The following is a 72089-nucleotide window of genomic DNA, read 5'->3' on the forward strand; positions in this document are numbered from 1 at the left end:
ATCTGAACACAAAATTAAATTTTCTGTAGCCAAACTGAAAGAAATTTAGCTCTCAAAGGATAATGCAAATTTATATTGATGACACTTCTACAATTGCCCGAGATTGAGAATTAGAGCTGTGGGCGCTGATGACTAATAATTGAGGATTTGTCATTACTTACGACCATCATTTTAGAAGCATTAAAATCCCTGAAAGAGTTCTCTTGCATCAACTACCTACCATGAAATGACCATGTTCTCTAGCTCCTCCTATCATTTAGATATTAAAATAGTATTTAATCCCTATCCTAATTTGCCTCCTGCAGGTATACACACCTGCATGTACACCTTCATTTGATGAAGTCCTTTACCATCCTACCCTTTGCGTGGACTAGCTGTCAGTTTGTTTAAAAATTTTTGTTTACTTTTAAATTTCTTCAGAAAAGGAACTAACCTGAAAACTCATAAACCTAAAACACAAAACCAGGGTTGGGAGGATGGCTCAGTTGGTAAAAAGGTTGACAGCTGGGGAGATGGAGCTTGTTGGCTGGAATATCAGCCTAGCTGAGGTGGTGAGCTTTGTGTTCAAACAGAGGCTCTGCCTCAGCAGGTCTGGTAGAGAGTGTGTATATACACAGAGGGAACAGTAAACAACTGGCCATCAATGAAGATGAAGAGAAGCAATGAAGTTCTGAAACAGAATCGAGTATCTATTCCATCTTTCTTATGCAAACTAACCGTCCGTTAACCAGACAGAAAGGGCAAGTTGTCTACTGAAGCTAACAAAGGGGATGATGGAATCACAGTGCTGACATTTAGCAACTCCCAGTGACCATCTGTGTATGGCATTAAGTGCTGATAACCCATAAGAGAGACTGAAGGAATCCTGTCCCACCTGATGCAATGCTAGCAGTACTACTGGTGAGGCCGTCCCCCTCTAGTGAAACAAAACACCTAAGTCCCAGTGGACCTAAACAAATGAACAGAAAATACAAACAGCAGAGCAATGGTAAACATCCAAGATGTAACCAGCAGCATCTGGGAAACCATGGCAGGCTATCTGCTTTCTTCATAAAACAATTTCAAGGGAAGAAATAGGAGATGGAAGAGGACTCTGCAATATGTGGCTCTTAACTGGATCTCGATGTAAACAAGCTTCTTATAAAACTCAAATATCTGGTTAAGAAATTATTTCCATTTTGGTGTGATACTGGTATCTGGTATGTCAATGTTCTTTTTAAGACAAGGCATAAGACAAAGCCCAGGCTGGCCTTGAACCCAAAATTCTCTTCCTTCTGCTTCTAGGGTCTGACATTAAAGGCATGCCCTACCATGCCTGCCTTTGCTGTATGCGTTAGGGTATTTTTATCTGTAAAAAGTAGACATTAAGATCATCATGAAACTACCTTTAAAATACAATGTACAATTAGGGTTACAGATAAAATGGTGAACTGGTAGTTGTTGAAAACCAAGGGACTAGTACTTAAAGGTTACTTATTCTATTCTGATATATGGTTAAAACTTTCTATAACAATTCTAAAAGATTCAAGCCAAAATATAAAAAAGCCAATCCCATTTGATTTGAGAAGCAGCCACTTGTTGCTAAAACATACACAGATGAGTAGAGGGATACAACATCCCCTTCCCCCCACTATTCAGTCACGGCAGGGCAAGCCATTCAGTTATATAAAAATCAAGCTAATACTTCATGAAGTAAGGTTCAAATGTGTCATTACATTTCAAAAAGATTTTCCTTTATTTAAACACATTTACAGCATGCAGGTTAACTTAAAATTATGTCATTTTCCCAAACCAATTATGTTTAAATGTAACCCTAAACACTGAAAATAAACCAACATATTCCACAGGTAGACTTAGACTCTCTTCTGTTACGTCAAATCAAACTGAGAGTTGCAAATAAATTCAGTTATGCATAGTAGTTAGTTTCCTTAAATTAGGCAAATAATTTAATTGATCACCATGAATAAATACTATTCTTATTTGAGTTTCTCTTCTGAACCAATTACCAATACCACTCAGAGGAACATTAATATATCCAGTCACAAAAAAGACACTGCAAATTAAAATATTTTCAATATTCTAGATGATTAAAAATGTCCATTTTGCGTGAATGCTACATTTAATGACCTATCATAGCAAAAAAGAGCAGTCAGTTCACTGAAAAGAAATTTATGAAATTCTTAGTATACTTTATGAAAGTTTAAAATTATAAATAGAAAAGAAACATTTAAGATTAAAAACTAACAATGTGTTTTCTTAACAACATGCTAATTACAATTCATTGTGTGTTATACAAGCACCAATACCCATGATACATCTTAAAACTACTATACTTAGACAAAAGAGAATTATTTTCCACTATGAAAACTGCCAAAGAAGCAAATTTTCATTTGGAAACAATGTCCTTATGGATGCAGCCAGATGCCTCTCACAGAGACAGCGGTAAGCACAGGAGCCGTGCGTCCCACTAACCACAACTTACACCTTGCTGCATCAAATTCTCTCTTCAATTTGTAGAGTGTTTCTTTCAATCACAAAAGCAACACAATCATTAAAGGCTGCAGACTACAACAGCAAAGAATTTCGACTGTTAAAAAAATAAATAAATTTATTTTTCAAATCAAAATTATTATAAAAGTGGAAATTACAATAGTTAAGGAAATAGAAAAATAAGCCAATTATGATCTGAGTCTTCTGACTATGGCTCCAAATTTAATAATACAAATATCTGTATATAAAACTTTTCCAAAGATTCTGCCAGCCAGATTCTAACACAGAACTTTCAAAGCTTCTCTACTTATCAAATAACCTCAGACACTCCATTTCCTGTGGATTTCTGCTAACAGGGCTGGCTGCAGTTACCCCCAGCACTGAGGAAGCAGATGTTGAAATCTTTCTGTTACTTAAAATATACTTGATTGAGTTTAATTATCTGAAAAATAAGTGCCAAAAATAGGTACACACTTAGTTCTAATTTAAAAATTATTCACTATGGCCAACAATTTTTTTTTGAGAATTATTAGCGACTTGGAAACAATTTACTATTTCTAACTAAATTATAGTATATGACTTAGGTGAAACCACCTTAAAGATTTCAGAGCAAAATTAACCATGTAGTTTTAAATTTATAGTTTATCTGTCCTGTTCAATTTTTCTCATTTTTTAAAGGCTATAAATTTATCAGTCAATACAATTATTTAACATTTGAAAATTATTTAATTCTATAATGTCTTAATCCACTTATTCCCTAATATTGAAGATGACATTAGCTTCTGTTCAATTCTTACTTTAGCAGGCAGATGCAACAGAATAAAGCAGGGCACCACTGTCCCACTAAGCTGTGTTAAGTGCAGAAATAGAAAGAAGGGATACAGTCATTTCTAAACTCATCCTTAACATGAGATTCGTTTGTGATATATAAGATATTTGTATGCAAAGTAATATGCAACAGACATCTCAAGAGCTAATAGAGCCTATTCAGTCTTCAACTCCTGGCTAATTAGTCAGAGGTCTCAAAGCTCAACGTTTTCAGAGGCAAGCTTCAGAGACTATACCAGCAACATAAACCCTAATTTTATTTCAAGGGATTTTTATTTATTTTTAACTTAATTGTTTATTTTTTGATTTTTGAGACAGGGTCTCCCTATATAGCCCTGGCTGTCCTGGAACTCACTATGTAGACCAGGCTGTCTGCCTCTGCCTGGGATTAAAGATGTGTGCCACCACAATCTGCTCAAGGGGTTTTTAAAATACAGTACTGACTGACCTGATAGATTTTGTGGCAAGTAGTGTTATAAGTGGTAAAATTTAAGACATTTAATCTAAATGTTCCATATTTCCTTTAAAAAAAAAAAAAAGACATTTTAATAGAAGAGGGAAAATGAAAAGCAGTAGCAGCTAGGTAATGTAAACCAGGATTACACATACACAGAAAAGGCCAATCAAGGAGCACAGTCCTGTAACACAGTTACTCGGCACAGTGAAGACATGAAGGACAAACTGTGTAATAAATAGGGCCGCAGTTGTAAACTGTCATTTCCCCTCTAGGACATAAACATTGCACTCTAGTGTTGGGAAGCAGCAGAGTTTACAAGAGTGGGTGGGAAACAGCTGTACAGGCTAGGAGTAATTTACACATTAAAAAATTAAATTTCTACAATCCCAAGGGATAGGTTAGTTATTGAAAGACTGATTTTATGTCCTCTTCAAACTTCAATTACTTTTCAACACCTGAAATAGGAGAAAGCAGAGAAAGTTTTAGTTTTTATAAAACTCATGTTTGAGATAATGAAGTAGGAATGATTTAATTTCTTTAAAAAAATACGTTTTAATTAGATTTTATGTGCATAACTGTATGACATATGTGTACCACATGACTGGCTGGTGCCCATGTAGTACAGAAGAAGGATTCCCTGGAACCGAAGTTGTGGATGACTATAAGTCACTATGTGGATAATGGGAACCAACCTCAGGTCCTCTGAAAGAGAGCAAGTGCTCCTAACTAATGCACATCTCTCCAGCTCCTGATTTCTTTCTTTTACTTCTCTGTCTTCTAACTCTTTATGAGCAGGACAATGTTTACAGGTCAGCCCATCAATTTTTTCATCCCCAATTAATAAAACCGTGTGTATGAATTGTTTTGTTTAATAACAAAATAGAGCTGGGCATGGTGGCTCAAACTTGTAACCCTACCATTTGGAACTATGAAGCAGGAGGCTGACCATGAGTGGAAGTTTAAGGGGGTGAGGGGGTCACAAGAAGCATGAAGAAGTAGTGGGGGAAAGAAGGCTTGTCAGTCTTTAAACAGTAAACATGACATTCTTAAGTCAAGGACAACTACTTAGCAGCAGTTAGTAGCAAATAAATATGGCTTAGATAAAAATAAGGAAGCACTGGGGAGATGGATCCCCAGAACTCACTGAAGCAAGTAGAGGAGTACATGCCTATAATTCCTGTGCTCTTATACCTGCAAGACTGAAAACAAGACAAAGTCTGGAAGCTGCAGGGATAGTTAGACTGGAATCTGAAGATGAGACCCTGTCTCAAACAAGGTGGAAAGCATGGATTGACACCCAGTGTTGACCTATGACCTCTACAAATATGCTGTGGCACTTGTTGGCCTACAGACATACCCTAGAACACACACAACTATCTTTAAGTTGGACTTAGTAAAAAAGCCATGTGACTATGTAAAACTGGAAATAAAAGGCATTAAACATTATTAATAATTATCACCACTGCCCTAAATAAATCCATGTTTTTCTCAATATTTAAAAAGTAATTTAAAAAAGTATCTTCAGGGTAGTTAACTTCTTAACAGCTCATCAGCCACCGATCACAGTGTAAGATACACTGATGTAAGAAATTAAAAGGCTCAAGAGATGACGAGCATGTATGTCACACGAGTACATGCTGCTCTTGCAGAGGATCTCAGTTCAGATCCCAGCACCCACTGGGAGGTGCACTGCTGCCTGTAATTCAGTTCCAGAGGGAATGATGTCTCTGGCCTCAGTGGGCTTGACACATATATACATAATTTTTAAAAGTAATAAAAATAAGTTTAATAATTAAATAAAAATGGACTTTTGATATAGCAGTGTAACAATTACTCTTCATAAATACACTTTTCACTCAGTTGAGCTAGCTCTCTCCTGTGTGCTAAACATCACCACTACATAGATGATGATGTATGTATTTAAGAGGCCATGCTTCTACCTTATGCAAATCAAGTATGCGTTCAAGGTTTACATACGAATTTTAACATGAAAACATCTGAAGATACCAACTTCTGAGCTCTAAAACTCTCTCTTCTAGGAAGGCAGAAGGAGCAGTTTCTGTGTAGTGAAAGCCTGGTGCTATGTGATGCTATTCTAACTTAAGTAATTCTCAACAACTGTTTCCAATGTACCAGTAAAGGAGCTTGAAGTCAGCTATTAGTCTGATATGGGCCGAGACAGGATACGGAGTGGGTGGTGTGTGTGTCTGTCTGGTGTCTGTCTCTCAGTGTAGAAACATCAACTAATCTGTCTCCTGTGTCACTAGAATATAGCTCAAGCAAAAATGCTTACACTATGGGCATGATGACACACAACTTTAATCCCAGCACCCAGGAAGCAAAGGCAGGTGGATCTCTGTTGAGTTCAAGTTTACCTAGCAAGCTCCAGGCAAGCCAAGGTATACAATGAGACCCTGACTCAAAAACAGAAAAAAAGAAAACCCCACAAAAATAAAACAAAACAAAAAAAACCCCAAAATATATACTAAAGCATTCAGTCTACATCGAGTAAAGGACTATGGGAGCTGCACATAACTAAACACATCCAGGAGAAGGTAGCATACATTTGTGATGCTGGGTGTCTTTGGTAGGCCACTGTCACTAAAAGGGTGGAGATTTGTTTTCGATGAAAAGAAACGTAAAGATGCAAAGTCCTAGATCATGCTCTGGTTTGGAAAAAGTAGATACACTGGATATTAACGAGAAATAAGAAAAGAGCTAAGGGTACAGCTCAGTGGTTCGAGCCTTGACTAGCAGGGACAAATCCACAGCACCCCAGAGGCGCAGGAGGAAGATCCAAATTTGGATATCAGGTATTACACATATTAATGTTAGACGTGATCATTACTACAGCTGCACAAAAAAGGTGGTTTTCGTAAATGTATAACTTATTTTTATAGTGATTTCTAAAAAAACTCAGAGGAGAATAAGTTTTTATGTGTGTGTGCTGTGTGTGTATGTACAAAGCCCAGAGAGCAGTCATCTGCTTCACCATTTGACACAGGGTATCTTACTGAACCTAGAACTCTCTGAGTTCCAGGGACCCCCTGCCCCCTTTCCCCAAGCTGGGTTTCTAGATGTCCTCTTCCCTGTCTAACTTCTACATGCCTGCCAAGCCAAACTCAGGTTCTCAAGCTTCTGTGGTAGCACTGGCTCACTTGGCCAATGGAGCCATCTCCCCAGCCCAGAAAGAACAGACTTTAATAAGTTGCTTTGTTCAAGTTCATGAATGCAGCAAAGCCAGACTGACACTCAGAACTTCCAATCCCACGTACTTTCTCTCTCTCACTTAAATCTTACACTAGACAGAACAAACAAAATATTGCATTTTTAACCTCTCCAGATTGTTGGTTTAATTTCTACTCAAAACAGCACTTTACAAAGTATCAAAACCAAGCAAAATTAAAATAAACCAACCTTAGATTTCTCAGAAGCAGTAAGAACTAACCATCTCATAATTATTTAGTATTTTAAATTTTCAGCATTTCTGTGAGACTTCTGTAGTTAAAAGTCAGACTTCTGGAATGAGTCATAAGCTATCAGACAGCAATTCACTAATGAATGTGATATAGAACAAAGTGTTGGGTGTATTACTAAATTAAAAGAAAGCTAGCAAGTACCACATGGAGAACTGGTATGGTATGTCATTTCCAGAACTTTTAAATGTGAAGTTATAGCAGCATATAAAGCAAGCTCTCAAATGGCATTCGTTATCTTCCTGCCAGAAACAAATGACAAGCCTGCATTTGACTCCAGGGCCCACATCATGGAAGAACACCCTCTCAAAGTACCCTCTAATTTTCACACTCATGCGTGTGCGCGTGCATGCACCCCCAAAAAATAGAGAAAAAAAAATCCAGCATTGAAGAGCACTGGGTCCTCTTCCAGAGGACGGGTTCAATTTCTAGCACCAACATGGCAGCTCACTTCTATTTATAACTCCAGTCTTAAAGGATCCAACACTCTCTTCTGGTCCATAGGGGCACGGTATGCATGTGGTACGCAGAATACATGCAGCAAAATATCCACACATAAAATTTAAAAAGAGAAAAATCAACTCCCAGTACATGAATGAAAACGGGTAACTGTTTAAAAAGGAAAGGTAAATGGAGGTGTGTATGCGTATGAAGTCACCTTCACTAGGATACGCATGGGGCACTATTTTGCACCTATCAAATTAGAAGTTTATACACTACTAATAGTCAATGCTGCCAAGGATACACTCAAATGCTAATTTTTATTAAGATGCAATTTTAGGCTGTTTTTCTAGAAAGCAACTGTAAGAGCCTTAAAAAATGTTCACATGGTAGAATCCCAGTTTTGGGAATCTTTTCATAATAATCTAAAGAATGAGGGAATATATAAGATACTTCATACTTCAAATGTCATTTATAGAAGCAAAATTAGATCAAAATTAATGTGCTTTATTATGTTTCTAGTGAAGGGAATAGTATAAACCAAGGCATACCCATTGTGGCAGATATAAAGAATTATTATAAATGATCCAATGTGAGTTTTAAAATTAGTAACACAAAACTAAACAAATAGATTATCTGTAGCATGAAAAGACTACAAGAAATCATGCCAAGTTACGTTTATAAAACCACACATATTTAAAAAAAATATCCTGATTCTACTGTGAAACTTGAATCCTAAGCTAAGCAGCTCAGTATTTCCCCATACAGTTATAATTCAAAAGCCAGGCATGGGACCACACCTGCAATGTGTCAATGTTTACGCCTGCTTGCCTCCGCCACCTCGAAGCCCCACTGGCTGGTTGTTCTGAACAAATGAGCCTCCTCCACGAACTGCACCTGGGTGAGTTGGAGAGGCTGCTGGATGCTGTCCAGGACGGATAGGTTTTGCTGTGAGACAGAAGACAGAGTCAGAATAAGGTGTAATAGTGACCACAGTGATTCCTTACTTAGGTCTCTATTCACTAACCCTTCCCAAGTGTTTTAGTCTCTTAATTTTTTGTGTTTTTGTTTCTTGATACCTATTTCTTGGTTATCTCCCATTCTCCAGAAACAATATAATCTCTTGCCTCTATTAAGCTTTCAAAATATTTGCTATTTGTTAAAATTTTGAAGTAAGGTCTCTCTATGTAGTCCTGGTTGTCTTAGCACCCTCTACATGGATGAGGCTGGGCTAGAACTCACAGATAGGTACTTTTCAGAGTCAGCTCTCTCTTCACTGTGGGATGTAGGGATCAAACTGGAGCCACCAGGTTTGCATAGCAAGTGCTTTCTCTTACATGCTTGCATAATCCATTTTCTGCGCCAATGATTGTTTTTATTGATCTGAAACCTAAAAGACTAGTTGTTGCTACCATCTCTCCTTTCAGGAAATTCTCTTGTGCTTCAGTGGTGTTGTTTCCCTGGACAGTGTCTCCTGGCCTTTACATATCTAGTTATTTAGTTACCTGTCAAGTGTCTTTCCCAACAGTATCACATTTCAGGAATTGAGAAAATAAAGACAGGAAACAGTACTGTGACAAAGCCTGATAAAGGAGACAATGTTTTCAAGCTGAAGGACCACAAGCTACCTGGGCATGTTCTACTCACCAATCTGTGCAGAGTGCCCCCTTCTGGCCATATTCTTTGACCTGACTGCTTCCTTTATCCGGTCTACTTCTTGCTGGTAGCGTTTACGGTCTCGAGATGCATTTTCTTTGGCTTCTTTCAGGGCTGACTCTAAAGCTTTCACTCTCTCTGCAGTAGCTCTAAGCCGTTTCTCTAACTTAGGAAGTTCACAGCGAAGGTCTGCATTATCACGCACCAACTAAAGGTAGACAGAGAAAATATGGATAGCTTTTAATAAGATGTTTTAAGAAAATGAGTCTTTCATAACTGCAACTTAACAAGTTAAAATAAATTTTTCTGTTGAGCCTTTCCATTTAGGCAGTACCATGTAAAAATACACTTAACATCTCACAAAGCACACACTCATTTAGTTGTTTAGAGACAGTAGCCTAGAATAGTCTCAAACTCACTCTTTAGCAGCTGACTTTTAAGTCCTAATCCTGCCTCTATCCCTTGAGTGCTGGGGGTAGAGGCGCTGTCACTACACTAGGTTTCTGCGACGCTGAGGACAGAAGCCAGGGAGTTCTGAATGCTAGGCAAGCACTCTACCAACAGAGCTAACATCCTGGCCCCGTTCATTTGATTATTTTTTGTCCAGCTGACTGGCCTAGGTACTCCCTCTGTACTAGGTAGGCAATGAAGTAGAATACAGTGCTAGTAGACAATACTTTCTTCAGTAGTACAGCACAGCTGGTAAAGCAACTGTCCCTCTACCTTTAGGTATATTTGTGAGACAGGGTTTCATGTATCCTACATAAGTGAGGATGACCTTGATCCTCCTGTCTGTCTCTATGTCCCAGTTGGATTACAGGTAGTCATTACCATGTCCAGTTTATGGAGGTACTAGGTACTGAACTCAGGGTTTCGTGCATCCAAGGTGAACACTCTACTGGGCTAAGTCTCCAGATTGTCTTTAGGCAAACGAAAAACCCAAGTAAACATACTAATAAAAGCTGCTAAGTCCTTAACTTTACACTGGTGAAAGTACAGTTTGCATAATAAAGTTACATTTTTAAAAGATAGCAAAACATACATTTTCTTGTACAAAATATGAACTGTTCACTATATTACATTGTGTATTTCTGATTACAGGAGAAAAAGTTCAATAAAGAAAAAGACTGCATTAACTACAAAAGATAGCCTATCCAATAAATTAACAAGAAATTTCCACCTTGAACTCCTATGGCGGAAATATGACTATTTCATGCTTTTCATGAAATTTGTTTAATAACAACATGTTGATAAAAACATTAACTCCCGGTCGACCGGGGCACAGTAGTTCACACCTGTAATTACAGCACTTGGGAAGGAGAGTCAGCATCACTAAAGTACAAAGGCAACACGTTAACTTCCCTGCAAGGGCCTGGTCCACCGCTAACAGCCCGGGGCTCTAGAAGGTCCAATGCTTCCTACTCCCCCATTTATAGTTTTACACCGTTGCCGCACGACACCGACACTCGTTACCTGTTTGTGCACTTTGGTGAGCTGTTCAAGATTGTTTTCAAGGAAGGAGATCTTCTGCTTCTGTGCAGCACTGCCACCAGTGTCATCAGAGTCCACCTCGGCGCTCTGAGAGGACAGAGACAAAGCAGTGACAAGTGTAAAGACCAGAGGACCCATGCTTCTTCCACATAAACATGGACATCACAGACTCACATGGGCATGACCACATACGTATTCTTAAAGCACCACACACAGCAAGCACCACTTGTACAAGAGCCCTGGGCACTATGAGATCACCTTTTTCACCCTGGTAGCCAAGTCCTGAACAAAGAGCTTGCGCAGGTTGTGTAAAGTCTGAAGTTCTTTAGCCTTGAATTAAGAATAAAGAGATCAGTCTTACAAGCACAATGCTTAAGGCAGAAAAATCCAAAACATACTCCCCAGTCCTGTTTCCTATTTTCTTACCACTGTCTCCTCCAAACCCTTCAAGTCTTGCCTTGCTTGTTCTCGTCTGTCTTGCATAACCCTAAAATGAAGCAACAGTTACATGCTTTCAACTTTAAATTCCAACTTTATTTAGCAAAAACTAAATCAAAGTTTATTAAATTCCAATAGAAATATGCTTATATTTAAACAACAGTTTCCTCATGCAGTAACTTTCAAAGAAAACTGTATGTATGCATTTCCATCTCTTTTTCGTTATCTAGCTTATTAGGGAGAAACAGAGCTCATACATAAATGGAAGGGATCAAACAGTATGTGCCAGGGTTCATGTAAGGATGACTTTTATTTTAAAATATGGCACACAGAGAAAACTGCTATTTATCCAAAAAGATACTAAGTGGAAGTTGTTGATAATATATTTTGCCTGAGACTAAAGTATTTTACACAATACAAAACTACAGCTGAAATTCATCCGAGTTCTCTACTCCCCACCCCATCCCTCACTGCAGAGCTGGGACTTAAGCCTTGGGCCTGTGCATAGCTGGCACGTCCTTAGCTCCTAGCATTTATGCAATGCACTCTGAACTGGTCTTCTGGTGTAACCATCCTAACTGCTGGAGTTTTCTTGCACTCCAGTTTGATTCCCAGCACCCACATGCTGACTCAACACAGTCTGTGGCTCCAGTTCCAGGGGATCTATCACCTATTTCTGACCTCTGTGGGTACCAGGCATGCACATTGTAAACATGAATAAATCTGGGCAGGCCATTCATACACATTGAGAGAGAAGAGGAAAAAACAAAAACAAAAACCAAACACCACAACTTTATTTTAAAAAGACCAAAATATGGTTTTATGAAAAACCTAATTTGACAAATGTAGTATTAGAAGTATATTCTATAATTTTCTAGATTATTATCAGATTTTAAGATTTAAGATTTTAAGATTCTGAAGTATTATAGACATCAAGAAAACAGCAGGCAGTCTGAGAAGCAGGACTACAGTCTTGCTTTCACTCAAAAACAAGCACATGTCACAAATCAAAGAAAGGTAGAGAGAAGACAGCCAAGCCCATGGGAAATACCCACAGCCTTGTATTTGTAAGCTTTAACCCCAGTGACACTCACGTGAGCTCATGTAGCTTCCTGGTCTTCTCTTGGTCTGTAGCCTTCAGCCTCTCATGCTCCACCCTTAGCCGCTCCTGCTCCAATACCATCTTCTGGTTTTGGCTAACAAAAGAACGGAATACCAGCTCAACCTCAAAAGTTGTTTGAATGTCGTCATCAAATTTAACTTTTTAGGACGTCTTGCCTTTTAAAACAGGATGTTACTACATATTCCTGATTAGGAACCTGACATCTTCCTGCCTCAGCCTAGAATTATAAGTGTGTGTGCGCTATACTGGGCTTGAACTCTGACAAACTCAATCTCTTCTGCCAAATGGTCAGATCTCATTACTCTGATCTCATAAGGGTAGGAAAAGGAAGGGCATGGCTACCCTCAGTCATTCAGAATTCCTCATATGGCCACCGAGGCACTGATCATTTCGTTCCCCACACCTTTATCTCCATCTCCCAAAATTTGTCATCACTTATTTTCTTTCTTTAGTTTAGTTTTTTTTTTTTTTAACTCAAATGATCACGGACTTCTCCAATTTATATTCTATATATGCAAAGATAGAAAACATGGGAAGAAAAGAAAAAAAAAATCTCATTTCACTGAACACAGCAAGTTTCTATGAGGATGCTTGTCCATCAGTACCTCCTCTCTGAAGAGCCAACCTCTCTAGTGCAGCTCTATCAACACAGAGCAAAGCACAGCACTTACTCTTGGAGATCAGTGATCAGCTTTTCCTTTGCCTCAACTTCATCTCGCAAACTACTGATTTGTTTTTGGTGGGTTTCTCTGTGGCTCTGGATCTGCTGTTCAACAGCTTGCTGAAATTTGTGTGGAAGGGAAAAGATCAAAGTTAGATTAAGATTACTAATAATGATGGATTAAAAACATCAGCATGCACTAGACATCAAACTTGCCTTGACTTCATTTGCAGTCTGAACCTTGTTCAAGTGCTCTTTTTCCATTTCATGGACTTTCTCTGTTTTGTACATGAGAGTAAGAGATAAAAAAAAAAAAAAAAGTCAAACTGACTTAAGATTCCTGAGATAAACCAGAGGGCAAACAGGTTTTTTAAGAACTTGGCAAAACCTTCCAAGCTCAGTAACACTAGGATACTTTATTACCACTGATATATTGATATCACAAAAGGGAAATAAAATAGTTTCTAAGTGTTGTATGTTAGGATTTACACACACACACACACACACACACACACACACACACAGACTTTGTGGCAAGTACCTTGAATTGCCCCTTATATTTAATACAATTTTTCTTTTGTGTAAAGTATATGTTTGGACCATGCATCTTCACGTGGGAGAGTGTTCACCTGTGTGTGTGTGTGTGTGTGTGCGCGCGCGCACGCGTGTGTATGTGTCTGGAAGCTAGGGGCTCACTCCATGTATTCTCTATCACATCTTAATTTTAAAAAATATTTCAAAGTCCAACTGAGGTAGAAAATCTGCTATTTCAAATTTTCTACATTCTTACTATTTTCTTTTAGTTTGAGTATGTGGACGACAATTATATTAAAGTAAGGAAGAATACAGACGTAACAATAGAAAGCCAATACCTTGTGCTCGAAGTTGGACTAGTTCCTCACCAAGGGAATCAACAGATTCCTCCAGCTGTCTCTTCTTTTGTTCTACATTTTGAAGGTATTCAGTCAGTGACTTGATTTTGGCTTCATGCTTTTGGGGGAAAAAATACTAATATGAGGTGGGGAAATATCTCACATATATTATACAGTTAAAATGTGAAAGATTAGACCATTATCTATATAGTTTACAGAACCTGCAACCTGAGACACTGCTACTGCCAATCCTTGAACACTTAGTGTAGTGCTCGCCATTCATCACTCAGCAAAGACAGAACCTCCATTAGTCCCTGCAGCTCTGCCCATCCATCCTGTCAATCAGTCACGTGTCTAGCTAATGTCCATACTTCATGTGTATGTGTACATGTTACATCATGCGAGCTGTTATGCTGCAGCTAACTCTAAGAAACAAATAAGCCTATTATTACTGAAAATACAGAAGCCCATGTTCTGAAAACACTTATAATAAATAAAATTCATACATGACATTTTAGCAAAATGAAAAGCCATCTGAAACACATACTTGGGAGATACGAAGCTGGCATGCTGCTAACTCCTTCTCGTTTTCTTCCATTTTTTTGTTGCTCTCAGTCTGTGTGCTTTCTAGCTGTTTGCAGCGTTTCACCATGGTTTTTACTTCTGATTTCATTTTGCTAATGTAGAGCCTTGCAACAGTGAACTCTTCATCTATCATACCAGTTCCCTCTGGTTGCTGAGAGAAAAACATGAAATAAGTTAAAATCAGGGGCTACTTGGTAGCTTTATAGTTCCAGTACTTAGGAGGCAGAGACAATCAGAATCTCTGTAAATTCAAGGATAGCCTGGTCTACAAGGTGAATCAAGTAAGACACTGTTTACCTCCTCACAACCCTCCCACCGCCATACACACAAAGGAATGAAAAAGTGAGAGCCAAAATGTTCAACTTTATTGTCCCAAGCTAGGCTAGAAAGCCTAAAAGAAGTCATACGAAACCACGATGTTTGTGTGTGCAAGCATGTGGGCCATGGTGTGCAGATGGAGATCACAGGGAGAACTTGCAATTCTTTCCTTCTACTATGTGAATTGCAGATTCATAATCAGTTCATTAGATTTGGTGGAAGACCCCTCTCCCTTAGTCACCTCACCTGTTTTTGTTTGCTTGTTTATAAGACAGGGCCTTACTGCTTAGCTCTGCCTGGCATGAACTTCATTCACCTTTACCTGTTTAAAGTGACTGTGTAGTGTAACCACAGGCAGGCTGGAGAAATGAGCAGTCAAGTGTCTGCCATGACCAGGTAAAGTAGTGTGCACTTGTAAGCTGAGAACTGGGCAAGGCAGAGAGAGACAAGTGGCTCTCTGGGGCTTGTTGGCCAGCTGGTCTAGGCAAGTCATTGAGCTTTTAGCTCAGAAGACCTTTGTTCCAAACTATAAATGTGCATGGCCAGGTAGACAGCTACAGGGGTGAAGTGCTTGGTGCTAAGTGTGAGGACTGAGGTTTTCGGCTACAGAATCTAAATAAAAGCTCAGCAGGCACGGTGGTCACTTTTAATCTCCAGCACCCAGGAAGCAGATGGCAAAAATGCTAGCTAGCTGAGCTGCTGGCTCAGCGAAAAACTGTGTCTCAACAACTAAAGGGGGAATGAATAAAGAAGACACGAAGGTTGGTCTCTAGCCTCCACACACATCCATGAACAGATGTGACCTAACAATAGGCCAATTCACTTATGAGCTCCCCACCTGAGTGGACTTACCACTGTTCTATTCAAATACTCACACGGAAATAAAGTAAGATATTTTTAAAATTATTTTCTATCAATACCAACATGCATGTAGTCAGTTCTCTCCTTCCACCATGAGTTCCAGGGATCAAATTCAGGTCATCAGGACTATGGAATAAAGCACTTTTACCCACTAAGCCACCTCAGCAGCCCAGAAGACGATTTTTAAGTGACAATCTTCAACATGGCCCAATGAGGTACTTAGTAAATATTCTATTTCTATGCCCCTGGTTTTCTCCCTCTCTTCTCATCTACTTAAGTTAAAACTAAGGGGATGGAGAGATGGCTAAGTGTTAAGAGTGCTTATGGCTCTTCCAGAGGAGCTAAAGTGGGTTCCCTAAACCCACGTGGGACACAACAACAGCCTGTAACTCTAGCTCCAAGGGCTCCAACACCCTCTTCTGGCCTCCAGAGACACCTGTACACACATGGAATACACTTGTGAACACATAGATATCAATATTAAAAAATCTATCCTATAGCTAATATCATCTACCACACATGGTTATAGACAACAGGTATGAAAAAAACTTAAAAAAAAAAACAAAACAACAACAACAAAAACAAAAACAAAAAAACCCGAAATAGCAGGGCCAGGGATATATTTAGTTTAGTCAGTAAAATGTCTGCAGCAAATGCATGAGAATTTTTTTTGTTTGTTTGTTTTTTTCGAGACAGGGTTTCTCTGTGTAGCCCTGGCTATCCTGGAACCCAGAAATCCGCCTGCCTCTGCCTCCCAAGTGCTGGGATTAAAGGCGTGCACCACCATTGCCTGGCCCCAGTGAAGATTTTTTAATCAATACTAAAAACACCAAAATTTAAAACAAAAACCTAACAGTCAGGTGTAGTGGGCACATGCCTATATTCTCAATGTTTGGGAGGCAGGTGGAGGAGGGTCCCATAGGAAAGGCCCCACTGGGAGACACTGTTTCAAAAAACAAGGGAAGATGCCAAGAAAGTAAATCATACTGGGCATTGCTTCCAATGCTTTGTCTTAATTCGGTTCCCAAAAGCCGTGCTTCCACACCTGAGGGTCTCTGGTCCCAGCTAGCTCTATTGGTAATAAGCAATAGCCATACAGCCAAGGGCTGAACAGGGAGATGGAGGTGGGACTTTTAGATTGCACGGGGCAAAGGACCAATGGAGAGAAGGGAATGGTAATGACTCAGAGGGAGAGAGATCAGATTTAAGAGCTGCAGGAGACAAATCATCCAGCAATGTAGGTGGAAAGGAAAAGTGCCCCTATTAGGGCATGGGGGAGGGCTGCCCAGAAGGTAATGGCAACAAAGATAAAAAGGTAGATTTAGAAGATGTTAAGCCTGCCTGGGCAGTGGTGGCACATGCCTTTAATCCCAGCACTTGGGAGGCAGAGGCAGGCAGATTTCTGAGTTCAAGAAAGTTCTACAGAGTGAGTTCTAGGACAGCCAGGGCTACACAGAGAAACCCTTCCTCAAAAAACAAAAACAAACAAACAAAAAGGGGTTAAGCCAGGAATACTGGAAAGAAATGTGTACCCAGTCATTAAGCTAGTCAAGGTATATCAAAATTAGCTGGTGCATGTGCGTCTTTCACTCTGGATCCAGAGGTCTCGGGCTGGTTTAGCCAAGAGCCAAGTGGATTAACTAATTCCCCATTACAAAACCCAAAGTGGACAGGTGTTGACCTGAAAACATGTGCAGCTGCACCTGCACAATAGCACATGCCCACAACAAAGTAATGTGCCAGAGTATGAGCTGTATACAAAAGACTTAGACTCAGTACTCAGAGACAGTGTTACCTTCACATCGTTATTTCCCACAGCAATTCCTATTTCTGCGAGGTCTTTTAATAATGATGCCATCATTTCAGCTGCTCGTTTCTTCTGGTGGTTGGTCATTTCCTTCAACTTCTGAAGCTCAGCATCAATACTGGCTAAAGTTGCCTGACAGAATGAAAACAGAACAGATGAGAGTCTACATAGTCATTACAGTCCTTACAAAGCCATGTATTTCTTGTTTTGAGATTCTTAACTTATAATGAATTATGAAGTAGCTTCTAGTTCAAGCTATTATTATTTTTCCTAACATTAGAGATAGCCAAGCCATTTAAATTAACAATTAAATTATAATATCAATATACTTTTAAGAACCAAAATCATAACACTGTTGCTCTGCTGCCTAGGCTTTGTATATAAAGAGAAGGTGAAACCTGGGTGTCTTAAGAACCTATGCTACCCATGTCTTAGGCTTATCCAGTAGTGACTTAACTAACTTCATTTAGCATTATTTATACTTTTAAGTATTAAGAAAAAATTTATCTTACAGATTTTTGATTCAATTCATCACTAAGCAATTCATATTCCTTCGTTTTGTCTTCAACTTCCTGAGACTTCTGATCATAGTTAACAGCCAGCTCTTCTAAGGCCTGTAGAACTTCCTTGACTTCCTCTTTAGAGGCGTCGTTCTCTGCTTGGAGGCGGTTCAGCTCAGCTTGCATATTATCCTGGTCCCTTCTGGTTGATGCCAGAAGCTAGATAAAAGAGTAAAACAGAATTTTAACAAACCTGCAAGAAAACATTAATTTGCTTCATGATTTAGGCAAACAACAGACATGAAAAGTCATACTATTAAAGGTGCCGATTCTTTACTCTGTAACAGATGGGCTGAACAGCTATGAGCAGGCATAATTTAGAAGCAAAAAAGAGACAGCAGAGTGCTTGGTACCATAAAAGGGGGATCTTTCTGTATGATATTCATGGACAAGTTAGCTAAATAAAATTTTAGTCGTGTAAATTAAAAAACAAAAACAAAAAACCAAGGCATTCTAGACTTGTAAATACTGTGGACAAAATATCCAAAATCTAATTAGAACAGTTCTTTAAAAGCTTTAAATCTTCATCAAGTTCACCACTTAAGAGCATTTGCTGCTCTTCCAGAGGACCTGAATTCAAATCCAAGCAACCAGAACAAAACTGTCTCCAATTTCAGCAAATCAAATGACTTCTGCTTTTTGAGGGTACCAGGTACACACATAGTACATATGCATACATGCAAGTACTAACATATAGACATGAAACCAAAATAAATCATCTTTAAAGAACTTAGATTTGTTTTAGGAAATTAAGAGTGGTCTTGGAGGATTGCCCCAGAGAAATATGTCAGTCTATTAAGTTTAAACTAGAGAGAAGACAAAGGACCATCCAGGTCAGTTACTTTTCAGCAGAGACAGTTAAAAACATATTGGAATGTTACTAATAGTAATAGCTATTAAGAAACAGGAATCATGAATGCTAAATGCCCTACAGTGCACAGAATATTAAAAAAGTTATCAAACCCCAAAGGCTAAACAGTTTGCCTCTAAGAACACTGTTGTAGTTGAAGTAACTATCACAGTGGTACACACCAGGAGGCTATGCTGGGTAGCCTGGGCTCAATGTCAAGTTCTAGGCCAACTACAAAGCAAGACCGCTCAACAATCCAAAAGGAGAAAACTGACTAAGACTGATTTTTCTGATAATGGATATTTCATTCTGCTGGAGGTTATAGCCTTTTCTATTTCTTCGGGGTCTCAAAAAATACTAAATAGGGACTATTTTTCAATTATCTTCATGTATTACTGGGTGAAATAAAATACAGAATCAAACTAAATCATAGGAAAAGATGAGCGTGGGAGAAATGAGATGAAAAGCGGCACAGACTGGGAGTAGGAAGGCAACATGGAGGAGTAGAAGTATGTTTATTCATGTGACATTCACATTCCCAGAAAAAGTCACATTGAAAATTACACAATTACTAACAACTGTGATGGCTATACTTGGTTGTCAACCTGACTGCATCTGTAATTAACTAAAACCCAAATGGCTAGGTACACCCAAATAGATTTTTTTCTTTGTTTGAGGGGTGGGGGTCAAGACAGGGTTTCTCTGTGTACCCTGGTTGTCTTGGAACTTGCTCTGTAGACCAGGCTGGCCTTCAACCCAGAAATCCACTTGCCTCTGCCTCCCAAATGCTAGGATTATAGTGTGCCCCACCATTGTCTAGCCTGCTGGCTTGTTTTATATCAATCTGATGCAAGTTAGATTCATTTTGGAAGAGAGAACATCAACTGAGAAAATGTCCCCATGAGATGATTGATGTGGGCGGGGGTTGTCCCATAGGAAATGGTACCACCTCTGGGCTGGTGGTCCTGGCCACTATAAGAAAGCAGGTTGAGCAAGCCATGAGAAGTCAGTAAAGAACACTCCTCCATGGCTTCTGCTCTGGCTCCTGCCCTGGCTTCCCTAAGTGATAAACTTATAAGCTATAAGGCAAAATGAACCCTCTCCTCCCCAAGTTGCTTTTGGTCATGGTATTTTAGCATAGTAACAGAAAGCCTAACGAAAACACTTATCTTATATATTTATATATCTAAGTTATTAGTGGGAAAGGGCCTGCTTTAGATACATAAACACAAGTAAGTGATATAAAAACTATTATGTATATAGCTTTCTTAACTCCCTCTCATTCATATGTAAATATCTTCTTCTCTAAGGGAGAGTGCCTTAACAATTATTCCAGGCCACTGTCTCCCTCAAATCTGTAAGAAATATTTAGAAGTGAGGAGTTAAGATATATAGTGTAATAAGTAAAGTAAAAGAGAGTTAAAAACTCCACAGTCATATGGTCCAGAATTTCCCAAATGTTGTTTCTGAGAAAGGATCTTACTATGTAGCCTTTGCTGGCCTCAAACTTGAAATTCCCCTGCCTCAGCATCCCTAATTCTGAGATTATAGATTTATACAGATTACATGCCACTACACCTGGCAAAACGAAATGTTCTGTAAAAGCTGTCTTCTCTCTTCCATATATATGACAAGAAACTCAAACATCAAAACCAAATAACAAAAAGTGTCTAAAGGAAGAAATCGGGCTGTTTCAATGCATGCAAGAATTAACCTCACAGCTCACTGATCATTAATTAAGCATGCATAACACTCAACGACTTTAAAGGTTTATTTATATAATCTGAACTCCAGATTCCTGTATCTTTAGATGATGAACACTAAATCTTTTCTGGAAGCATTCAACTCACCTCCTCCTGATCCAACATTTGTGTCTTCAATTTCTCTACCAGTTGGCTCTGTTGGTTAATTTCTTCATCCTAAAAAATATTAAAGTAGCCAATTAACAAAGCACACTATAACCTGGCTTGCTTCCCAGCACCAATTCTGAATTATTACTCCTCCAAAACAGTCAACACATTTTACATACTCTGTTTCCACACAGAAATGAAATTATATTTTCTTCCCTGGTGCTGGTAATGGAGTCGGAAGCCCCATGCAATGCAAGCATTCCTTCCACCACTTAGCTATCTCTCCACACCCATGAAGCCAGCACTGACATTTACTGATAATATGATTCTCCAACCCTCTAAGATCACCCAAGCTGTCTCCAAAATCACTATACACTCAAGGCTAGCCTTATACTCCTGTCCTCCTGCCTCCACCTCCTAAGTACTAGAGCATATTCTACCAAATCCAGCAATGTCTTGGCTTTCTAAAAGCTAACAGAAATAAAGGAAAATGTAGATCACAAGAAACCTTAATACTGAAATTAAAAAATAAATACTGATATCAATAGTATTCTAAAACAGGCAAATCTAAAACAAGTAATATGAACTCTACCTTGTCATCAAGTTGTTTATACAATTTAGCAATTTCCTCTTCACACTTTCTTCTTTCAGCATCTGTAAAACTACCAGCCATTCCGACTGCAGCAGCTGGTTTATCATTGGTAATAGCAGCATCTTTATCTGCTGTGAAAGCTTCCAAATTAGCTTTCTCTTTGTCGAACTGCTCATCAATAGGCACTGTCTCCCCTAAAATGACAATGAAATGTTGACTATGAATGTGCGTATCTAAAACTAACTGGCATTCTTTCCCTTTGCAGGTCCCCACACATTCCTTCTGCTGTGTGACCAAGTAAGCTGTTGGTGTTCCCTACTGCCATTTTTAGCACATTTGTTTGAGCTTTAAAAGGTACTTCAGCATTAGTAAATTTCTCATTCTGGTCACTGTTCTCATTTCCTTCAATTGCTTTTCTCTGCAGGATTTTTACTCTCAATTCTCAGGTGTTCACTCATCTCAATTTCTTTAGTGTCAACCATCAGCACTTCATCTTAATCTCTGTGGTGCCATGTTTCCCTGAATGATCCTTATCATATGTTTGAAGTCAACAACTAGTCTAGTCTTTACAGATTATATTTGTTCAGGAAAGCCCATCAACAGTAAGCCCATATAGAGATGCCGGACAGAAGGACAGAATAGTTCTGAAGCTCAGGGCTTCTGTAGTGGTACACCATTGAGAATTGCCTGCTGCTGAGGGCTGGAGAGATGGCTCAGTGGTTAAGAGCGCTAACTGTTCTTGAGTTCAATTCCCATGTTCAATTCCCAAAGTGGCTCACAACCATCTGTAATGGGATCCGATGTCCTCTTCTGATGTGTCTGAAGACAGTGACAGTGTATTCATATACATAAATAAATCTTACAAAAAAAAAAAAAAAGAAAAAGAAAAAAGAAAGAAAGAAAAAAAAAAAGCCTGAGGCTGCAAGTTCGCACTTGGCAGTGAGGCAGGGCTGCAGGCATGGGCTGAGGTATGGAGCGGAGGGTATCTGCCTAGTCTTGGGGTCCAAGGTACACTAATTTCCTTATCTTCTTTCTCTGTATCTTGTTTGAGGAATAGGGAGACACAGTAATCTTGAAGTGTCCTTCTTGGACATTGAAACTTTGCTTATTACTAAACCATATCAGGCTCTACTTTTCCGTTATTGAAATTAGTTTCTGCAAAGGGTGATGGGAAATGAGTCCCATATCACCATCCTTCTTTGTTCTTCTCCTGACACAGTGTCAGCAGCTCTTACCAACTTTTCTTTCTCCTCTGATCCTGAGTTTTTTGTTTGGTTTTTAGAGTAGAGCAGGCTCTGCCTTCCAAGTACTAGGATTAAAGGTACATGCTACTACTCCCATCTACACATATATGCATTATAGGAGTGTGTGTGTGTGTGTGTGTGTGTGTGTGTAGGTACTCATACACATACCTGCATTTGATACAAGTCTGGGCAGGGCCAAATTTACAAAATCATTGAGGCCCTGCTTCCCAAGTGCTAGGATTACAGGCTTATACCAGAAATCTGTCCCCGAGATCTGGATATCTCAACTTTTCCTTGACCTTACCCCTTCTGTGAAGTCCATCCATGCTTACCTGTTACCAACTTCTTCCTAATGTAAGCACCTTACTATACTGTAGCATCTACAGCTCTTATTGTTTGAGGTAACGTAAAAATTTAATGACAGATCTTGATCTTTATTTGAAGACCTTTACATGCTTAAAAACTGAAAACAGGCTTTATTTTCATTTATCATTCATATAAAAACCCCAAGTATGTAAACGAGCCCTAAGTCAGAAAGTCTAGATGACAATGGTTAAGTGGTTACCGTTGCGCCAGCGATTGAGCTCGTTTTCCAGCCACTGAATGGTGTTCCGTAGAGTCTTATTTTTTTCCTTTTCTTTCTCATACTTCTTTTTCCACTGCTCTGCGGTTAACTCTACATTGACACAGACTGTGTTTTTAATTGTTTTGGCCCTAAGTGATGCAATTACAGAAAAGATGACATCATTAAGAAAGAGTAATCATTACAAAAAAAAAGGTATGACTGAAAGTTTTTTTTTTTTTTAAAAAAAAAAAAACAAGGTTTATTTATGTACACTGTTACTGTCTTCAGACAGACCAGAAGAGGGCATCAGATCCCATTACAGATGGTTGTGAGCCACCATGTGATTGCTAGGAATTGAACTCAGGAACTCTAGAAGAGCAATCAGTGCTCTTAACCCTAAACCATCTCTCCAGTCCCTGACTGAAAGTATTTATAATTGATATCCCTATTTACTATATGATATAGCTAAATAACGAACTGTCTAAGATTATCTAGTTTTTTCTTAGAACAAATACTAAAAATACCTATTCACAACCCAAATAAATTTCTGTCAGCACTCAAATCATTGGTAACATTTAAAAAAAAAAAAATCAAAACTATGAAAATATATTTATTTTCCCAACTCACTTGCAAGGGAAGCAGTAACCTGCATTACCTATCACAGCAGGCCTAAGTAAGGTTGTCATTGATTTTCCCACAGTAGCTGTTTGTTACTTCAAGTGCATCAGTGAGCTTCCCATAAGTTCATCTATCTGAAAAGCTTTTACTTCATCATCTGACTCAGACGTTTACTTTCATCAAAAGGAAATTAAACAATTAAATTTCTCAATTAATTTTAATGCGTACGAAAAGTTGAAGTCTAAAATACAGCTCTAACTTCTATGACCTATGTTCTAATTCAAAAGCCCAGGATCTAGTTCTCTGGATTTGAGTAGTAGCTATCTGACATTAGCAACTTTAATGCAGTATCTGTAGACTCTGTATTTCAACAACAAACCTTTGACCAAAGAGGAGTGTTGACTTTGTCTCAGACTCATTGTATGATGATGGAGAGCAGCAAATGACAATAGTGGTCCTACAGTTGCCACCTAATGAATCCTGAAGAATTCTGGTCATTTTACTATCTCGATAAGGAACATAGGTCTACAAACAAAAACAACAACAAAACCAGTGAAGTTTTATACAATAATATTTGTTGTATAACTCTGGTCATCCTGTTTCTGCCTCAAGTATTGTGATCAGATGTGCTTTCCCAGCCTGGCTTATTTCATTTATTTTAACTACGTCATTTCAAGATGGGAGCTAGGATATGAATACAAACACTAAACTCAGATGACAGCACACACACTCATTCAGTTTTACATTTGTGTACACGTATATTCTCTATAAATTACTACCCATAAAACAGGGAACAGACTTGTATACTCACACTGCCCTCTGCCAAGGCAGAAATGACATTTCCAAGTGCAGAAAGTGACTTGTTGATGTTCTTAGCTTCATCCAGCACGGCCCCTTCAGCTCCAGTTTTACTAACCTATAAGTGAGATTACACAATAATGAGACAAACTTGCAAGTTAAAGATAATTCTCTTTCAGCTTTCCAAATAGCCACCAATAAACAGCAGTATAAAATTACAAAGGGGCAGATGAGGAATCCTTAAATACTAGGGACTAGGAATCCTTACTCACTCACTATTTGTCTAATAGTCTGCTCAGAGAACTAACTGGACAAGAATGTGATTAGAGAAATATTAAATTTCATTTCTAGTGTCTTTTTGCCAATAATAAATTTACATGTAAATCTGTAGTTTTCATTGTTATCTCTTTGCTACATTATAAAACAAGGAACTGGAAATCACCTAAACCATAACAGATATTATAATTAGCTAGAAATAAGATAGATTTAATACTACATAAGCTAACCGGTAACTTGAAAACCAAGTACACTGACTAAATGGCTTCTAGAATTAAGAGTAGTACTAATTGATAGATAAGCTGTGTGTAAGACGTGGTAAACAAGACGAGGTACATCATTCTTTTTTTTGGGGGGGGGAGGGGGTGGTGGGGGGAGGTGGTGTTCAAGACAGGGTTTCACTGTATAGCCCTGGCTGTCCTGGAACTCACTCTGTAGACCAGGCTGGCCTTGAACTCAGAAATCCTCCTGCCTCTGCCTCCCAAGTGCTGGGATTAAAGAGGTACATCATGTTAAATCAGGAGAAGCAAAATAGCATAATGGCCACAGAAGTCTATATTAAAACATTTAAATACTCTAATTTTTATAGACTACTATACCCATAGATTCAACTAGACAAGGTTGAGAAACATTTAAAATAAACTTTATTTGTACTCAACATATCTGGTTTGTCTCTAAACAATATAGTTTAACATCCACTTACATGTTCTCATTATATTAGGTATCAGTACTCATCTAAAGAGTATTTACATACAAAAGAACGTGTGTAGGGTCTATGAAAATACTACATCATTTTGTAAGTGGCCTGATCATCTGTGCATATTAGTATATTTATGAGGGATAGTGTGTGTGAGAGGTCCTGAAAATAATTTCCATGATATCAAGGGACAACAGTTCAACCAACTCAGAATGTTGCAGAGAAACTTACCATGAATACAGGTAACATACAAGAGAGATGGAGAATAAAATTATAATGGCATATGCTAACAAGCTGCCAATAAGAGTATACATCTTAATCCAAATACTCTACTGACTGGATCAAATATAGCTAAATGACAGTTACTTGGGAACAGGTTATTGACTTCAACTATCATATAACATTGGTACAACAGTAGAATTCTCAGATTACTGAAACCAATTCCACAAGTTCTCAAGATGCAACAATACATAGCATATAAGTTTCAATTCATGGTAAAGTTTATAGAAATGCCTAAGTATCTACTAAAATTTCAAAAGAGCATTTACCTTTTCACTGCCAGCTAAATCAACCAGATAAAGCTTTCCACTGAGTTTCTGTTCCGTTTGTGTATTCTCTTGCTTTACATTAATAAGAAATATACTGTGACTCCTAGAGCTATGTTCATTCATATCTGCAATGAAATTAGTAAGCAAGTATAAATACAGTTCCTTCACTAATAATTTCCCCCAAAGCATATACCTGAAATATCTTGAAATGAATAGACTGCATTAAGATGTAAGACAGAAATCCCCTGGTCAACACTGATGAACACTCCACTTACTTGTAACTGCTACGTGCCTGTTGGATTTCCCTTCATCTATGGTATCCATGACTTCATCTGGACTACACACGAAACGCTCTGTGCACCCCTGTGGAGTATTTTAAAGAATTCTTAATACTCTTTAAAAACTCTTGTACAGGTTTTTACAGTAATCATTCTTTTAAGTACCTTTACATAGGGAACACGGTTTTTGTCTTCATGGACTGAAAGGTTAGTCTTTGAAACTGAAAAAGAAAAGTTGTATTAATAATATTACCTAGATTCTACTATCAGTTATGAAATAACTAATATAAGTGGTAGGTTTCCCTTAGCAGCCCAACAATAGGAATTTAAAAATACATTTTATATATGTGCATTACTATTTTTAAAAAGCAAGGTATTGTAATCATACTAGGACAGTAATCTAGAAACTAATGTAAAAAAATCAGAAATTTCAAACTTCTACCACCCACATGTTAAAAATAACATTAGGCCTAAGGGAAGGACAATGCATCTAACAACTGGGACTAACACTTGGGGTTTAAACTCTACAACTCTCAATTTAAAGCCTCATTATCACATAAGAAGTGCCCATATGATGGCATCTCAGGCTCACATTCCCTTCCAGCTACGAGGAGCTTTCCTTCATTTCTTAGTAAATGTTGCTTGACTTTAAAAAAAAATAAAAGTATACATATGTTATTAAGTTATCCTATGTAGAACTTTATGAAATTTCATCTATGCTACCAAGAACATCTAATACTAGAAGAGCAACAGGTACTACTGAAATTATTAGAGCAAGAACTTAACTTACCATCTAACAGGTCCCTTATCTTATCCAAATATATTTCAAAATATGAAACCTAAAGCACAAAGAAAAGTCAATCTGTTAAATGAATACCGCTTGTTCTCTCTGTAAATAATAAATATGGTCTAAGTCCCAGATATCTAGACTAGGACACTACACTAGCCACAACTCACATTCTAAGAGGAAAGTGTGAGTCACTAAGCTATTTAAATAATGAAAAGCCCATTTCTGTTACAACCACCCACAATGGATGAGAACAGGTTAAGTGTGGTGGGAATCTTGAAGCTCTGTAGTTAAACTGTTTTTCTACAGGGAGAGAAGCTAAGAACAGACTTAGCTTACCCAGTTAGTCATTGAATGGCATATAAACTAGAATCAGTTCACCAACTCTTAACAATCCTTCAACCTTATACACCTGTATCAACTTTTCAAATTTGACTTTCAGGAAGCAGCTATTTTGGAAAATAAGTATCCTAAGTTAAATAAAATATCACCTTTCCCACAGGAATTTACCTTAATATGAAATTCCAAATTTTCATCCATAGAGTAAATATAATTAAAAATATCTTGCACTATTCTTGGAATAATTCCCATGCCTTCTGGATCATGAAGTTTACCCTGCATAGAAAACAAAGTAGAATTGTTAACAAATTTTAAGAGAAAATCTGAAACAAAAAAAGCTTTTGACTCTTTACTAATGTATAATTAACAGGATAAGCATCGCGACTGGGTTTGTGTTGTTTTCTTTTAGAAATAGCTCTACAAATAATTTCAAAGTTTCAACTATTACATGTCATATTGTATAAGCATATACCAACTAAGTTTTCTTTCTTTTGCTGTGTGACAGGATTCTCTGTGTGGCCAGGCTGATCCGAATCTCGAATCAGAAGTGTAGTAGATATTCAGGAGACAGTTACTTGTAATACCGTCCAAGTTTTCTCACATCATAGAGTAGTAGAAAACTCCTATTTAATTTTAAAATGCTCCTTACTTTATAGTTGCACTAATCTGTAAGATTTTGTAATATAAATACAGGCACAACTTACTAACCAGGCTAGAGGCTAATTAGAATCCTGCACTTACATGTGTATCATTTGTATGAGAAAAGGCAATAAAGATAAAAAACTTTTAAGTACAATGAATTAATTACAAGAAATCAGTAAGTGGATTATTTATACTGTAAACTATACTTAAAGCACAGATTATGAACGTTACCTCCATCGTATGGGTCTTCCCAGATGATGTTTGTCCATATGCAAATATTGTTCCATTATAGCCCTCAAGAACATCTATGAGAAAACAAAAGATCTTGTACTTCCAGGACTATTATCCTTAAGAAATGTTCTCATTATAAAGTATGTAAGAAGTGATTAAAGTTTAACAAGTAATATGTAATGAGCTTATAAAATCATCAAAGGCATGGATAGATGGTATATTGGTTAGTTTTATGTAAACTTGACACAAGCTAGAGTCTCTGAGAGGAGAGAATCTCAATTAAGAAAATCCCTCCATAAGATCTGGCTGTAGGCAAGCCTGTAGGGTATTTTTTTCTTAATTAGTGATTAATATGGGAGGGCCCAGCCCATTGTGGGTGAGACCATCTAGATTGGTGGTCCTGGGTTCTATAAGAAAGCAGGCTGACTAAGCCATGAAAAGCAAGCCAGTAAGCAGCGTTCTTCTATGGCCTCTGCACCAACACGTGTCTCCAGGTTCCTGCCCTGCTTGAGTTCCTGCCTACACTGCTTCTGATGATGATCTGAAGTGTAAGTGAAACCCTTTGTTCCCCAGTTGCTTTTGGTCATGCTGTTTCATCACCATAAAAATCATAACTAAGATAGATGGCTCAGTGGTTAAGGGTGCTCCTGTTCTTCCAGAGGATCCAAATTCAGTTCCCAGCATCCACACAGGGTAGCTTATAACCACATGTAACTCCAGCTCCAGGAGATCCAATGGCTATGGCCTCCAAGGGCAACCGTACTTACAAGTGTATAAACACCAGACTACAACACACAAACACTTTAAAATTTCCACTGCTTAAGATCAACTTATCAACATAAAGCTCAACATTTCAATATACATATATTCTAAAGTATTGTCTTAAAAGACAAAAACCCTATCAAGTAAAATATACATGTATAAATTAATTCTATAAGCAAGTATAATTAACTGCTGACTCAATCATGGTTTGAATGAGATTGGCCCCCCCAACAGGCTCATATATTTGCATGTTTAATTCCCATTTTATAAGCTGTTTGGCAAGGTTACATATTTAGAAGACATTACAGCCTGCTGTGGTGGGTCCTGTCTCATGTTTTCCCCTTCCAGCAATCTCAACAAAGAATCAGGTATTCAAGGTCACTCTGGGCCTTGGAGACAGAGTGGGTACAGGGGGAAAAGGCATCATTACTACTGAAGGTAATTAAGAAACTCCAAATATCTGAAACTTTCTTTCAAAGCCTTTTTGTTGTTATTATTATTTTCTCTCTCCCTCTCTTCTTCCCTCTCTCTTTTTTGCAATACCAGCGATTGAACCAAGGGTCTTGTGCATGCAGGCAGGTGTTGAGCCACATCCTTCAGTGTCTTTTTTATTTGGGCTATCACTTTTCTGATTAGTTCATTTATTTAATGGTACTGGGGATTGAATCTAGAGCCTTGTGTATGGCAGACAAGCACCCCTGGGCTACACTGCATTTCCCAAAGACCTTTTATTTTTAAGGGGAACAAAATAATTTCTTGAGTCATTTACAATACATGGAATAGCAGCACTTATGCTAGCAACTCTAAAGAAGCAGGGTAGACAGGGCCAGACCCATTCCAATTCACTTTATATATAACCATTCTCAACAGGTCTATGTCAAATACCCTTGCTTAAGATCTTACAACCAATCACATACCTAAGTGTACAATTCAATGTTTTGACAAATCTTTTAAAAGGGTCCTTTCTGGGGCTGGAGAAGTGGCTCAGCAGTTAAGAGTACTGGCTGCTCTTCCAGGACGTAGGGCTCAATTCCCAGCACCTACATGGTAGCTCACAATTGTAACTCTAGTTCCAGGGGATCCAATGCCTCTTCTGGCTTCTGTAGGCACCAGGCACACAAGTGTTGCATAGTCATACATGCAGGCAATACACCCAAACAAGTAAAATAAAATAAAATAATAAAAGTAAAAATGTCCTCTCATGATTATGATCTAATTATCCTGCTACCTCACAATTGGGTACTAAGTAAATATTTGTAGGTAGATATCTATAGAATACATTTGCCAGACTACATACAGTTGGATAACACTGGAGCAATAAATGCATACATGTAACACATCTGAGATTTAAAGTGTAATTTTTAATGTTTTATAAAATTTTAGAGGCTGTGAACTAGGCATTACTGAAACATTTACTAAGCACCCACTTTCATCTATGTTGTTTGGGGTGTGGAAAAGACAACAGATGCTGAGATTATATTTAAGTATTCCAAATTTGGCAATAGTAATTGCATTTTTATCGGTTAAAAGAGTAGCAAGAGGGACTAGTTTCAGGACCACTGAAGCTGCTAAAATGCTTGGTTACTCAAGTTTCTTCCATAAAATGGTATGTTTGCATATGGTCTATGCATATCCTCTCATTTACTTAAATCATCTTTTCATTTCCTACTAAATTTATGTCAGGGCTATATAGTTGTTACACTGTTTAGGGAATAACGAATCGGGTGCATGCATACATAGGGTGTATGTATGTTTGATATGGCATAATTTTATTTTTCAAAGACTTCTGACCTGAGGTTGGTGGACTTATGGTTGACTGTAATCATTTTTCTCATCTTCAAGTGGATTTTGCTTTTTATATTTCACTGCAAACATTTTCAATGTAATGTGCAGACAGAATGTGTTCCATGGTGACTACTTTATGACCAAGACTGTGCCACTAACACCATTTTACTGCTTGCTTTAGTCATGCATCTGCTCGTTCCTTATCTAGAAATGCATTTCAAGGTAAACTGTAGACATCTATACACTTCAGGACTTTTACTTTACACTATCAGGATATACATACCATTAATTAGTATTCAGAAAAACTGATGTAAAAATCTCTTACAATGTGCTTTAAAATCTTAGAAAATATAAATCTGCAATCACATAAAACTGGGCATAAATCACATATAATCTGACCTGACCTGGCTCTTACTCTACCTTACTTCCCCACCAGCCCTCCCCTCATTTTGTGCTCTGGTGAAAACAGTCAAATGTAACAATTTCATAATACACGGTCTCTCCCACATATGTAGCATACTGTTCTCTTGGAAATGCTCTAAAGGTGGACGTCACCTCTACCTAGAAGGCACCACTTCCTCTCCTTCCTTTAGTAAGACTAACTCCAGGCTCCAGTACTTCCTTGCATCCAACTCTACAGCACTCCAAATACAGCAAAGTCCCGTGCTCACAACTCTGCATCCATCATGACACTTGTCACTGAGTATTGCTATACATCTTCTCAGCCTCATAATTCACAGTATCAGTGCCTGGCAGGAGGAACTCCAATCTTGTTGAATGATTATGGCCGAATGAATGATTATGAATGAATATTATAAAATATAATATTTTTCTAAAAACCCTTCCTTTCCTTTTAATATAATCTTGTTTTATGAGAAACAGGAAGACAACTGCAGAAAGTATATCAGATCTGGAGGCACAGGTCTACAAACCAGCTACATGAGAGGTTGAGACAGGATGGTATGAATTTAAGGTGTGCCTGGTCTACTGAATAAGCTTCAGACTCGCCTAGGCAACTGAGATTCCTGGTAACATACCTATAAACTTCAAACTAAACACAGCTAAGACCTAAGTTGAACAAAATGAAATCCATCAGTGTGTGATGGAACTTGTACATCAACACGGCTGTAGCACATGTTAAAAGATTTGTCCATTTAAAGTGTCCACAAATTCATGTAATCAATCTTTTATTATTTAAAAAGGCAGGATATAGCTCAATGGTAGAGTATTTGCCTATCATGTGGAGAGTACAGGGCTTCATTTCAGCACAACAAAAACAAAAAGTTATGTAATCTTAAATTGTACTGATTTTTAAGACATATGTGGGGGTGGGGGAGTGGGGAGATGGCTCAATGGGTAACATAATTGCTACAGGCATGGTGGTTTGTGCCTGCAATCTCAGTTCTAAGGAACTGGAAGCAAGCCAGCCCAGCTTAAACACTAAACTACAGGCTCAAAGATACCCTGTCGCGAAAAAGCAGGGAGCCTGGAGATGGCTTAGCACTTGTTACTCTTGCAGAAGATGTTTGGTTCCTAGCACCTATGTGCAGTGGCTCACAACTGCCTCTAACTCCTTTTCTAAGGAATCCAACAATCCCTTCTGACCTCCATCAACACCTGTATACACATGGCATACATTCAAACAAACACATAGAAATAGAGGGATGGACAGACAGGGAGGGACACACACACACACACACACACACTTTTTAAAGCAATTAAGATATATGAGGCTAACTTCTGACCTCCACGAGTAGACTCACACAAAGTAGGTCACGAAGAATGCAATATACTCCATAACAGAATCTTTAGGAAAAATTATTGATGCTTATAACACCACTGTTCCTCTTTGTTGCAATTATAGAATAATAAATTAATTCGCCCTCATTTTATGAACATTTCAGCATCCAGTTCACTGTCTCTCACCAATACCACTCTTAATTTTTGATAGATTTAATGTCCATATAATGACCTGAGACCCTGCCCACTCAGATACTTGATATGACTGCCGACTCAACAATGAGACCCTGACCCTTCCTTATTAACTAACCACACCACCTTCATAATCTATTACTCCTGATTGATGGAGTCCAGGATTTTTTGTTGTTGTTGTTGTCGTCTTCTGGAAACTATAATCTACTAACTTTTCTATCAGTTTGTTTTGGTTTTCAGAGACAGGATCTTAATAGGTAGCCCTGGTTGGTTTGGAACTCCTTAGGTACCCCAGACCGCCCTCATACCTACAGTAATCCTTCTGCCTTCCCCCCCTGAGCTGAGATTACAGGCATACCCAGCTTGCCCATTAATCATTACTACTATCTTTTTTTCACTGTCTTTCTCGGTCTCTCACACAGTAATTTCCCCTTAGGTACTATGGCACACCAATATAAACATTACATGGACAACATCCTCAACTCTCTTGCCCTTCAATCTCCTCTTTTGTACTTGCTTGATCAAATTCTAAATGGGTGAATTCAATTCTTCTGAAGCTAACTTCAATTGGGCCCCCAATGCTGCCTAGCAATGCTTCCGAATGCTCCAATTCATCGGCTATGCCTGTTCCTCCGTGCCTGTTCCTGGAACCATCTCCCCATTCCTCACTCTTCATGATGACTTACATTCAATATGCAGCATGACACCAATGTGAAGTGTTTATAGTTCTCCCAGCTATATATAAACCTCAATATCTACATACCCAACTTTCCCTTGTTATTAAGATACACTACCTCTGCTATTTAATCCTAACTCATCTGTTTTGTTTTTTTGTTTTTTGTTTTTTTTTTTTGAGACACTCTCACTGCCTAGACTTGGCTGGCCTGAAATTTACTATGTCGAACAAGTTAGCCTTGAGCTTACAGAAATTGGCCCGCCTCTGCTTTCCAAGTCCTGGAAGTCCTTTCCAAGTCCTCTGCCACCAGGCCTTCCCTTACTCATTTTTATATTGAAGCCCAACATGTCTGGTAAATATTTAAGATTTCTGCTTCAAACTAAGGGGCATTTTTAGAACTGTCAATAAATATAATTATCATAAACAGTTATTTAACAATAAAGGCCTTTGATAAAAGGCACTTTTAGAATAAACAGAAAATCTAGCTAACCATTTAGCTCCCCCTCTGCTTTCAGAGTTCTAAGGTTTTAGAACATATAAAACTAAAAAATACTCTTGTAGGTGTTACTTTTTTTTTTTTTTTAAATCCTTGGCAATCCCTAATAAGTTCCTCCAGGATTTCTCTAATAACTATAAGTTAAGCCTTTGAGGAAGGAACAATGAAACAGAAAAAAAGAGACTTATTTTTAAAAATTCATCTAGCCACTTCATTCTCATACTGTTCCATTTCTATAACAGTACCTTGGGAATTCTAAGAATAGTGAACAGAAACTAACTTTTCAAGAATATGCTTATAACATAATCCCTGTAGCAGCCTTTGCTAGGTACAATATACAATGAGATCACAGTAACTGAAAAGTATAATATATTTACTAATTGTATCCAGATTTTTGTTACTTTAACTTTCTAATTAATGTAGGTGAAAGAGGGTATTAAAAAGCAATGTTGGGGAAAACTGAAAGATCACAAACCAAATTTTACTTATGGCTAGGACAGTAAGTAAACTGAGTTTGATAAGTTACACATATTACCTTTAACAATCTTTTTCGCACAATCGTTGTATACTTGCTCTTGAGATGTGCTTGACTGGAACACACGATCAAATGCATAAGGCTTGGACTAAAAAATGAAAACAAAAATGTTACAATTCACAGATGAGTGGATACTTTTAAACTCAAAGACTCATGGCATCTGTACCTTTAAAAATAGTATACCTGCTATGCATCTTGAGGGTAAGAGACCTTAGAAAACCAGCTCCATGAGAACAAGAGCAGCTGCTTTTGTTCTCAGTGCACCTCAGGCTCAACTCTGAGAAGTACTGAGATAGTTTTCTTTCTCTACCCCTTATCCCCACTTGCTCTCTATACAACTCCACTTCTATCTCGTTCTAGTCCCAGCTTCCTCAGCTTCTTTAAAAGCATTTTTGTCTCAAGACAGGGCTCCACTAAATTGTCCAAGATGGCCCTGAACATGAGATTCTCTTGGCTCCAACTCCAAAGTAGCTTGGATTTCAGGCCTTCGCCACCAGGACTAGTGTCCATTTTCAATACTAATATTACTTTGCCAATAAGAAAAATAGAATTTGACGGGAATAAAAACTACTGTTAATGACAAAATTAAAATAGAACTGCCATCAATTAGAATTCAGTCCTCTATCAATAATTTCATTCAACTTTTCATCCTTTCACTTAACAAATATTTATGGAATGCAGAGGCCAGGATGACCAAGACAGATTCTGTTTTAGTGGAGCTTAAATAACAGTGAGATACACATGACACAATTAAGTGACCAGAACTTTAACTGACACACTGAAAGAGTACATGAGAGGATAGCACAAGAATGTCAAGACAGTCTTGGAAAGCACCTGACTCACTGGCTCTCTTTTCAGTATCAGCCATGAAGCCAGTTGGGGTTGATGTGAGGAAGTAGTTTAGGCATCGATAATAAGATGTTTGCAGAGCCTGCAGTCAGAAGAAGCTTATATAATATTCAAGAAACAAATCAAATTTGAAGTGTCAGGAGCAAGGATCAAATGTAAATGTTAATACAGTGAAAAGGACATTGTATTTTGTAGATATTTTAAAATATCTACATAGAACTTTTTTTTTTTTTTTAAAGTTCAGAATATGGGGCCATCGAGATGACTCACTGGGTAAAGAAGCCTGCCAAGCCTGATGACACAAGTTCAATCCCTGGTACTCAGGTAGGAGGCCTAGGAAGGACTCTATGATGTTAAAATCAAGTTTTCCCTAGAGTCATGACTGCTGTATATTTGGGGATCCAACTTTTTCCTTTAGGAAAAACTAGGGAGCAGGCAGATGCATACTTAGATCTTCTGTTCCTCTTTTTCTCACCTTTAGAGGCCTGATCTAAATAAATAACTGCATCGTTCCTACCAATGTTCAACCCACCTTAAAAATTAAATCTTCTTAGACTCACTGACAATTCTGTTCTACTTGATTGCTTCTTATTCTTTTCCAACCTGACCTTTGATGTCAATGCTCTGCTACTGACCCATACCCCTGGTACTAATCTGACTTATACCCCTGGTACTAATCTGACTTATACCCCTGGTACTAATGTGACTTATAACCCTGGCACTAATCTGACCCATACCCCTGGTACTAATCTGACTTATACCCCTGGTACTAATGTGACTTATACCCCTGGTACTAATGTGACTTATAACCCTGGTACTAATCTGACCCATACCCCTGGTACTAATCTGACCCATACCCCTGGTACTAATCTGACCCATACTCCTGGTACTAATCTGACCTATACCCCTGGTACTAATCTCACCTTTGTTACTGGGTATTTTTCAAGTCACAGCTACCTTTCTTTGAGGTATACACATTTTATATTCTGATTTTTTAAATTAAAGAATTAAATTACATTTGTGTGTGTGTGTGTGTGTGTGTGTGTGTGTGTGCTTAAAATGCACACACATTGAGGACAACTTGGAGTTTAGTCGATACTTTCCAACTACTGAAGATTTTCTACATATTGTAGTATCAAACATTCAACTAAAACTTAACTCCTTATTCCTTAAACGTAAACAAGAACATCCATCATTAGTATGTAAAACTGTGTTCATCTTTAATAAGTGGTATCACAAAGGAATGCCTTAAAATAATTTTATGATTATCAGTAAATATCCAATATTTTATATGCTCATATACTGTAAGTAGCATAAGACTATGCTTATTACTTCTTAGGCAAGCGAGGAAAGTTTAAGAAACCCTGTTCTTAGGGCTACTTATCCCCAGCCTTGTCTTTTCTCTGCTACTTTCCACAAATCTAGTACTCTTGCAATTGATGGTCATATAACCCAGTTCTACATCATATAAAGAGGTTATCTGCTAGCAGGCCTCAAAGAAGTTCTTACTTTACTGACAAAGGAATCACCCAGTTTCCTTTCTTATTCATGGAATAAAACCTGGAGTTGTAGCATCCATCTAGCAAACTTAACTATTATAATCAAAAGTGAATAACTAAGCATGGCAGACTGTAACAGTCAGGGTCTTGGAAGCAGCAGCAATGTGAGCCTATTTTCTAAAACTTCTATGGTATAAGAAAAATAACCCTTAATTATTTAAGCCCCAGTTGTTTTTCCTCAGCCTGGAAGCATAGCAAGAATGACTTCATTTAGGCATCAATTTCAGTCCTAAAGATGCAGGTTTTTAAAAAGACAATTTATTTTACTTATTTGCATTCTTTTTGAATTGTAGTTCTAAGGTATTAATTGGGGCTGGAAAGATGGCTCAGGAGTTAAGAACTCCTCCTATTCATCTAGAGGACCTGAGTTCTGTTCCTAATATCCATGTCCGGCACTCACAATAGCTTATAAATCTCCTGGCTTCCATGGTACCTGAATGCATATATACTTATACACTCACACACACCTCAATAAAAATAAATCATTAATTTTACTGTGTAAGTCAAATGTTGTCACTAAAGATACTGCTTCAAGTTACTAACTGAACCTGGCTTCCTAGGAAGAAATCACGACCTTGAGAATGAAAATTTCAAAATTAAGACATATTTCAATATTTTGAATAAATTAAACAAATGAAACCTATATATCAGGTTTTAAATTTTTTCAATTCACTTTTTGACTTGAAATACACATGACACAACCTATAATTCTATGTGCTTTCAAAATTACTCTATTTTACAAACTCTTAAGTTATAAGACTTATCTGACTTATCTGGCATCCATATCTGACTTAGCTTTCAAGAGATAAATCCAAGGAAGGGGCTTAACTAAACTACATGACACCTTAGACTCTTGAATGACTGCCATGTGAGACTGTACAGATCAAACCAAATTTGGTCATGAAGCAGGGGTATGCCACTAATAGGCATTCTGAATAGTGGCCGTTCAGACTGCAGTGTGCATAGGGTTTTCCTTAAGACACTGAGGTGAGGATGACTCCTTCCTCTTTTTCAAGGCAATCAACGTTTAATATCAAGCCAGTACTGACTTGTAAGTGCAATTGTGTTTTTCCGGAGGCAAGGAAATACAAAAGATAATCTAATTAGTTTTAATTCTCTTCTAATGTTAATGAATTATAGCAGGCTGGCTTAGGTTCTGGCAGCCTGAACAATATACCATATAAGGAACTACCATTAGAAGACATTTAACCCTGCACACAGATGCAGAAATACAAATACTTGTATGAACTTTTTTTGCTTTGTTTTCACTTTCAGCAAGTTCAGTGGAACACAGATACTCGTTCTTATTCGCTATCTCTCTTTCGCTGTTTTGTGAGCTCTCTAACTGAAATCAGCTATTTTGTATTGTTTAAAGATTTTCAGAGAGTAACTTGTTTCGCTCAGGGTGGTACTACTTGTAGTACTTTACCAAGCATTTATATCACAAATAAGCCTAAAAGCCACTCAAAACATGCACAGTGCTGAAAGATCAAAAGCTTTGCTTACCAGAATGCCATATTATGTTAAAATTGATTCTGAGGTAACAGGAAAAATTTTGGACAAAATATTAAAAGGTAAACTTAGAAGAAAAGCAGAATCCTTAATTATTTTCTATCTGAACAGTGATTGTGATTACCATTCAGTTGATACTATAAACTAGTACATTTAGGCTTTAAATTTTGACTTAACTTAAAGATAATGAACAAAATACCTAAATATCATATTTTAAACAATCTAGTTTTACATGTTATGCTGCTGCAGTTCTCTCCTGAACTATTTCTAATTTATCATGTTTAGGATCCAATAAAATGAGTAAAATAAATCATGTTTTTACAATCTTTTTCAATCTGGTTCTTGGGCATAGAGACTTTCATTTCATTCCTTAAACCCCCTTATAAATTCCCAAATAGGCTTTTAAAATACAATTCACTAAAAAGTGAATAAAAAAAACCCAGCATACAAATATAGGCATTACATTCAAGAAGTCAATTTTTAAAATAGTGAATGAACTACATTAAATATCTTTTTAGTGGCCTCAATGTTTCCTTTGGTTTTATAATGTACTTTCCCCTATACTTTTTATTCATCATCTACCCTAAATTTCTATTCATCACTGAAACTTACTTGTATTACTTACAGAAACTTTGAAACAGAAATTATGACAACTTTCCCCAAAGGAAAGGACCTAAAATAAATGTGTTTTCTGTAGTGGTGGTGATCTTTAGTTTCATATATTATGTCCACAATCCTCTTGTCTCAGGTTCACAAGTGCTATGATTACAAGTATGTAATCCACCATAACTTTAAAACATTTTGTAAATCCCAAATTTTGGCATTCCAAGCAAAACAAATCTTAGCAATATTTACAAATTTCCTTAAATATGCACCAAACCTCAGAGAATTATGACCATCTTAATACAAGTGACAAATGAAATATATCTTTATTGTATAAGTCACTGCTAAAGCTGAATAATCATAGATCATAAGGAATAAGTAGCCTCAAGTTTAGGAACTAATATTTAATATTGTAGCTGAAAGTTGCCACCGACTACAGGCACAACATACCTCTCCACTCCGGCCTCTGTGCACTAAAGAACAGGATCCCTATGCTCAATTAACTTGTCTTCTTTACTATGATGTCTTTTATAGCAAGAGTATCTTGAGGACTTATTAACAAAGAACTGGCCTGACAGTCTTCAGAGCAGTAGTTGGTAGGTGTTACTGATTTGATTTTTTTTTTTCTTTTCTGCCAAAAGCCTACCAGTACTGTTAGTACTACCAGTATGTGTAGTACTAACACATTCAATTTCCCAAAACTGAACTTTGGAAACCTTCACATTAACACACCCACTAGAGAACTTTAGTACTGTCTTCAGGCCAATGCTTTCAATCATCAATGGCCAGACTCCTGTGACCTCTCTGCCCTATTTCTAAATTAAGTAGCTCAAACAATATACTAAATATAGATTTCTACTCAAGAACAAACAATTTCGAGTAAAAACTGACATTAACAATCGAATCCTAATAACAATGTCCCTGGCATCATCACTAATGATGAGTTTACTTTTTAGTTTAGCTCGATGTTCTGTATACAGAAGCAATCTGATCAGTCACTTTTAATCTTGAACTCAGAATGCTGTTTTCAGAGAACTTTTGATGCTAGATATAAAAATCCTCCCTTTCAGGTTTCTCTAATAAAAATCAATCAGCTCAGTTACATTTTACACTACAAAGGAGCATTTGCTACCTCTCAGATTACCAAGATCAATGTCCTTCAAGATATACTGTATCTGTATTAACCTGAATCTAATAACGGTGATTTCCGTCCCCCACCCCCAAATAAGGTCTTTACAACACTATGTCTCAGTTATAGCTATCTTTGCTACAATGTTAAAACACGGTAAAAAAATGAAATTCTAGATATTTCTGTAACTTATTTGGCTTAATCTAAATCCACTTATATCTACTATAAAATTAGAGATAACTCTAATTTCAAAGAAAAGCCACTAGTTCTTTTTACAGGCTCCAACTTCCCACTTATTACTGTTAACATAAAAAGTCGAGAGAACATTTAATAAACAAGCGTATTGTTACACACTTACACACACACACACATGAATGCACTAAACTAGCTCCTGGGACGTAGCCTCCAGAGCCCCAGGTGGGGGAGTGTCCACACTGAGAAACAAGACACCTCCCAGCTGCTAGAGCTTAGCACTGGGGTGGGGGTGATCCCCGAACCTTTACTGAGTCGCCTGAACACAGCTCATCCCTCCCTGGCTGTCTGACCCGCAAACCCGGCTCGGGAAAGCGAGCACTCCCTGCTCTCTGGGTTTTGCGACCCGCCACATCCCAGAACTCACCGCCCTACCCGACCCCACGTGACGTGGGGACAGGGGCCACTCACCGCGATCATCACCGTGTCTTCTCCCTGGAACTTGGCAACGTACTTGTCGCCGCGGTTCACTTCGGACTCGTTGAGAGGTCTGAAGCGACACATCACTTTGATGTTGCATTCCGCCGGGTCCGCCATCTTTCTGGCCGCCGGGACCGCAGGCCGGGTGCCACTCCCCGCCTCTCAGTCTTGGGCTAAGCGACCGGAGCCAAAGGCAGGGGTCGCGAGAACCAGAAGGTCCGGGCTCCGCAGCGCTGCGCGTCCCGGGCAGCGTCGGGCAGCGAGACCGAAGCGCTATCGCCCGCAGCCCGCGCCCGAAGTTCACTTCCGCTCCATCATGGCGGCCATGGCGGCGGCGCCCACAGCGCCTCAGTGCTGCTCGGCGTCTCTCTCACCGGCCTCCGCAGGCTGCCGGGCCTGGCGAGCGGCTCCTACTTTTCTTTTCGGGAGGGAGAGCCGGGGCCTACGGCTCGGCCCACTACCCTGTCCCGGCAGCTCGCCGGCTTCCCGGCCAGCTGACGCTTGCACCCTCCAAAGGCCTTAGTGCCCAGCCCGGCGGCAAGCTGGGCGGGCGGGAGGAACACTGCGCAGGCGCGGGGCGACGCCCAGCAGCCAATCCTAGCCGGCGCCGGGCCGCAGGCTATGGCTGGCTCCACCTCAGCTGCAGGTTTAGGTCTTCAGATCCAGTTTTCCTTGCTTAGTTGAGGAGCGCCAAGGCCGCTGCAGAATTCCTCAGGACGCAGGAAGATTCACTTATCTTTTTCTTTGGAGAAGTTTGTTTTAACCACTTAGTGGTGGTGTTCAATTTAGTATAAGACCAGATCCCTAAAAAGAAGAGTGCTTTCATTTTGGTCTTAGAGGGAAAAAAATGATTACTGATGCACCCTTGGGTTTTATTTTGTTTCTGTTTTAGATCGCTTTGCCCAAGCCGGGGAGATTTGGCATTAAGGGTGGGGCTTGACAGGGTGCAGCAGAAACCCGCCCCGCCCCGCCCCGCCCCGCGCGCGAACTTTATTCAGACATAACAAAGAGGTAGTTTCTTTCAAGCATTGAAAGAAGTTTCCCAAGAGATTTGGAGCAGCTGGGTGGGATGGAAGAAAAACCTCCCCTCACGTGTCACCTTTAGCTGCTCAGGGCTTGATATTACATACGTGAGGCACAGCATCCCAGAGGTATTTGGTGAATCTGAGGTCCCACTTCCCTGACCAATGGGAAACTCAACTTAGCTGCAACACCAGAGGAATGGTGTTGCAACACCAGTTCCTTAAGAGTGTCTTTAAAGGCCTAGATCAGCCGTCCTCAACCTGTGGGTGGCAACCTCTTTGGGAATCACAGATCAACTTTTTATGTTACTATTCATAACAGTAGCAAAATTACAGTTATGAAATAGCAATAAGATAATTTTATGCTTGGGGATCACCACAACATGAAGTGTTTCAATGGGTCTCAGCATTAGGAGGTCGAAGAATACTGACCTAGACTAATTCATGTGGGTTACATATCTAAGAAAACCACTCCTGGGGCTAGAGTTGGAACTCTGGTAGTGTGCTTGCTTAGAAAGCAGGAGGCCCTGACTTCAACCACCCCTTGCACTTCAAAAACAAATGACTTAGCATCCTCTTCACTCTTAACACTACCTCCGCTGACCCCTGAGCTCACTGGAGGAACATTCTAGTACCTCCAGAAGCAAATCCAGAATTTAATAGATCCGGCTGGATTGGCCTTCTGCAATGGAGAAGAGCTCAATTGCAGGGGAGCTGTGAGGAATCTTAGAAATAAAGAAAAGTAAGGCGTTGTCACAGGCCTTGGAAGTGTGGAATTTGGATACAATTTCAATGATCCAGTGTTCTGAGAGGCTCCAAGGAGGCAGAACTTTGAATAAAAGTATCATCATCAGGTCTGGATAACAGTAGGCCAATGTACCACGTCCTTGTGCATGACAAAGGCCCTATGTTGAATGTTGTCCTGGGAATACTTTTTTTTTTCTGAACTCTTCACTTTCTTTCAAATTGAAGGCTGTTTTGCTGTTCTATCTTTCAGACAAGAGTGGAAGGTGTTCTTTTTGCTGATATTTGGAACCACTGTTTCGGGTAGTCCATGATTTTAGAGAACAAAGGTTTTCAGTAAGAAGTAGAGAGTCAGTGTAAGGAAGGATTGGCCATGATGCTCTTTGAACATAGCATGTCTGAGAGAGAGAGAGAGAGAGAGAGAGAGAGAGAGACAGAGACAGAGACAGAGACAGAGACAGAGAGACAGACAGAGAGAGAGAGGGAGAGACAGAGACAGACAGAGAGAGAGAGGGAGAGACAGAGACAGACAGAGAGAGAGAGGGAGAGAGACAGAGAGAGAGGGAGAGAGACAGAGAGAGACAGAGTGAGAGAGAGACAGAGAGAGACAGAGAGAGAGAGAGAGAGAGAGAGAGAGAGAGAGAGAGATCTTCCTGGTCTGTTTGTATCTGCTCTATGTCTACTATTAGCCCAGGATGCTGAGATTTTTACTTTGTTGCCTCTTCAGTTCTATTACTTTGCATCTGATTTCTTCATCGTTATCTATATCCTGTCATCTTTATCTCTAATTTCAAAAGGATCTAGTTCTCCTTCTAAAAAGTAGGCTTTTCATTTACATTCCAAACTCTCCTACCAGCTTCTGTCATTGCCTCATCCTCCTCTTCCTTTTTTTTTTTTTTTTTAAATTTACCTTAAGGAAAAAGGTAGACAAATGTGTGCTCTTTTGTAATCCAGAACTCCGGAGGCTGAGATAGAAGGATTTTAAGTTCAAGGCCAGCCTGGCATATATAATGAGTTCCAGGCCACTTGAGATAGATACCCTATCTCAACAAACAAACGAAACTCTAAACAAAGCAAAAAGAAAGCCAACAATAAAGCTAAGACCTTCATTGGTTGAAAGGTAAAACATTGCTAAGCAGAGTTAATAAGTCATAAGTTACTGCAGTTGGAAAGGAAACTATAGTGACCAGACCTCTGGTTTATACTGAGGTAATTGGATGCTTTTAGGGAAAAATAGAGGGGTATTACCAAGAGATAACTCAGAAGGCTTTCCAGGTATGGGAACAAAGAAGGAAGATGAATGGGCCTAGGAGGAATACTCTGGGGTACTGCTCTGAGCAAAGGACCCAACAGTGTCTCTGGCCTTTCAACCCTTGTGTTTTAGTTAGGGTTTCTATTGCTGCAAGGAAGCACCACGATTATGAAGCAAATTGGGGAGGAAAGGGTTTATTTGGCTTACACTAAATGTTGATGTTCACCACTGAAGGAAGTCAGTACAGCAACTCAAACAGGGCAGGATCCTGGAGGCAGGAGCTGTTGCAGAGGCCATGGAGGGTGCTGCTTATGGGCTTGGTCCCCATTGCTTGCACAGCCTGTTTTCTTCATAGAACCCAGGACAACCAGCCCAGGGATAGAACCACCTAAAACAGGCTGGGCCATCCCTCATCAAACACTACTTAAGAAAATGCCTTACAACAGAATCTTATGGAGGCATTTTCTCAATTAAAGTTCTCTTGGATACCTCCAGTTTGTGTTTAGTTAATACAAGACTAGCTAGCCCACCTTGCTGCTTCTTCCTGCATATCAGATTTTGGAAACTCAGGCCTCATAAAAACAAAAGCCATAAAGGGAAATACCCTGCAAGAGCCTTCTGCTTTCAGACCTGCTGTGCATACTCCGGTAAGGAAGCACCATATCCTGTCATAGAACCACGAAGGAGAAAAATGCTATGTAGCAGACAAGATCTTTCTCAACCTTTTGTGATAATAAACAATTATGATAATGAATTCCTATGGAATACTTCTGTCTTAGTTAGGGTTTTGTGAACAAAGCCTGTCTGTGAACAGACACCATGACCAAGGCAACTCTTATAAGGACAATATTTAATTGGGGCTGGCTTACAGGTTCAGAGGTTCAGTCCATTATCACCAAGGTGGGAACATGGCAGCATCCAGGCAGGAATGGTGCAGGAGGAGCTGAGAGTTCTACATCTTCATCTGAAGGCTGCTAGCAGCTAGAATGAGGGTCTTAAAGCCCATACCCACAGTGCCACCTCTACTCGAAAAAGGCCACACCCACTCCAGGGCCACACCTTCTAATAGTGCCACTCCCTGGGCCAAGCATAAACAAACCAGCACAATTTTCAGGAAGAAACAAATGATTGAATTTTTTAATTCTATTTTTTTTTTTATTTGTGTGTATGTCTATGAGTTGAGGGCATAGGATTCCCTAACTGCAGTTACAGATGGTTGTCAGCCACTTGACATGAGTACTGGGACCAAAATGACATCCTCTGGAATAGTAGTAAATGCTTCTAGTTACTGAGCTATCTGTCTACTCCCCCAAAGGATTGATTTTTAAAACTTTGCAATCCCAATATGTCTTCCATATATAAATCTGACAATTATACAATTGCCAAGTCCTGCGTGGCTTGGTCCTAGAAACCTGCCTAGGATGACTAGGGAATGAGGAAAGGACAGACACACATACAGGCAAGCTAGGAGTGGTTAGGCTGTGCTCTCTCTGACAGTGCCCTCATGTTGTACAGCAGGAGAAGGAGAGGTTTGCTGGCTTAATGGGAGGTCTCTGTATAAGAGCTAAGAGCGGGCTGGGGGTGGGGGGGAGGCTGCTCTCTGTAAACTCTGTCAGCATTTGCAGACACCAAAGGAACCCTTTGCCAGTTCCCTGAGCCTGGGGCATGGATGTCTAGGTCAGCAATTCACATTCACCCAGGGCTTCCTCCACTCCCTGTAATACAGTATTTTTAGTGAAATAATAAATTTCTTTGAATTTGTGACTTGTCAATATAACATCTTAAAGAGAATGTGAATGATATCTTTATCTATGCAGGTTAAGTTAGTCTTCAGTAACAACCCTCCAGTGAATCAGGCCTCTAGGAATTCACATCTTTGTGTGATCTCTTTACTAGGATCTAAGCTGGCCCTGTGACCTTTATTCAATATGGAAGAAGTGGAATACTTCATGGTATCTTAAACTAACAGTGAAGATGGCTTGCAGTATCAACTTCGATCTTTTGGAATACTCCTTTTTCGGTTCTGACTGGCACATCAAGTCCAGCCGCCCTGAAAGCACAACGCTAGCAAGGTTGTTTGTGTGTAGGCACTCTAGGCAATGGTCTCAGATGATCTCAGCCTTCCAGCTGTTCCTACCTAGGGAACCTGTTAGGGAATTTGTTAGGGAAGCCATTTTGGACATGTAAACCAACATTATCCATTAGTTGAATACCAGTAAGTAATCTCAATTGACAATCTCAGGGCAGAAAAGACAACCAGCTGAGGCTTGCCTAGATTCCTGGCCCATAAAATTATGAAATACAATAAAGCAGTTATTGTTTCAAGCTGCTCCTGCAAACTTTGAACTTAAATTTTATCTTCTAGAAATAAGTTTGCAAAACATAATTTATATGTAATGAATGTGCTTAAATTGGACTTTATTCTAGAGTAATTATAAATTTAAAAGTTTGAGAGGGAGCTGGAAAGACGGCTTAGTGGTTAAGAGACCTGGAGTTCTTCAGAGGACCCAGGTTTGATTCCTATCACCAACATGGAGCTCACACCCATCTGCAACTCTTGTTCCAGGGGATCGTACTCCCTCTTCTGGCCTCTCCAGGCACTGCATGCAGATGGTGCATGGACACACATGCAGGCAAAAAACCCATACATAAAAATGTTGGAGAGAATCTATCATAACTACTGTATGGAACAGTATTACTCTTTTTAAAAAAGAGATTTATTTATTATATATATATGAGTACACTGTAGCTGTCTTCAGACACACCAGAAGAGGCATTGGGTTCCATTACAGATGGTTGTGAGCCACCATGTGGTTACTGGGAATTGAACTCAGGACCTCTGGAAGAGCAGTCAGTGCTCTTAACTATTGAGCCATCTCTTGCCCAAAATGGCTTTTTAAATTAATTAATTAATTAATTTTTATTAATCATTTTATTTATTTACATTCCAGCCATTACCCTCCTCCAGATCCCCACACACAGTTCTTCATCCCATTCCCCCTCCCTTGCCACTGAGAAGGTGCTCCTCCTCCACCCCACAGGGTATTCCCCTTCCCTGGGGCCTCAAGTCTCTCCCACTGAGACCAGGCATTCCTCTGTTACACATGTGCCAGGGACCTGGACTAGCCCATGTGTGCTGCCTGGTTGATGACTCTGTTTCTGGGATTTCCATGGGATCCTGGTTAGTTGAAACTGTTGATTTTCCTATGGGGTTGCCCTCCCCTTCAGCTCCTTCAATTCTTCCCCTAATTCCTCCATAGGAGTCCCCAACTTCAGTTTAATGGTTGGGTACAAGTATTTGTCTCAGTCAGTTGCTGGTAGGACCTCTCAGATACAGTCATGCTAGGCTGTAAACATATCACAGAATCAGTCCAAAATAGCTTTTTAAATGGGCTTCTGGGTTATTAATAGCCATCTCTTCAACCCCTGAAAGCTATTTTTTATTATTATTATTATTATTATTATTATTATTATTATTATTATTATTATTAGCAGGGTCTCTCTACATAACCCTTGCTGTCCTGGATCTCACTGTGTAGACCAGGCTGCCCTTAAACTCACAGAGATCCACCTACCTCTACCTCATGAGTGCTAAGATTAAAGGTGTGCCCAGCACCCTAAAAGCTATTTTTTAAAACTATGTATTTGGAGAGATTGCTCAGTGGTTGAGAGTACTTGCTGCTTCTGCAGAGGCCACAGTTTGGTTCCCAGTCCCTGTGCCAGGTGGCTTTGCAACCTCCTATGACTTGCTCCATGGGATTCTGTACCATTCTCTGGCCTCAGAGAGGACCTGAATACACATTGCATAGACAGATACACACATAAGTAAAAATAAATCCTTAGAAATTATTTATTTAATCAATTAATGTAACAAGTAATATTTATTTAAAGCATCTAGCATGCGGCTTTGAGGTGTGTGTATGTGTTATGGAATGATTATATCTAGCTAATTAACACATGCATCACCTCACATAATTATTATTTTGCAATAGGAACACTCTATATATGCTCTTAAAATATTTCAAGAATACACTACACAGTTAACTACCATGTTTACAAAGACGTCTTGAAATTCTTCTCACTTCAGTGAAATTTTGGCCAATATCTCCCTCAACTGCCCTTAGTAGTCCACCCTGTTCTCTAGCCATTACTTTGTGCTTCTCTGAGACAATGTTTTAGATTCCACATGTGGGCGAGAACAGGTATTTGTATTTTAGAACAAATTTTGTGCTTCACATTTTTTTAAAGTAGGAATATCATGTAGCCCAGACTATGTGGGGCAAATGGGGACTATGCCATCAGACAGACAGAAGTGGTAAGGGTGAGCCAGTCTAAACCCCAAGAAATCTCAAAATTGAGAACAGTAGGCATGAGGCTGGCTCCCTGCCAAACTACCTGATCTGGAACATGTAACCATGCACAGCCCACTGAGAGGACCATAATAATAGTCCATGTAGCATAAAAACTTAGGGTTTTCCACGCTAATAGAGTACCTAGATAGGTCCTGAGTGTTTACTCAATGAGCTTCTCTTCCTGGGCATTCCTTCCCACAAAAGATGTTTAATTCCTGGTTCACCCTGAGTAAGATGTATTCATTCACGTCTGCCATCAAATAAGGCAGTTTGGACAAGCAATGACCATCTTCTTCATTGAGGATCACTGTGAGAGGGGTGGGAGGAGTCTTCATCCTAAAGTACCTAAATCTCCCAGAGAAAGTCTTCTGCACTCACTCAGAACCAAACTGGATTCAACCCCTGTCCCCAGGCTCAGCTATCCCTTTCCTGCCTGGTGTGGAGGAGAAGCGCAGACCCTTGGACCACACCGTTCCTAACTCCCCAAGGTTCCCAGTGGCATCTGGGTACACAAGAGGTCAGAAACCACAGCATCCATCCAGACCTTGCTGTTTCTCAGCCTCGGAAGCACAGGGTGGAACGCCTATCGCCAACTGTATTCTGCCTCCCCTGAGCAGCTTGCTGGCAGACACTCAGCCTGACAAGACTGTTTTTGACTTCCTATGCAGCTGATGATGAACGTTAAATTTCTAAAATTTATTATTGTTGTAGTGTAAGCGGTGTGTGTGTGTGTGTGTGTGTGTGTGTGTGTGTATGAGTGTGGGTTCATGTTTGGAGATCAAAGAACAACTTTCAGGAGTCAGTTTTCTTCTACCTTGTAGAGGCAAGCACTTGCTGTTTCTGTTGCTGAGCTGTCTAGCTGGCCTGACAAGCAATTCTCCTGTCTCTGCCTCCCATCTCACTATAAGAGTGATGGGATTACTGGTGTGCACCATCATGCTTGGTTTCTGTGTGATGCTGGAGGTCAAAACCAAGGCATTGTGCAGGCCAGGCAAGGACTCCACCAGTGACATTACATCCTCAGCCTGCTCCTCTCACCTAACATAATGCCCTCCATATTTATCCAGGTTATAAAAATGGCAAGATTTCCTTGCCTCAAATGGTTGAAGATTATCCATTGTGTGTGTATCATGTTCTTTTTAATTCTTCCATTGATTGTTAAACACTTAGATTGAGTCTGTATCTTAGCTACTCTGAATAACATTGCAACAAGAAGGGGAGCACAGATCCTTCTTGGACGTACTGACTGACTGTATTTCCCTTGGAGACATACCCAGTAGCGGGGCAGCTGCACTCCTACCAACAGTGTGTGAGGGTTTTCTTTCTCTACATCCTCATCAGCACTTATAATCTTTTGTGTTTTTAATAGCTATTTTATCATGTATGCAGCAATATCTAACTGTTGTTTTTCGTTTGCATTTTTCTAATGATTGCTACCGTTGGGTATTTTTTATTCATCTCTCTATTGGCCACTGTATGTCTATTTAAGTCGTTCACTCATTTAAACTTAAGTTTGTTTTTTTTGCTATTGAGGTGTTTATCATTTGGCTATTAACTGCCCCCATTAAATACATACTTTGCAGACACATTCTCCCTTTCTATAGGCTTCTCTTCATCTGCTAATTGTTCCTTTGGCTGTGCAGAGGCCTCCTTGCTTAATGGAACTCCATTAATCAGTTCTTGCTTTGTTCCTGTGCTTCTGGGATCACATCCACAAGCATCCTTGTCCTGGCTACTATTATAGAGTTCTTCTTTCTTCTGTCTTCCGATAGGTTTACCATTTGAATTTTACACTGAAGTGTTTAGTCCATTTTGATTTTTATTTTTGTGTATGTTGTGAGATATAAATATCCAGTTTTCCATGTTCTCTGCTGTGTGTTCTTGGCATCACGAAAAATCAGTTGGATGTGTGGATTTATCTTGGGATTGCCTATTCTAGTCCATTGGTCGTTGTGTCTGGTTTGATCTAGTTTCATGGTGTTTTGGACACTGTAACTTTGTAGTATATTTTGAAGTCAAGTTCTACAGACACCCACTCCCAGCTGTGTGTGTGCTCTTTCTGCTCAAGAAGGCCATGTCTATTGAAGGTCTTTTGTGCTTCGTGCCCATGTAAAGATTTTTCAAAATAATCTGTTTCTGTGGAGTAACTTGGTATTTCAATAGGGATTGCAGTGACTCTGTAGATTACTCTGATCTAAATGTCTCTAATGACATTCTTTTGGATTGGTTGTTTTTCACAGAGATGAACTCTTAATTTATTGTTGGGTTAATATACATCCTGTTATCAGGTTTTTAAAAAATCTTTTTCTTTTTTTCTTTTAATTGAGTTGGGTGGGGTAATCTCAGCATTCAGTTTGTGGTTTACTTACGGTTTTCAGGGAGGCCAGGCAGCCTTCTCTTCAGCTGTCTGCTGTTCCAGAATCCTCAGCCTCTCTGACTCAGCCTACCCAGACAGGAAGTTCGCTTCCTTTGATTGTGCTAGGATGGTGCCAACTTTTGGCATTTCTGTTTGAGGGGGATTGTATTTCAAAAGGGCTCTATAGAAACTTCAACTAAACTTTCCTATTTTCCACTCTACCTTGCCCTGTGCCGCCTGATATTCACAACCCTTAAGATTTTGGTTGTTGTATGTAAACTACAGACAGAATTTTTAACTTTCTGTTCTGCCAGCATAGGACTTGGCATTCTCCAGAATCTTTAGGTACATCGCATCTCCAAAATGTTGCTGTCTTGTTGGTTGTGGTTTCCTTCAAGTTTTTCTTACACTTGCGTGTTTTCTGACTTTTGTACGTATTCACTGTCACTTTCATGGAAAGTCGGGGGATGGAAGACAAATTTGGAGAATGCCATCCATTCTCCAAAAATGCTTATTTAGATCAATACTTAGGCTCTCTTATGTGCTAATGAATCATCTCTATTAAGTGAGATTGGAATTCAATGAATGCTTCTTAATTACTATGGCCTACTCAAGAGGTGTGGGGTATAACTGGGAACAGCTTCCTGTTGAGGAAGTCCTGTTTTAGGATGGTCATTATCATCCCAAATCACCAGGGCAAGTTCTATGTAAGTGTGCCATCACAGCACGAATGTGGACATTTGGGAAACCAGTTCTTCTCATTTATTTACTTAGTGTGTGTACACTCCCTCCCCCACTTGCTGCAGCACCTCTGTAAAGTCAGAGTCGTTGATTCTTTCCCACCATGTGGATTCTGGGAATAAAACTCAGATTGTAAGGCTTTCAAGTAAGGGCCTTTACCCACCTAGCCATCTTACTGCCTCTGAAGAGTTCAGCTCCCCCACTCTCTGACATTTATGTATGTTCTTTTGAGGAGGGTGCATGTGTCCCACGGAACACATGTGGAGGTTAGAAGACAACGATTGTTGTTTTGCTTTTGCCGGTTCTTTAAAATTGCTTTCTTTGGGAAATGTGCAGCTGCAAACTCAGTGACTTTGCAAAGGCCATTTGCTTTTCTCAAGTGACAGAATGGGTGGGTTTCAGGGAAGCAAGGCAGAACGGTGGGCCCAAGCATCTTCCAAGTTATTTCAGGAAACAGAGCATCACAATGCAAAGGGTGAGATTTCCATCAAGGGGCTCTAGCACCTGAACTTTGCTGTTAGTGGGAGGTGTCTCTGAGTGGCCACACCCCCACTGTTAATGGGAAGTGTCTCTGTGTGGTCACACCCCCACTGTTAGTGGGAGGGAGGTTTATTACTGCAGACCAATTCAGATGAATATCCACTATGTTTGGGTAGTCAGTTCTTTCCTTCTACCATGTGTGTGAATATATATGTAGCACATCACAGCACTTTCTATACTAAGACTGCAGGACACGGAGTGTTTATTCTGTAAAGACTTGATTTTTCACATAGTAAAACCCACCAGCCGATGCTTTTCCACCAACTGTCCTCTTCTTTACCAGAAACTAAAAACAAACCCAAGTGACTGAATGGGCCCCTCCACTGAAAGGCAAAGAATGTAAACCTAATTTTCTGCGACTGTGCTCCACGCAGGGAATCACCTACTGTTTAATTGACAGTTATGGCTCTTTCCAAGTGTTTTGTTGTTGTTGTTGAACATCTGTATGTAACCAAATATGTATGCATGTGGATATGTACATGTGAGTTGGATACCTGAGGCCCTGGTTCCCCTAGAGCTGGGGTTACAGGCACCTATAGGTGAAACAGTAGGGGGCAGATTTCATCTTGCTACTCATGTGAGCTGCCTGTCAGGAGTGCTGGGAACTGAACGTGGGTCATTTGCAAGAGCAGTATCTGTCCTTAACAGAAAAGCCATCTCTCCAGTCCCCAAATGTGTATTTTAATGTCAATGACTCCCTGGCTCCCTGAAAGCTGTCTGGTCACCAGTACCCACTGCCCTTCAGTTCTGCTTATTACTGTCATCACTCCACAAGCTAAGGAGCTGCAACAAATCCTGCTCAGAAGGGGCCCAAGATGTCTGTCTTATTACGGAGGCCCTGAAGTGTGTGTGTAAAAGTACAGCCTCATATTTTATTACATATATCTTAATAATAGAATCAAAGTAAAAGTCTTTAAGTTGAAATCAAGAAGGCAAACTCTCCCTTGTCCTGATAGTAGTCATGTTGGAACATGTCTGTCTTAGTTAAGGCTCAATCAGGACAACTCTATCTCATGCTAGGTATAAAATATACAAAATAACCATAAAGAGGCACAGTCATCTCCCTTGTCTGAGGGGAACATGTTCCAATTCCTTCAGTGAATGCGTGAAATGTGGATAGCACCAACCCTTAGCTATGCCATGTTTTCCCTTCACATATATACAGTGCACTGTGGACAGCCTGGACAAGGGGATGATTCATGCATGCTCTGGGAGAGACAGTAGGACAGCAGAAGATTTTATTATGCTGCACAGAATGGTCTGCAATTCCAAACATATGAATTGTTTTTTTGTTTGTTTGTTTGTTTGTTTGTTTACCAGATTTTCCATTTAATAGTTTCAGATAGCAGTAGGCCAAAGGATAATTGAAAATCCATGGATAAGGGGATACTGAATGTATAAACTACAAATTTGTATGGACCCCATCTTTTTCAAGATTAAACTGTAAATATATCACTTATGGTTGAAAACTGAGCAGCACTGGCGGAAAGATGGGATTCCAATAGCTGGTTGGTAAAGGGACCTATTAGGCACCAAATCTTTTATTCACAGCATTAGAATGGACATGACTGACATTTATGAAACTCATCTGTGCATTAGCAGTTGGTTGATCTATACAACAAGAACTGAATTACTGGGGAACTGGGAAACCACTAGAAGGAAGATAGCATTTTATTCAGATCAGCCTTGTAGAAAACTGGCATTTATGATGGTGCTGAGCAAAAACCACACTCTGATTGATTTTAGCAGTGAAAATGCAACCTCCAAGTACAGGATCTATAATTCAAATGCAGTTTTTTCATTTCCTCACTGGTGTACTGAGAATGAGCACGTGACTGACCAGAATCAAAGTACAGGATGTACCCTGACTACTAAAACCTCCAAGTCAATATGTGAAAGCGGTTCAGGGTTCCTTTGCCAAATTTGACTTTGAAATAACTTACTCCCTTTCTTCAGGGCTGTAAGGAAAATATGTATAAGATTTGCTTAAATTCATGAGATAAAATTCTTTGTTATTGTTTTATACATAAACATACATGTACACTTAAATACACAACACACATATTTACATCTATCTATAATGCATACATAAGTTATATATATATATATATATATATCTCATCTATATTTTGATTAAATCATTTATGTCCTACATTATTGTTTTTTCCCACTCCTCAAATTCTGCTCCCCCATTTCATTAAGTGTAGCCTTAGGAAGTACAAGCAACCATAAAATTTGTCCCTGTAGGTTCAGGTCATACAAAGCTCTGCCAGACACTGAGGGAAGTCTACAGCAACCACATAGCACTCACTAGCACTTTTTCTTATCTGCAGTCAATAGTCAGTGGTCAGCCCAGTGAGCTTGACAGTTGCTTCAGCCTGGCTGACAAAGAACAGCAAAGGGGTGTGTTCAGGGTTCAGCTGTGTGGTCTTTCCTCCAGTCCTTGACAGCAACACAGGTGCCAGGAGTCCTACAACCCACAATGTATCTTCCAGGACTCAAATATTCAACAATTCTCAGTTGTCCACCAGCATGCGCAAGCCTCTGAGATTGATAAGGAAAGTTAGACCTAGACCTGACGTCAAGGCTCTCGCAATTCAGTGGAAAACATGAGGCCACTTGTTAGGGTTGAAATCTAATTTTTCCAACTACCATTTGTTAATCATTGAGACTTTTTGATATTACTGTCAGCCACAAAATTTTCAAAGATTCATGGACATGTTTCTGGGCTTCTTTCAATAAAAAAAGTATGAGACAAACACAGAGGCACACAACAACATGTTTACAGCACTCAGGAGACAAGTCAGAAGATCAGGAGTTCGAGGTCTACCTGATCTACATAGTCAGTTCTATGTCAACCAGGACTATATACTAAGACCCTATCATGAATAAACAGACAATAAAGCTCTCACTAAAGATTCGATTGCTCTAACTATATACTCTTCCACTTTGTCAGTTGTGAAACTTATAGCAAAGTCAAAAGAATCTTCTAATAATCAGATACGTTCCTTTAGGTTGACTTCTACACTAACCATCTCAGTATTCTTTCTTTTTGTGAATACAGCCATCCAGGCATCACCCGCACACCCAGCCATCACCCACCTCCCCATCCAGCCATCCTACCATTCTTCTGTTGATTATGTTCTTTTTAATGTATTTGCAGTTAAACTACAGATGCCACCACACTTTTCCTTAGATATAATTCTTTTTAAAAATTACAGTATTGTAGTGGTTTACAGTTTTACTGTTATCACAACTGGATTTTTCAAAAATTACAGAAAGCCAGTGCTTGGACAGCATGGCTGGTTTGGTGGGGAATATTGTGCTTTAGGCCCCTATTGGGTCATCCAAGCTCGCAGCCCACCTGTGCCTGGAATCCTCAAAACTCAGAGAAACTTAAGTGCTGAACTGAGTGTATGTTACTGAAAACAAGGCCTAAATTTACCTGTGAGAGCCTAATGTTCCCTTGTTTCCACTTGTGAAAAACACGTTAATGAACTAGTTGAGAAAGAAACACACACACACACACACACACACACACACACACATTTTATAATCCAAAGTTTCAGGAACATGATAAGCTATAGTTTCTGCATAGTATTTCCAACATTCTTTTTCACTGTTGGAGAGACCCCAAGAACTGAGATTTCTTGAGGATAGCATTTCTTCCTTAAAAATGGTTTTCCTCTGTTCTGTCTTTGAAAATGGTTTATTGTTCTTGCATATATATGTATATGTATATGTATTTAAACTAAGATCAAAGTACCTGACACAAAAGAGATACCTAATAAAAGTTAATCATTATTCACAATAAAAATGCTTGACTTTTGTTGATTACAAATGAGATTGCTCACATTTCCGTGAGACAGGAAGTGAAGTTAGAAGGTAGAGACACCAAGGCATGTCTGAGCTACAGACTCTCAAGAGCATTCTCTCCACACCTTCTGCCTTGTGTAGCTATTCATATGGATGCTCAGTAGTGGGAAATTGCATGTCAGAGGTTCTGCCTGAGAGTTCAGCAGACAGATGACCAAATGAAGGCATTGAAAGATAGGGAGGGGCAAAAATCAGAAAGGATTGTGGGAACATGTGGGAGAACTCAGGATCCCGGTTTTTGGTATTTCCTCTCCCAGCCTTCTTTAATGGCTATTTCTTTCTCAAATCTCTTCTCAGAGAGGATTTTAAACATAATCCTAGTCAAATACAACTTGTGAACTGTTTAAAGTGTCACCTCTCCCAGGGACAGTAATACCCTAACTGTGAGTTGGCTTTCCTATAGTCCCTGTAGGGGATTAGACAGGGAACAGAAGCCTGAGAGCAGCAGCTAGGGGACCCCTCTGCAGTCACTAAGGAGTAGCACCCTGCATCCTGTGTGTCTGGATACATGTTATTAGTTGACAGATGTGAAAGAGACCTCTGAGGTGTTTCATTTTAGAGGAAAATCTCTAAGATGATAACTTTATGGTTTTGTTGTTCCTCCTTGAGAAATGGCTACCACATTAAGCAAATAAGATGATGCCAAGGCCCAGTAAATCAAGACTCAATTATTTTTGCTTCAGATAGAAACTCTGTAGGCACTCTGGGAGACAGAGAAGCCTGAAACCTAGGACCTCAAATTACCAAATTAAAAAGAATAATCATGATTAGTGTCTAGCTTGGAGAGATTTATTTTATTTTCCCTAAATGTAGACGTAAATGTGCTGCACATGTCTGAAAGATGACCTCTAAAGATTTATGGCATACATTGCAAATTGAAAAATATTTTTGTATAACGAAGATATACTGCAATGTAAACAAATATGGTCAAGCAAGCTCTGAAGACCTGAAAACTGCAGAATGAACTCAGATAGGTAGGTCTCGAGATCCGACATGTTTGTGTGTTCTTCCCTTCAGCAGCAGGTCAGTTCCCCCGACCCCCAGTCTGAGTCAATTCTTCCCTGTAAGGTAGTGGTTCTACTCTTGCTTCCTATGGCTGGACTCTAGTGGTGGACATGGGCTCTGGGCTACTCTCTGTCTCACTGCCTTCTGCTTGCCCCCTGTGGCTTGAGCTTGCCACTCATTGCTGCTTCAGCCCAGCAGCTCTTTGTTCAGACACTGGCCCTGGAATCCTGGTTGCTGCCTTGCTGATCTCATCTTCAAAATATTCTTTGTCCTGCTGCTTAGATAATTTCCTGCAGCCACTCACACAACAGTATGACAGACTTGAGGTGCCTTCCTGAGAATCCCTACCCTATTATGAATGTCTTATTTACACAATAAAATCCTCACAATTCAAAGTATTTGATCAAATTTGCTAATGATGCATAACCATATAAGCATCCGCATGTGGACTGGCCTTCCTCATCCTTGCCCTTCGTGGTCCATCACTTCTCCTCATGCCCATCCTTGCCAAATACTGATCAGATTTCCCTCACTGTAGTGTCTCTTGATTTTTTTTATTTATTTATTTATTTATTTATTTATTTATTTATTTATTTATTTTTGGTTTTTCGAGACAGGGTTTCTCTGTGTAGTCCTGGCTGTCCTGGAACTCACTTTGTAGACCAGGCTGGCCTCGAACTCAGAAATCCACCTGCCTCTGCCTCCTAAGTGCTGGGATTAAAGTCGTGCACCACCCCTGCCCAGCATCTCTTGATTTTATATAAATGCTTCCTATTGCTTCTTTTAAGGCAAACTTGGAAATTTTAGAATTATAGAACAATTGCAAAATTGTATTAAAACATACCTTTGGTCCTTATCTTCATTTTCTGGCATGCACCTCCTAAAACCCTTGAAGATGCCAGAGCCATAGGCTGTACTATTTAATAAGCTGTCTGGTGGTTGAGGGTGCCAAGGAAGACCAAGGTATGATTAAGAGTCAAGCTTTTGCTCTCGGCAGGATCAATGTCATCATGGATGTGAGTCATGCAGCAGCCCGTCAAGATGGCCAGGGTCACCCAAGTGCTAGGTAGATCTGGCTTACAGGACGGGTGATATGCAGGTGCTTGTGGAACTGACTCATGATGCCAGGTCTTCAGTCATCCTCAGTGTGATATGCCCCACATAGGGGGTGGGACGTAGTGATGGGAGTGACAGGCCCATCTTGTTGGAATCAGGAAGAGAGGCCTGGAGGCTGAACTTGCTTCTGGGTCCTGGATATCCACCACTTAGCCCATAGATATGCTAAATTAAATATTTGTATTAGAAATAAAACAGCAACAACAACAAAAGAATAAAACAAGATAAAGCTTTCACACCATTCTGTTTTGAGGATTTCTTCCTGGAGAGGTGTAAACAGCATATATCCCCTCCTTATGAGGTCCCAACCATAAAGCAAAGTGTAATTCTACTGAAGTTGACTCTGGGAGCCAATGAGATTATTGGTGCCACTCACGGAAATGGGTGAGGGCTGCTTACAGGAGTGTGGGTGACCCTAAAGCTGCCTTACTAGAAGTTTTCCCTTAGAGTCCCTTCCTATTACGTTCTCCAGCCTACATACTCTAATGTGTCCTGAGACACCAAAGCCATATACTATTGGGCCAGAATTGCATGCAGATGGCTGGGAGAAGCAGTTGCAATCTCCCATGAGGGTCAAATAACCCAGTGTGAAACATCAGCAGACAGCAGAAACACTAGTAATGGACTCTAGACATGGATGATCTACTTAAGAATGTGGCTCTGGCTCTTTTGTTCAGAGAACCACATTCTACAACACGCCTGATCTTGCCTGGGGGAGGAGGAGGGCGGAATAGCTAAGGGTGATATGGTCACCAGAGGTAAAGCTTTAATCTAGCTATCACACTGCAGAATGGGGCTTTCCTAATGTCCCCAAAGGGCAGGGTTGTTGGAGGGCACGTGGAGGTCTGGAAAACTGTATACCCAAGAAGATCATGGATGCTCACAATTGTCTTCTCATGCCTTGCCCCACATAAGAGGAAGGTACATCATAGGCTTCAGACACTATTTCCAGATTAAATAGAATCAAATTGAGATAGAAGACATTTGTTTGGTGTCTTGAGTCTGCTGTAGAATTGCTTTCAGGCAGCTTGGAGTGGTGGTGTAGGTCTATAATTCTAGCTACTTGGGAGGTTAGTATGGGAGATTTTGAGTTCAAAGCTTGCTTAAACTACAGAGCAGGCTTAAAGCCAGCCTGGACAACTCAGGTAGAGTTCTGCCTGCTTCAAATTAAAAAGTACAATAAAATAAAAAAGCCAATGGCAAAATGTAGTTGCAGAACACTTGTCTCATAGGTGCAAGATACTAGAGAGTTGGGGACTGGAGGATTTAAGGCCTACAGGCCACCCAGTCTAGTCAGCTCTAGGATCAATGAAAGATCTTGTCTTTAAATAAGTAAATTGCTCTGAGATCCATAGAGAAAGGTATCAAGGCTGTAATATTGGAGTCTGGGGACACTTATTAAAATTATGACAGTGCAAGTTCTGATTCAAAGGAATTATATATCCATACTTCATAAGTAGTTTTAAACTTAATGAACATAAGTTGACTTACTGTCCTGTCAAAATCAATGCATCAAACTGTATCCTCCTGAAGCCCCCATTTTATACTATAGCATCTTTTGTATAACATACGTTAGTATTTTTTTTTTTCTGGGCATTATAACTCACGCAGATTCAACTCATTCTAATTATATTAGCAATAACATTTGCCCTTTGCGGAGATTATGTTCTGGTGGGTGATGCCTGAGCAAGTTGCCTTGCCTGCCGGATCTGTTCCAGCCATTGCTAAAGGCACTTTTGCTTTTTGGCTAGGTATGGTATATTAAAAGTGATCCTGATTTCTCTTGCCCCCAACTCATGGGGTCAGAACTCCTAGGCGTCTCCTTTTTTTATGTTTTCCCTTTTGGTGCTAGGGATTGGACATAGACACATGCTCTACCACTGAGTGACATTCTAGTCTCCTTTGGATTGAGAACGGTATTATATACTAAAAATGATGGTAATTCATGTGTTGTGGTTGTCATGGAACTAAATCCAAACAAGACAGACCTGGAAAATATGTAACTTTTTTTTTTCTATAAAGGACTTCTGTATGTAGCCTTGGCTGTCCTGGAACTCACTCTGTAGAGCAGGCTGACCTTGAACTCAGAGATCCACCTGCCTCTGCCTCTCTCATGCTGAGATTAAACATGTGTACCACCACCACCCAACAACATGTAACTTTCCTGATTCCCCTCCCCTCCCCTTTTAGCACATAATGCTACTACATCCTTCCTGTCTTGGGGTAGTTTTATCATTGTCCAACTGAGAAAAGCCATTCTCCACAACAGGAAGGAAAGTCTCATTCTAGCTGCATAATGAACCGAACAAAACCACTCCCAGCAATAGCACCCCTCTAGAATGACATGTCTGCTGTATCATTCTGCTGAGTTACAGCACTGAATGGTTGATCATCCTGAGCCCCAAAGCAGGACTCAGTTCCCCAAAGGCTGAAGATCAGCTCCAAAATTACAAATGCTGTCAGAGCTGCTGTAACCAGGTTTCAATGAGTTCCCTCTACCTAAGGACTCTGGGACACAAACAATGAAAATTTTAACTTGCTCAAAGATTTTTACAGAGGACTCTCAATTCTCATCCAAAAGGTCCATGTCACAATAATCTTAGATTACATAATAATTATAACGACCAAATGTTCTGACTCATTTCTTTCATAAAATTATAAATAGAACACTTCCATTTTTAGACTAAGTGATTGACTTTTATGGAATTTCTTGGGCAATCCAGAAGTGAAGGCTGAGAGACTATCACATTCTGATCCAATGAGATCTTCCATTCTGGGTGCTGAGGGTGGGCGTTCTTCCTTGCTTGTCAGTGCATGTCCATTGAGTGCTTATGACACACCGGCAGTATGTATGAAGTCTAGAAGTGAAAACTTTCCTTCCCTTTAGCCACCTCTGAAAACTCCCTTAACTTTTCAGAATCAAGGAGACAAGAGATACAGTTCAAGACTCTGGGTCTGTATTAGCTACTTTTCCTGTTGCTGTGATAAAATACTGCAACTGGGGCAACTTCTAAAAGGAAGAGTGTTTTGGGCTTACAATTCTTTTTTGTTTGTTTGTTTGTTTGTTTGTTTGTTTTTGTTTTTCGAGACATAGTTTCTCTGTGTAGTCCTGGCTGTCCTGGAACTCACTCTGTAGACCAGGCTGGCCTCGAACTCAGAAATCCACCTGCCTCTGCCTCCCAAGTGCTGGGATTAAAGGTGTGCACCACCACTGCCTGGTGGGCTTACAATTCTAAAGGGTTAAGAATACATGGTGGTGGAACAGAAACATGGAAGCAAGCAGTAGACACTGTGGTAGGGACAGGAAGCTGAGAGCTTACATATTACAGCAACCCTCAGTGATATACTTTGCCCAGTAGACTCAGTAAAACTACAACAGATTCCAGACTACCTACTACAAGTAACTTACACCCCAAGGATGGCTTAAGACAGCTCCTTTGATCACCCTGGAGCAAACCAGAGGCTCAGGACTAGAGTTCTATTCCTACCCAGGGAATAGGATGACCATTGGCTAGCCTTGCTCTGTTGTATTTCATTCCTGCCTAGCTGCCTTAAGTCTGTCTTTCCTGAGCCCAGAACTTAAAGAACCTCATATGTGAGTGAGAGCCAAAGTTATGTTTTAAGTTTATTTATAGTGCCTAAGAGATCTATGAAACTAATGCCTCTAAACTATAAGCCCCTTGGTCTTGTCCAAGAACAGATACTTCCTAAAGTGCTGGAGGCTATAGTTTATGGGAGATAAAAAAAAAAAAAAAATGTTTTCACTGTCCTAAACAAGTTTGTTTGCACAAAATGTGCTTGATTGGATATGTGTGTGTGTGTGTGTGTGTGTGTGTGTGTGTGTGTGTGTATGTAGATGTTATATAGACAGCAAATACATTAGGATGTAAGCTTGCCCCAGACTGGATGTAGGTGGGAGGTACACAGGCAAAAGTATGTCATAATATATGCTTGCCCCTGATTTGACCTGATGGGAAAAACGGTAGCCCCATGGTTTTGCCTTTTTAAGTCCCTGAAAAACATGACTTGTGGCCATTTTCCTGGGAGCCCAGGGATGAACCTGGACAGAGTCTATTCTCCTGGCCAGTACTTAATAAAAGCTTGCATCAGTTTGGTTTTTAAATGATAATGGTCTTATTCTCAGCTGGTGGAATTAACATGCTACTCTGAGCTTGTATTCTTTAGGTAGTAACTAGCAAAATTAATATTTCTAACATGAAAGAAATTGCTTGAGCTTGATCAGCCACTTTTAGCAGTTCTTCCTTTGGTATTTCCAGCTATGACCTTCTCTTTTATTTGCATCTAACTCATATGTATCAAGACCTTTCTATATAATTATCAACAGTGAAGAAACTGAGTGCTTACCCAGAGCAAAATATATACACAGACAGGTGACAGCAGGTGTTGGTTTGTTTGGCTTAAGTCTCCTCCAAACAGTATTGTAACCAGACATTGGCTACTTTATTGGGTTCTTTTAATCTGCCTTCCCACTCCACCTGTATTTCTTCTAACTTCTTAACACTAGGTGGGAGAGAAAAAGGATATAGGGGAAAAGGGAAATTGATTTTATACTACTCCTGCTGATTAGGGATGTTGAGTTCTGGGGCCAAATTTGATCTTTGTCATCAGGATATAGCAATCCACCAATCATCCACCAATCCACCAATCCATCAATTCACCAATCCACCAATCCACCAATCCATCAATTCACCAATCCAGCAATCCAGCCATCCAGCCATCCAGCAATCCAGCAATCTAGCAATCCAATCCAGCAGCAGGAGCTGCAGCAGCTAGCTGCCTTTCTCAAGGCTTAGGCATTTATATATATATATATATATATATCCTCTGAAAGGTCACCAGAATGCCAAATGTAAACTGTCTTCAGCTGACAGAATCACATCCCTGCCAGAGCAGGAGACAAATCATAGTCACCTGCTGTGGACAATCTGAAGCAGCACCATATCCCACACCTAGGATTAAAAAGTCACATAATATTTCTGTGTTTTTAGAGAAACCAAAATTCTCACTACACACTATCCTGACCTAGTGTGTGTGTGTGTGTGTGTGTGTGTGTGTGTGTGTGTGTGTGTGAGAGAGAGAGAGAGAGAGAGAGAGAGAGACTCATGATTCAGAAACAAGCTGTGAAAGCAATTGTCTCTGAAGTTAGAGGTAGTGGGAACAAAACATGAAATGCATAAGATTATCTTCATTCATAGGAGTTATCCAGCCAAGATGCCATGCTCAAGCGTCCTCTAAAACACCAGCTGGATTCATTATAGAGTTCATATTGTTTTTCCAAATGACAGTGTGAAGTTGTGGTGTGAAGCTGTATTCACATTTTAGAAGCAGTGATGTTGGGGTGAAGTGAGGGACTTGGAAAGGTATTTGTTACTATCCTCCAATACTGTCCAGAGAAAGGAAATGACAAGCATTTGCACAGCACTTTCATGAGCATTGTCTCTTTCAACATTCGAAACTGCCCGCACACGTTGTATCAATATCACCCCTGTTTAACTGAGGAGGAATGGAGTCAAGGAGGGGAAGTGACTTCTCAAGGTCCAAGGTCACTTTGATTGTAAAGGGCCTCTCAGCAATACTTCCTTCCTTTCCTTCAAGACTAGGCTCATCAAGTTACTCTTTGTTGGAAACACAGCACAAAGGTGCTTGGGCCCACAGAGAAGTCAGGAATGTGAAGCACTCAGGATTATCTTTCCAATAGCAAAGATGTAAAACCTGTTCTCCACTCTAGAAAGCTAGAAAGTGGAAGTGATGAACAGCCCGGTGAGCAGCATTATCTGTAGGACCAGACTACATCAAACTCCCACCAACAGGATCAGAGATACCTAATAGCCTAAATGACCCTGACATTGTCTGTATAGTCAGAGCCTCCCACGTGACAACTAATAGCCCAAATGACCTCTACACTCTCTGTGTGAAGACCAGGCTCACATCACAAACTCCTTTAAAATATTTGACATTCCTCTACCATTTTGAAGATTCTAGAGTGTCTATTAACATTTGAATAATTTTTAAATACTTGTAACTAAAAGCCACAACGCTGTGAGGTTCAGATGCCATTTGACCATTTGGAGAATACCTTTCATTTTGGAGACATGTGCACTTACTAAAATAGACTTGGACCAGCTCTCTGAGTGCATGCCTTCAGGTCTCTAGATTGATTACTGCCATTCTGTCTTCTCCAACATTCCAGAGGTCCTGACTCACAGTTACAAGGGTTTCGGAATTCTCCACATATGGCCCCACTAACACTAGTTCAATTTTTATATCTTTGTAAAAACTTGACCTCTGATGAAGTCTTAGGCTCATTTTATAATACACTTAGTTAAAAATAACTAGAAGCAGATCCTTTTCGTGTAATTTTTCCCAGTACATTTAGCTTTTATACTATTTGTTAAGATATATAATTTTAAAATGTAAATATATGTTTAGGAAGTGGCTGAAAACTTATTCTATAAGTTTTCAAAGTTAATGTCTTTAAATTTTTTTATTATATTTGTTTAATCATTTGTTTTGTAGGGTGGGGTGGGGGTTGGGGTGCCCATGTAGAGGTCAGAGGAACTTTCAGAAGTCAATTCTCTGCTTCTACAGTGTGAATTCTGGGGATTAAATTTAGACTACCAGGCTTGGCAGAGGCATCTTCACCTACTGAGCTGTTTTAACTGCCCTTAATGTCTTTTACTTTATTTTTCCGGATCATTAAGAACACTCTTGGTTTATACACAGGGCTATTTCATCATTTTAAAACCTTTAATTAGGGACAATGGAAGAACAGAATTGTGCTGGCTAGTCTTTTTTTTTTTTTTTTCGTGACAAGGTTTCTCTGTGTAGTCCTGGCTGTCCTGGAACTCACACTGTAGACCAGGCTGGCCTCGAACTCAGAAATCCGCCTGCCTCTGCCTCCCAAGTGCTGGGATTAAAGGTGTGCGCCACCACCGCCCGGCCTGGCTAGTCTTATGTCAACCTGACACACAATCTAAGAGGAGGGAACTTTATTTGAGAAAATGCCTTCACAAAATAATTAGCAACTGATAGGGGAAGGCCCAGCCCATTGTGGGTAGTTCCATCTCTGGGATGGTGACTCTGGGTTCTACAAGAAAGCAGGCTGAACAAGTTGTAGAAAGCAAGCCAATAAGTAACATCCCTCCATGGCTTCTGCATCAGCTCCTGCCTCCAGGTTCCTTCCCTGCTTGAGTTCCTGTCCTGACTTCCTTCAGTGATGGCCAGCACTATGGAAGTGTAAGCTTAACAAACCTTTTCCTCCCCAAGTTGCTTCAGTCCTGGGGTTTCATCACAGCAATAGAAACCCTAACTGAGACAAGTTGGTATCAGTGTAGTGGGGTATTAGTATGACAGACCTGACCATGTTTGGGGAGGACTGTGGAAGGACTTTGGAACTTTGGGCTAGAAAAGTTGTTGAGTGTTGAGAGCTCAGTGGGGTGTTCTGTAGGAGACTGGAAGATGAGAACGTTGAGAGCAGTGCAGAAGATGGAATCCTGGCTTGAGAAGTTTCAGAAGGAGTTTAAAGGCTATCAGGGCTATTTGCTATTTGTATTGAGATTCTCTTATTCTGGTCAACTGGGGCTGAAGAGTCAGCTGTAATTAACAAGAGACCAACAATATTGAAGTAAAACCTTTGGTTTACTGAGACAATTGATGCTAGTTAGTTGGAGCTAAGAAATTAGCAATGGTTGAAAAGAGCCCAGCATCACTGAGATGAAATCTCCTGGGAAGTGTTTCTTCAGAGTTAGCACACAGAAGCTGTAGTCCAGAAGTGGCTGAGGTTGTACCTTGTGCTGACAGCCAAACTTGGTAGTTTAGGAATCACCCAGGTGGTACTGGTTTTGAAGGCATGAAGCATCATGGAAAGTAGCTGAGGCTTGGCACTGGGACAGGCCAGGAGAGACCATTGGAGAAGGTGCAGCCTCAGTGGCAGTTGAAGGTCATGCAAAGAAGTCAGAGTTTAGCACCATGAAGAGAGCCTATGAGAGGCTACTGGTGAAAGTGCAGCCCATTTGCAGCAGACCTCAGCATGTTAGAGATGCCAGGGCCATGGGATGACCTCCAAGAACAGCAGCAGCTGTGGGGTGGAGGAACCTGGAGCCTAGCAGACACACTGCGTGCGCTGCAGAGGGCAGAGCTGGAGAACTGACTCAACTCCTTGGAGGAGCCCAGAAGGTTGTGAGTGACTCCCAGACAATTGAACACTGAGTTTTTTATACAGTTGGAGTTTGGTTTTGCTCCATTCAGACTCTGACTGGTTCTTCCCTTTTGAAGAAGGAATTTAATTCTGATATTTGCAGGAGCCCACAGCTGAAAGAGATTGGGAGTTTTTAGAGAGATTGGATATTTACTTAAAGAGACTGAAATTTTAATGTGTTTGAGTTTGTAAAGACTGGAAATTTTAAAGTCATTTGTCTTTAATGTGAGATCTTGGGGACAAATAAGGAAAAGTGTGGCTTAATAGTGATTCATTTGTGTCAAGTTGACAGGTGGCCAGTCCTTCTGGCTGGTCTTATGTCACCTTGATATACTATAGTTATTAGAAAAGAGGGAAATTTAATTGAAAAAAAAAATACCTCCTTAAGATCCAGCTGCAGGGTATTTTCTTTATTGGTGATTGATGGGGGAGGGCCCAGCCCATTGTGGGTGGCACCATCCCTGGGCCTGTGGTCCTAGGTTCTAGAAGAAAGCAGGCTGAGCAAGCCATGGGAAGCAAGTCAGTAAGCTGCACTCCTCTATGGCCTCTGCAACAGCTCCTGCCTCCAGGATCTTGCCCTGTTTGAGTTCCTGTCCTGACTTCCTTCACTGATGAACAGTACTGTGGAAGTGTAAGCTGAATAAACCCTCTCCTCCCTAACTTGTTTTTTGGTCATGGTGTTTTGTCACCATTCACACACACACACACACACACACACACACACACACACACTGACCTACCACAGTTCTGCAGAAAATGATGTTTGACTACTGTTGGGATAACCCCATTGGTCCTGAGCTCTGCCCAAGCCTCAGGTGCATATGCACTGGATGCTACTGACTCTTCTTAAAGAAGACAGTGCTTAGCCACGGCACCAACAAGCAATCTGGATTTGCTTTGCTTCACAAAATCATATATAGAGAGCACACTGGGTTTTCCCACAGTATCCATAGGCTGGGCTTCCCTTCGAATGTGCTCACCACTATCAGTGGAAAGGGCTTGAGAGAGAAGGTCAGCTTTGTGGAATCAAATAACTGGCCTATGTCAACTGAGGACTCAGGACCGAGACGCTTATCTAAACCGTGGCACTGAAGTGGCAGTCACAGGACAAAGATCTGTTCAAGAGTAAATTTCCATCTCTCACTACAGATAGAGGTTATCTGATACCCTGATTCAAGAAACAAAGCAAACAAAACTCTCTGTATTTCTAGATAAGAAAGCTATGCCACATTGTCCCACATTCAGAGTAGGCTGACAGGGAATTTTACTTTTCTTATCTGTACTTTTCATTTCTTTTGACTAAGCATATGTTGATTATGTAATAAAAATCATATAAAATAAGTTTTAAAATAACAAACATAAAAATCACAAGCTCAAGTTGTCTTGTCAGGCCCAGTGAAATGCAATGTGGTGTCACTATGACAGAATTCGGTCACCAAGGACACAGTATTTACAAAGCATGGCAGGAGAACAGCCAAGCCTAATGCCGTGTATATTAACATGTCAATTTGAGGTCTTTCTCTTTTTCTCCGTAATTCTAAAGGGAAAAATAAGATCTTCTAAAGACTTCTATGTGAATAATGAAAAATTTTGGAGACACTCAAATCAGTTGCATTTAGAACTATTAATGTAGTCCTGACATTCTCTATGGACACCAGGATAGCCTCAAACTCAGAGAGGGCAGCATGTCTCTGCCTCCTGAGTGCTAGAACTAAAGGCACGAGTCACCATGCCTGGCTTATTTTTTTCCTCAGTGTGTCAACTATAATGATAAGTGCAGTATAAGTTGAGACCCAAACAGTAAATAAAACTTTGTATATGTGTCTAGCATTTGCAAGGCCCTGGGTTTGATGCACAGCACAGGAAAATCAAAAACAGTAGTGCTAGAATTCATGCCCTAAAGAGCAAATTGTCTTCCAAGTAGTTTGGAACCTGCTAGTTGGGTGTTAATGTCCTCAAATGCCCATGTATTGTAGGTTTTGTCTCTATCCTGTTACAATACTGGAGTTGGTTAGCCTTTAGGAGGTAGGATTGTATGTGGACGTGGGTTAGGCCCCGGGGGAAGTGCATTAAGAAGGATGTCACAAAGGCATGCCCTAGCTACCTCTTCAGGAATTTCAAAGGTGGACATTATTGGATCAGGCATGGATGGATGACTCCAACGACACTTATAGACTAGCCATAGTGTAACACACACACACACACACACACACACATTCATACTTACACACATGCTAAAATTCCATGCTCACATGACATTTAATCTCTTTTAAAGCTATAATTTTCAAGGCATTGGGGACTTAGCTCAGTAGTAGAGTGCAAATCTGTCTGGTAAGATGGCTCAACGGTAAACACACTCACCCCCAAGCCTGACCCCCTGCTCGTGACCTGGGATCAATGGTGGATGGAAAGAACCGACGACTGCTACAAGTTGTCCTCTAACCTCCATGTAAGTGCTGTGGCAGACACACAAAATTAATAAACACATGTACTTTTAGAAAAAAAGCCAGCATAGCACGTCTAGATTACTCAGGCTAACCCCTAGCACTACACCCAAACAAGACCTACAAACAAGACCTGCCTGCAAAGGCTTTTGAAACACTTAAGGTAATTTAAGTGCAAGACGCTGAAATGACTTCTTCAATAGAAAGCCTTTTTCTTTCCCTTAGTTGTCTCCTTGACGATCTTATCCCTCACTGAAGTAATGAGCCATGTTAAGGACCTTGAAATTTGTCATACTTTTAGGTAGGTCTTGGAAGGAAGATAATTCTAGAAATGCAATTTGCTCTCCAGCTATGCTTGGCAAGCCAAGGTTTGCCCCACAGAACACTATCTGTATGAATAAGTTATAAGTATATAGAAGCAGAATTGCTTATTGATGTGATGAGAACACAAAGTCCAACTAATAATGGCCTCAAGTTCATATTCTAAATGGCAACCGGACTGCTGTTTCTCCTAAACAAAACAAAAACAAAGGATAAAACCATGGCAGGCTTCCTCAGGTGGCCTTAAAATTGGAGTCTCATTTGTCTTTTCAGAGTGAGCTCTTTCCCTGTTGAAGCCTAGTTTTGTTGTTGTTTTTTGTTTTGTTTTTTGGCTCTTTTTTTTTTTTCAAATTTAATTTTATTTTTTTTTACTTATTTACTTTATATCCCACTCACTGCCCCCTCCTGGTCACCCCTCCTACAATCCTCCTCCCATTACCCCTCCACTTCTCCTCTGAGTAGGTGGAGCTTCCTGGGTAACCCCCCACCCCCACCCCCCATACACACCCTGGCACTTCAAGTCTCTGTGAGGCTAGGCACTTCCTCTCCCATTGAGGCCAGACAAGGCAGCCCAGCTAGAAGAACATATCCTACATACAGGCAACAGCTTTTGGGATAGGGCCCCCACTCCAGTTGTTTGGGACCCACATGAAGACCAAGCTGCACGTCTGCTATACATGTATGGGGAGGCCTAGGTCCAGTTTGTGTATGTTCTTTGGTTGGTGGTTCAGACTCTGAGAGTCCCAAAGGTCCAGGTGAGTTGACTCTGTTGGTTTCCTGTGGAGTTCCTATTGCCTTCAGGGCCATAATCTTTCCCACTATTCTTCCGTAAGAGTCCCCAGGCTCCATCCACCTTTGGCTGTGTTGTCTGCATCTGTCTGAGTCAGCTGCTGGGCAGAGCCTCTCAGAGGACAACATGCTCCTGTTAGCAAGCATAACAGAGTATCATTAAAAGCAGCAGGGATTGGTGCTTGCCCATGGGATGACTCTCAAGTTGGGCAGTTTATTGGTTGGCCAGTCTCTCAGTTTCTGCTCCATCCCAGGTGCCTGCATTTCTTGTAGACAGGATAAATTTTGGATTGAAAGTTTTGTGGGTGGGGTTGTTGTCTCTATCACTCCACTGGGGCTCCTGCCTGGCTACAGTAGGTGGCTTTTTTTGTTTGTTTTTTTTTGTTGTTGTTGTTGTTGGTTTTTTTTTTGTTTTTTCGAGACAGGGTTTCTCTGTGTAGCCCTGGCTGGCCTCGAACTCAGAAATCTGCCTGCTTCTGCCTCCCAAGTGCTGGGAGGAGGTGGCCTCTTTAGGTTCCATATCCACAATGTAATAAATCACAGTTAAGGTTACCCCCATTCATTCTTGGGTGCCTCCCTTATCCCAGGTCTCTGTCTCCTCCTGGAGATACCACTCCATCTCCTCACCCCAGTCGGTTGTAGATTTTCATTCATTTTCACCCCACTCTCACCAATTGACAGGATATCCAGACAGAAATTAAGCAGAGAAATAATGAAACTAACAGACAATAGGAATCAAATGAACCTAACAGACATCTATAGAATGTTTTACCCAAACACAGAAGAATATACCTTCTTCTCAGCACCTCATGGATCCTTCTTCAAAACTGACCATATAGTTGGTCACAAAGCAGGCCTCCACAGATACAAGAAAATTGAAATAACACCTTGTACCTTATCAGACTGCTCTTGGATTAAAGCTGACCTTCAACAACAGCAGAAATACCAGACAGCCTACACAGTCATGGAAACTGAACAATGCTCTCTGCTCAGTGATCTCTGGGTCAGGGAAGAAGTAAAGGAAGAAATCAAAGATTTTCTAGAATTCAATCCAAATGAAGGCGTAGTATACCCAAATTTACGGGATACAAGTCTTTTGGCTCTTACTCTGGATCTCAGTGACTGAGAGGGAGGAGAATGGAGGCCCGGCATGTTATCAGCAATGTAGATCAGGAAACCGCTTTCTTTTTATTTTATGTTTTTGTGTTTGTTTGTTTGTTTGTTTTAATTAAATAGCCAAGGATTGTGATCCAACCAGACAAGCAAAAACAAATGTTACCAAATCAAAATTATCTGCAAAGGGTTTCTGCTCGACACTGCTTGTTTAATATCCTTCAACACCTAATGTTGAAAATGTTTAGGAGACCAAAACTCAACATAAGCTGTTAGTCACAAAGACAGGATAGAAGGCTCTGCAGAGGCAAAGAAGAGCCTTTGGCTCCCAGTGGGAGTCCAGGCACTGAGCCACCAACACAGGCACCAGCAATAAGGGAGAGCGGGTTCTTCCAGCACAATGACTTTGGGTGGAGAGACTGCAGTTCCCAGCTTCAGCTTAGGGAACAATTGTGACTAAGTAGCTCAGACGGAACAGTAACACCCCCTAGGGAGTTCCTGCCAAGGGAAAGTGACTTTGTCCACCTCCCAATCAGGGAGGGTGTCTTCGTGACTTGTTAATCTTTACAGCCATGGGGGCAATGTCTGACCCTGCTGGCAGCTGACATCAGGGTAGGAATACATGCAGAGAAGAGGACAGAAGCCAAAGTGCCTGTTGGGAGTGACACAAAAGCCACAGATAATGAGAAGGGGCTTTGATAGCTAAGGCTGGATTGTCTAACCTTCAGCATTGTTTCTCCCTGGGAACTCTCAGACGCCAGAGAAAAACAAAACTCAAAGGGAGAAATTTTACAAACAAACAAACAAACAAAAAAGGCCTTTTGTTTCTTCTCTTTGAAGCTGAGTAAAGGAGGGTGGCTCGTTATCATGTTGGGATGAAGCAGCCTTGAAGCAGACAGGACGGGACTTTGAAGGGCAAGGCCTGTGCTCAGATATTTAACCTAAGTGAGAAGAGGAAGGACGGCAAGCACTGCCCTGTCTTTTTAATGTGCTTTGAGTCATTGCTTTAGCTCATTTTGTGTCTAGAGAGGCGGATGCACATGTTGAAACAGCTGGCTCCTTGTTTGACTTCAAGTAACAATGCAGCTGCAACGCCTGTCAGCAGTCCCCAGCCTAGTCAATGTTGACATAATTTGGGTGAGGCATTCTGGGGGAAATAGCAATTGTAGGGCTGGATTCAATTTGGAATGTGCTCCTCTGCATACTTAGTAGTGAAGATAAAATTCGAAGGGCACACACAGAGAGAAGGATAAGAAAATGGAGAAAGACCCCTGGGAGGTCCTGAACTGGACCCTGAAAGCAGAACAGAAC

At 40.0% G+C, this 72089-nt stretch overlaps 1 protein-coding gene across 1 annotated transcript; it reads right to left on the bottom strand.

Moving 5' to 3' along the window:
• Positions 1 to 1711: 1711 nt before the first annotated feature.
• Positions 1712 to 41428, bottom strand: Kif5b (kinesin family member 5B). The gene is made up of 26 exons (XM_034511041.2): positions 40881 to 41428; positions 34566 to 34653; positions 28380 to 28453; positions 27678 to 27782; positions 27171 to 27219; positions 26546 to 26601; positions 26378 to 26465; positions 26103 to 26227; positions 24595 to 24699; positions 24163 to 24308; positions 23166 to 23314; positions 21357 to 21550; positions 20765 to 20833; positions 18017 to 18223; positions 17493 to 17636; positions 14481 to 14669; positions 13934 to 14051; positions 13278 to 13339; positions 13072 to 13181; positions 12372 to 12473; positions 11266 to 11326; positions 11098 to 11169; positions 10822 to 10926; positions 9340 to 9556; positions 8493 to 8640; positions 1712 to 4230 (listed from the first exon to the last, which is right to left on the bottom strand). Exons 1-25 carry the CDS (start codon positions 41004 to 41006, stop codon positions 8510 to 8512), a joined length of 2892 nt encoding a protein of 963 aa, XP_034366932.1. The 5' UTR covers positions 41007 to 41428; the 3' UTR covers positions 1712 to 4230; positions 8493 to 8509.
• Positions 41429 to 72089: the final 30661 nt, after the last annotated feature.

The sequence above is a fragment of the Arvicanthis niloticus genome, chromosome 8 (genome assembly GCF_011762505.2).
Source record: "Arvicanthis niloticus isolate mArvNil1 chromosome 8, mArvNil1.pat.X, whole genome shotgun sequence".
NCBI lineage: Eukaryota > Metazoa > Chordata > Mammalia > Rodentia > Muridae > Arvicanthis > Arvicanthis niloticus.

Bases quoted from the DNA above. Each gene is read 5' to 3' on its own strand.
- Kif5b (XM_034511041.2), bottom strand. From the start codon at position 41,006: ATGGCGGACCCGGCGGAATGCAACATCAAAGTGATGTGTCGCTTCAGA. The intron at 26,602-27,170 runs GTAAGTTAAGTT...TTTCTTTTTCAG, and splicing joins GATAAGGGACCTGTTAGATG to TTTCAAAGACTAACCTTTCA. The intron at 17,637-18,016 runs GTAAGATAAATT...TCATTCTGTCAG, and splicing joins ATGAATTGAATCAAAAATCT to GCAACTTTAGCCAGTATTGA.